The sequence below is a fragment of the Equus asinus genome, chromosome 1 (genome assembly GCF_041296235.1).
Source record: "Equus asinus isolate D_3611 breed Donkey chromosome 1, EquAss-T2T_v2, whole genome shotgun sequence".
NCBI classification, from domain to species: domain Eukaryota; kingdom Metazoa; phylum Chordata; class Mammalia; order Perissodactyla; family Equidae; genus Equus; species Equus asinus.
The window spans coordinates 77465408-77535254 of record NC_091790.1 but is presented as its reverse complement, the minus strand read 5'-3'; positions in this window follow the sequence as shown (position 1 = coordinate 77535254).

Sequence of the window (69847 nt, the reverse complement as noted above, 5' to 3'; positions counted from 1 at the left end):
TGCAAATCAAAACTACACTAAGATATCACCTTACCCCCGTTAGATTGGCAAAAACATCCAAAACCAAGAACGACAAATGTTGCAGAGGTTGTGGAGAAAGAGGAACCCTCATACACTGTTGGTGGGAATGCAAACTGGTACAGCCACTATGGAAAACAGTATGGAGATTTCTCAAAAAGTTAAAAATAGAAATACCCTATGACCCAGCCATCCCATTACTGGGTATCTATCCTAAGAACCTGATATCAGATATCTCAAGAGTCCCTTGCACCCCTATGTTCATCGCAGCATTATTTACAATAGCCAAGACGTGGAACCAGCCTACATGCCCAGAAACTGATGATTGGATAAAGAAGATGTGGTATATATACACAATGGAATACTACTGAGCCATAAAAAAGACGACATTGGCCTATTCACAACAATGTGGATGGACCTCGAGGGCATTATGTTAAGCGAAATAAGTCAGTCAGAGAAAGACGAACTCTATATGACTCCACTCATAGGTGGAAATTAGTATATTGAGAAGGAGATCTGATGGGTGGTTACCAGGGAAAAGGGGGGGTGGGGGGAGGGCACGGAGGGGGAAGTGGTGTTCCCACAACATGACTAACAAAAATGTACAACTGAAATTTCACAAGCTTGTAATCCATCATAACATTAATAAACAAAAAAAAAAAAAGATGCTTTGGGGCCCATCTGCCCCTATGGAAAGAACGCAGCACTTTCTGCCTTGCAGCTCTAGGGCAATGTAGCACACCCAGAGCAGAAGTTCTACTTCAGCCAGATCAGGCCCGCAAAGAAACTGCGTTTCACAGGCCTTTGTAAGAGATGTTCCCTGTAGGCTGTTAGAGCACTGTGCAGAGCGAGTTCTTTGTTAGCTTCCCAAAGACCTGGAAGCAAGATGCTGTGGGGGCCATCTGCCCTTAAGGAAAGAAGGCAGCACTTTGTGCCCTGCAGCTCTAGGGCAATGTAGCACACCCAGAGCAGATGTTCTACTTCTGCCAGGTCAGGCCTGCAAAGAAACTGCGTTTCACAGGCCTTTGTAAGAGATGTTCCCGGTAGGCTGTTAGAGCACTGTGCAGAGCGAGTTGTTTCTTAGCTTCCCAAACAGCCGGGAGCAAGATGCTTTGGGGCCCTTCTCACCCTTTGGAAACAAGTCAGCACTCTGTGCCTTGCAGCTCTAGGACAATGTAGCACACCCAGAGCGGAAGTTCTACTTCAGCCGTATCAGGCCTGCAAAGAAACTGCGTTTCACAGGCCTTTGTAAGAGATGTTCCCGGTAGGCTGTAAGAGCACTGTGCAGAGCGAGTTGTTTCTTAGCTTCCCAAAGAGCTGGAAGCAAGATGCTTTGGGGGCCATCTGCCCTTAAGGAAAGAAGGCAGCACTTTGTGCCTTGCAGCTCTAGGGCAATGTAGCACACCCCGAGCAGAAGTTCTACTTCAGCCAGATCAGGCCCGCAAAGAAACTGCGTTTCACAGGCCTTTGTAAGAGATGTTCCCGGTAGGCTGTTAGAGCACTGTGCAGAGCGAGTTGTTTCTTAGCTTCCCAGAGAGCTGGAAGCAAGATGCTTTGGGGCCCGTTAATTTTATACCCTTTCTTCTTTGCTGTAGTTGTTGATTATTTCTAATAGTTTTCCTGTGGATTCTTTGGGGTTTTCTATGTATAAGATCATGTCGTCTGCAAACAACGCGAGTTTTACTTCTTCGTTACCTATTTGGATTCATTTCATTTTTTTTTCCTGCCGAATTTCTCTGGCCAGCACCTCCAGTACTATGTTGAATAGGAGTGGTGAAAGTGGGCACCCTTGTCTTGTTCCTGTCCTCAGAGGGATGGCTTTCAGCTTTTGTCCATTGAGTATGATGTTGGCTGTGGGTCTATCATATATGGCCTTTATTATGTTGAGGTACTTTCCTTCTATACCCATTTTACTGAGGGTTTTTATCATAAATGGGTGTTGGATCTTGTCGAATGCTTTCTCTGCGTCTATTGAGATGATCATGTGGTTTTTGTTTTTCATTTTGTTGATGTAGTGTATCACGTTGATTGACTTGCGGGTGTTGAACCATCCCTGTGTCCCTGGTATAAATCCCACTTGATCATGGTGTATAATCTTTTTGATGTATTGCTGTAATCGGTTTGCCAAAATTTGGTTGAGGATTTTTGCATCTATGTTCATCAGTGATATCGGCCTGTAGTTCTCCTTCTTTGTGTTGTCCTTGTCAGGTTTGGGGATCAGAGTGATGTTGGCTTCATAGAATGTGTTAGGGAGTTCTCCATCTTTCTCAATTTTCTGGAACAGTTTGAGGAGAATAGGTACAAAGAACTCACACTGCTTAACAACAAAAAAACAAACAACCCGATCAAAAAATGGGCAGAGGACATGAACAGACATTTCTCCAAAGAAGATATGAACATGGCCAATAGACACATGAAAAGATGTTCATCATCGCTAATCATCAGGGAAATGCAAATCAAAACTACACTAAGATATCACCTTACCCCCGTTAGATTGGCAAAAACATCCAAAACCAAGAACGACAAATGTTGCAGAGGTTGTGGAGAAAGAGGAACCCTCATACACTGTTGGTGGGAATGCAAACTGGTACAGCCACTATGGAAAACAGTATGGAGATTTCTCAAAAAGTTAAAAATAGAAATACCCTATGACCCAGCCATCCCATTACTGGGTATCTATCCTAAGAACCTGATATCAGATATCTCAAGAGTCCCTTGCACCCCTATGTTCATCGCAGCATTATTTACAATAGCCAAGACGTGGAACCAGCCTACATGCCCAGAAACTGATGATTGGATAAAGAAGATGTGGTATATATACACAATGGAATACTACTGAGCCATAAAAAAGACGACATTGGCCTATTCACAACAATGTGGATGGACCTCGAGGGCATTATGTTAAGCGAAATAAGTCAGTCAGAGAAAGACGAACTCTATATGACTCCACTCATAGGTGGAAATTAGTATATTGAGAAGGAGATCTGATGGGTGGTTACCAGGGAAAAGGGGGGGTGGGGGGAGGGCACGGAGGGGGAAGTGGTGTTCCCACAACATGACTAACAAAAATGTACAACTGAAATTTCACAAGCTTGTAATGCGTCATAACATTAATAAACAAACAAAAAAAAAAAGATGCTTTGGGGCCCATCTGCCCCTATGGAAAGAACGCAGCACTTTCTGCCTTGCAGCTCTAGGGCAATGTAGCACACCCAGAGCAGAAGTTCTACTTCAGCCGTATCAGGCCCGCAAAGAAACTGCATTTCACAGGCCTTTGTAAGAGATGTTCCCGGTAGGCTGTTAGAGCACTGTGCAGAGCGAGTTGTTTCTTAGCTTCCCAAAGAGCTGGAAGCAAGATCCTTTAGGGGCCATCTGCCCTTAAGGAAAGAAGGCAGCACTTTGTGCCTTGCAGCTCTAGGGCAATGTAGCACACCCAGAGCAGATGTTCTACTTCTCCCAGATCAGGCCTGCAAAGAAACTTCGTTTCACAGGCCTTTGTAAGAGATGTTCCCGGTAGGCTGTAAGAGCACTGTGCAGAGCGACTTGTTTCTTAGCTTCCCAGAGAGCTGGAAGCAAGATGCTTTGGGGCCCTTCTCACCCTTTGGAAAGAAGGCAGCACTTTGTGCCTTGCAGCTCTAGGGCAATGTAGCACACCCAGAGCAGAAGTTCTACTTCAGGGAGATCAGGCATGCAAAGAAACTGCGTTTCACAGGCCTTTGTAAGAGATGTTCCCTGTAGGCTGTTAGAGCACTGTGGAGAGCGAGCTGTTTCTTAGCTTCCCAAAGAGCTTTAAGCAAGATGCTTTAGGGGCCATCTGCCCTCAAGGAAAGAAGGCAGCACTTTGTGCCTTGCATCTCTAGGGCAATGTAGCACACCCAGAGCAGATGTTCTACTTCTCCCAGGTCAGGCCTGCAAAGAAACTTCGTTTCACAGGCCCTTGTAAGAGATGTTCCCGGTAGGCTGTTAGAGCACTGTGCAGAGCGAGTTGTTTCTTAGCTTCCCAAAGAGCTGGAAGCAAGATGCTTTAGGGGCCATCTGCCCTTAAGGAAAGAAGGCAGCACTTTGTGCCTTGCATCTCTAGGGCAATGTAGCACACCCAGAGCAGATGTTCTACTTCTGCCAGCTCAGGCCTGCAAAGAAACTTCGTTTCACAGGCCCTTGTAGGAGATGTTCCCGCTAGGCTGTAAGAGCACTGTGCAGAGCGACTAGTTTCTTAGCTTCCCAGAGAGCTTGAAGCAAGATGCTTTGGGGCCCATCTGCCCCTATGGAAAGAACGCAGCACTTTGTGCCTTGCAGCTCTAGGGCAATGCAGCACACCCCGAGCAGAAGTTCTACTTCAGCCAGATCTGGCATGCAAAGAAACTTCGTTTCATAGGCCTTTGTAAGAGATGTTCCCTGTAGGCTGTTAGAGCACTGTGCAGAGCGAGTTGTTTCTTAGCTTCCCAAAGAGCTGGAAGCAAGATGCTTTAGGGGCCATCTGCCCTTAAGGAAAGAAGGCAGAACTTTGTGCCTTGCAGCTCTAGGGCAATGTAGCACACCCAGAGCAGATGTTCTACTTCTCCCAGGTCAGGCCTGCAAAGAAACTTCGTTTCACAGGCCTTTGTAAGAGATGTTCCCGGTAGGCTGTAAGAGCACTGTGCAGAGCGACTTGTTTCTTAGCTTCCCAGAAAGCTGGAAGCAAGATGCTTTGGGGCCCTTCTCACCCTTTGGAAAGAAGGCAGCACTTTGTGCCTTGCAGCTCTAGGGCAATGTAGCACACCCAGAGCAGATGTTCTACTTCTCCCAGGTCAGGCCTGCAAAGAAACTGCGTTTCACAGGCCTTTGTAAGAGATGTTCCCTGTAGGCTGTTAGAGCACTGTGCAGAGCGAGTTGTTTCTTAGCTTCCCAAAGAGCTGGAAGCAAGATGCTTTAGGGGCCATCTGCCCTTAAGGAAAGAAGGCAGCACTTTGTGCCTTGCAGCTCTAGGGCAATGTAGCACACCCAGAGCAGATGTTCTACTTCTCCCAGGTCAGGCCTGCAAAGAAACTGCGTTTCACAGGCCCCTGTAAGAGATGTTTCCGGTAGGCTGTTAGAGCACTGTGCAGAGCGACTTGTTTCTTAGCTTCCCAAAGAGCTGGAAGCAAGATGCTTTGGGGCCCTTCTCACCCTTTGCAAAAAGGAGGCACTTTGTGCCTTGCAGCTCTAGGGCAATGTAGCACACCCCGAGCGGAAGTTCTACTTCAGCCAGATCTGGCATGCAAAGAAACTGCGTTTCACAGGCCTTTGTAAGAGATGTTCCCGGTAGGCTGTTAGAGCACTGTGCAGAGCGAGTTGTTTCTTAGCTTCCCAGAGAGCTGGAAGCAAGATGCTTTGGGGCCCGTTAATTTTATACCCTGCTACTTTGCTGTAGTTGTTGATTATTTCTAATAGTTTTTCTGTGGATTCTTTGGGGTTTTCTATGTATAAGATCATGTCGTCTGCAAACAACGTGAGTTTTACTTCTTCGTTACCTATTTGGATTCCTTTCATTTTTTTTCCTGCCGAATTGCTCTGGCCAGCACCTCCAGTACTATGTTGAATAGGAGTGGTGAAAGTGGGCACCCTTGTCTTGTTCCTGTCCTCAGAGGGATGGCTTTCAGCTTTTGTCCATTGAGTATGATGTTGGCTGTGGGTCTATCATATATGGCCTTTATTATGTTGAGGTACTTTCCTTCTATACCCGTTTTACTGTGGGTTTTTATCATAAATGGGTGTTGGATATTGTCGAATGCTTTCTCTGCGTCTATTGAGATGATCATGTGGTTTTTGTTTTTCATTTTGTTGATGTAGTGTATCACGTTGATTGACTTGCGGGTGTTGAACCATCCCTGTGTCCCTGGTATAAATCCCACTTGATCATGGTGTATAATCTTTTTGATGTATTGCTGTAATCGGTTTGCCAAAATTTGGTTGAGGATTTTTGCATCTATGTTCATCAGTGATATCGGCCTGTAGTTCTCCTTCTTTGTGTTGTCCTTGTCAGGTTTGGGGATCAGAGTGATGTTGGCTTCATAGAATGTGTTAGGGAGTTCTCCATCTTTCTCAATTTTCCGGAACAGTTTGAGGAGAATAGGTACAAAGAACTCACACTGCTTAACAACAAAAAAACAAACAACCCGATCAAAAAATGGGCAGAGGACATGAACAGACATTTCTCAAAAGAAGATATGAACATGGCCAATAGACACATGAAAATATGTTCATCATCGCTAATCATCAGGGAAATGCAAATCAAAACTACACTAAGATATCACCTTACCCCCGTTAGATTGGCAAAAACATCCAAACCCAGAACGACAAATGTGGGAGAGGTTGTGGAGAAAGAGGAACCCTCATACACTGTTGGTGGGAATGCAAACTGGTACAGCCACTATGGAAAACAGTATGGAGATTTCTCAAAAAGTTAAAAATAGAAATACCCTATGACCCAGCCATCCCATTACTGGGTATCTATCCTAAGAACCTGATATCAGATATCTCAAGAGTCCGTTGCACCCCTATGTTCATCGCAGCATTATTTACAATAGCCAAGACGTGGAACCAGCCTACATGCCCAGAAACTGATGATTGGATAAAGAAGATGTGGTATATATACACAATGGAATACTACTCAGCCATAAAAAAGGACGACATTGGCCCATTCACAACAGTGTGGATGGACCTCGAGGGCATTATGTTAAGCGAAATATGTCAGGCAGAGAAAGACGAACTCTATATGACTCCACTCATAGGTGGAAATTAGTATATTGAGAAGGAGATCTGATGGGTGGTTACCAGGGAAAAGGGGGGGTGGGGGGAGGGCACGGAGGGGGAAGTGGTGTTCCCACAACTTGACTAACAAAAATGTACAACTGAAATTTCACAAGCTTGTAATCCATCATAACATTAATAAACAACAACAACAAAAAAAGATGCTTTGGGGCCCATCTGCCCCTATGGAAAGAACGCAGCACTTTCTGCCTTGCAGCTCTAGGGCAATGTAGCACACCCAGAGCAGAAGATCTACTTCAGCCAGATCAGGCCCGCAAAGAAACTGCGTTTCACAGGCCTTTGTAAGAGATGTTCCCGGTAGGCTGTTAGAGCACTGTGCAGAGCGACTTGTTTCTTAGCTTCCCAAAGAGCTGGAAGCAAGATGCTTTGGGGCCCTTCTCACCCTTTGGCAAGAAGGCAGCACTTTGTGCCTTGCAGCTCTAGGGCAATGTAGCACACCCAGAGCAGAAGTTCTACTTCAGCCAGATCAGGCCCGCAAAGAAACTGCATTTCACAGGCCTTTGTAAGAGATGTTCCCGGTAGGCTGTTAGAGCACTGTGCAGAGCGAGTTGTTTCTTAGCTTCCCAAAGAGCAGGAAGCAAGATGCTTTGAGGCCCTTCTCACCCTTTGGAAAGAAGGCAGCACTTTGTGCCTTGCAGCTCTAGGGCTATGTAGCACAACCCGAGCAGAAGATCTACTACAGCCAGATCTGGCCTGCAAAGAAACTGCGTTTCACAGGCCTTGTAAGAGATGTTCCCGGTAGGCTGTTAGAGCACTGTGCAGAGCGAGTTGTTTCTTAGCTTCCCAAAGAGCTGGAAGCAAGATGCTTTGGGGCCCTTCTCACCTTTTGGCAAGAAGGCAGCACTTTGTGCCTTGCAGCTCTATGGCAATGTAGCACACCCAGAGCAGAAGTTCTACTTCAGCCGTATCAGGCCCGCAAAGAAACTGCATTTCACAGGCCTTTGTAAGAGATGTTCCCGGTAGGCTGTTAGAGCACTGTGCAGAGCGAGTTGTTTCTTAGCTTCCCAAAGAGCTGGAAGCAAGATGCTTTAGGGGCCATCTGCCCTTAAGGAAAGAAGGCAGCTCTTTGTGCCTTGCAGCTCTAGGGCAATGTAGCACACCCAGAGCAGAAGTTCTACTTCAGGGAGATCAGGCCTGCAAAGAAACTGCGTTTCACAGGCCTTTGTAAGAGATGTTCCCTGTAGGCTGTTAGAGCACTGTGCAGAGCGAGCTGTTTCTTAGCTTCCCAAAGAGCTGGAAGCAAGATGCTTTAGGGGCCATCTGCCCTTAAGGAAAGAAGGCAGCACTTTGTGCCTTGCATCTCTAGGGCAATGTAGCACACCCAGAGCAGATGTTCTACTTCTGCCAGGTCAGGCCTGCAAAGAAACTTCGTTTCACAGGCCCTTCTAAGAGATATTCCCGGTAGGCTGTTAGAGCACTGTGCAGAGCGAGTTGTTTCTTAGCTTCCCAAAGAGCTGGAAGCAAGATGCTTTGGGGCCCTTCTCACCCTTTGGAAAGAAGGCAGCACTTTGTGCCTTGCAGCTCTAGGGCAATGTAGCACACCCCGAGCAGAAGTTTTACTTCAGCCAGATCAGGCCCGCAAAGAAACTGCTTTTCACAGGCCTTTGTAAGAGATGTTCCCGGTAGGCTGTTAGAGCACTGTGCAGAGCGAGTTGTTTCTTAGCTTCCCAACGAGCTGGAAGCAAGATGCTTTAGGGGCCATCTGCCCTTAAGGAAAGAAGGCAGCACTTTGTGCCTTGCAGCTCTAGGGCAATGTAGCACACCCAGAGCAGATGTTCTACTTCTCCCAGGTCAGGCCTGCAAAGAAACTGCGTTTCACAGGCCTTTGTAAGAGATGTTCCCCGTAGGCTGTAAGAGCACTGTGTAGAGCTACTTGTTCCTTAGCTTCCCAGAGAGCTGGAAGCAAGATGCTTTGGGGCCCGTTAATTTTATACCCTGCTACTTTGCTGTAGTTGTTGATTATTTCTAATAGTTTTTCTGTGGATTCTTTGGGGTTTTCTATGTATAAGATCATGTCGTCTGCAAACAACGCGAGTTTTACTTCTTCGTTACCTATTTGGATTCCTTTCATTTTTTTTTCCTGCCGAATTGCTCTGGCCAGCACCTCCAGTACTATGTTGAATAGGAGTGGTGAAAGTGGGCACCCTTGTCTTGTTCCTGTCCTCAGAGGGATGGCTTTCAGCTTTTGTCCATTGAGTATGATGTTGGCTGTGGGTCTATCATATATGGCCTTTATTATGTTGAGGTACTTTCCTTCTATACCCGTTTTACTGTGGGTTTTTATCATAAATGGGTGTTGGATCTTGTCGAATGCTTTCTCTGCGTCTATTGAGATGATCATGTGGTTTTTGTTTTTCATTTTGTTGATGTAGTGTATCACGTTGATTGACTTGCGGGTGTTGAACCATCCCTGTGTCCCTGGTATAAATCCCACTTGATCATGGTGTATAATCTTTTTGATGTATTGCTGTAATCGGTTTGCCAAAATTTGGTTGAGGATTTTTGCATCTATGTTCATCAGTGATATCGGCCTGTAGTTCTCCTTCTTTGTGTTGTCCTTGTCAGGTTTGGGGATCAGAGTGATGTTGGCTTCATAGAATGTGTTAGGGAGTTCTCCATCTTTCTCAATTTTCTGGAACAGTTTGAGGAGAATAGGTACAAAGAACTCACACTGCTTAACAACAAAAAAACAAACAACCCGATCAAAAAATGGGCAGAGGACATGAACAGACATTTCTCCAAAGAAGATATGAACATGGCCAATAGACACATGAAAAGATGTTCATCATCGCTAATCATCAGGGAAATGCAAATCAAAACTACACTAAGATATCACCTTACCCCCGTTAGATTGGCAAAAACATCCAAAACCAAGAACGACAAATGTTGCAGAGGTTGTGGAGAAAGAGGAACCCTCATACACTGTTGGTGGGAATGCAAACTGGTACAGCCACTATGGAAAACAGTATGGAGATTTCTCAAAAAGTTAAAAATAGAAATACCCTATGACCCAGCCATCCCATTACTGGGTATCTATCCTAAGAACCTGATATCAGATATCTCAAGAGTCCGTTGCACCCCTATGTTCATCGCAGCATTATTTACAATAGCCAAGACGTGGAACCAGCCTACATGCCCAGAAACTGATGATTGGATAAAGAAGATGTGGTATATATACACAATGGAATACTACTCAGCCATAAAAAAAGACGACATTGGCCCATTCACAACAGTGTGGATGGACCTCGAGGGCATTATGTTAAGCGAAATAAGTCAGGCAGAGAATGACGAACTCTATATGACTCCACTCATAGGTGGAAATTAGTATATTGAGAAGGAGATCTGATCGGTGGTTACCAGGGAAAAGGGGGGGTGGCGGGAGGGCACAGAGGGGGAAGTGGTGTTCCCACAACATGACTAACAAAAATGTACAACTGAAATTTCACAAGCTTGAAATCCATCATAACATTAATAAACAAACAAACAAAAAAAAAGATGCTTTGAGGCCCATCTGCCTCTATGGAAAGAACGCAGCACTTTGTGCCTTGCAGCTCTAGGGCAATGTAGCACACCCAGAGCAGAAGTTCTACTTCAGCCAGATCAGGCCCGCTAAGAAACTGCGTTTCACAGGCCTTTGTAAGAGATGTTCCCGGTAGGCTGTTAGAGCACTGTGCAGAGCGAGTTGTTTCTTAGCTTCCCAAAGAGCAGGAAGCAAGATGCTTTGGGGCCCTTCTCACCCTTTGGCAAGAAGGCAGCACTTTGTGCCTTGCAGCTCTAGGGCAATGTAGCACACCCAGAGCAGATGTTCTACTTCTCCCAGGTCAGGCCTGCAAAGAAACTTCGTTTCACAGGCCTTTGTAAGAGATGTTCCCGGTAGGCTGTAAGAGCACTGTGCAGAGCGACTTGTTTCTTAGCTTCCCAGAGAGCTGGAAGCAAGATGATTTGGGGCCCTTCTCACCCTTTGGAAAGAAGGCAGCACTTTGTGCCTTGCAGCTCTAGGGCAATGTAGCAACCCAAAGCAGAAGTTCTACTTCAGGGAGATCAGGCCTGCAAAGAAACTGCGTTTCACAGGCCTTTGTAAGAGATGTTCCCGGTAGGCTGTTAGAGCACTGTGCAGAGCGAGCTGTTTCTTAGCTTCCCAAAGAGCTGGAAGCAAGATGCTTTAGGGGCCATCTGCCCTTAAGGAAAGAAGGCAGCACTTTGTGCCTTGCAGCTCTAGGGCAATGTAGCACACCCAGAGCAGATGTTCTACTTCTGCCAGGTCAGGCCTGCAAAGAAACTTCGTTTCACAGGCCCTTGTAAGAGATGTTCCCGGTAGGCTGTTAGAGCACTGTGCAGAGCGACTTGTTTCTTAGCTTCCCAATGAGCTGGAAGCAAGATGCTTTGGGGCCCTTCTCACCCTTTGGAAAGAAGGCAGCATTTTGTGCCTTGCAGCACTAGGGCAATGTAGCACACCCGGAGCGGAAGTTCTACTTCAGCCAGATCTGGCATGCAAAGAAACTGCGTTTCACAGGCCTTTGTAAGAGATGTTCCCGGTAGGCTGTTAGAGCACTGTGCAGAGCGAGTTGTTTCTTAGCTTCCCAGAGAGCTGGAAGCAAGATGCTTTGGGTCCCGTTAATTTTATACCCTGCTACTTTGCTGTAGTTGTTGATTATTTCTAATAGTTTTTCTGTGGATTCTTTGGGGTTTTCTATGTATAAGATCATGTCGTCTGCAAACAACGCGAGTTTTACTTCTTCGTTACCGATTTGGATTCCTTTCATTTTTTTTTCCTGCCGAATTGCTCTGGCCAGCACCTCCAGTACTATGTTGAATAGGAGTGGTGAAAGTGGGCACCCTTGTCTTGTTCCTGTCCTCAGAGGGATGGCTTTCAGCTTTTGTCCATTGAGTATGATGTTGGCTGTGGGTCTATCATATATGGCCTTTATTATGTTGAGGTACTTTCCTTCTATACCCGTTTTACTGTGGGTTTTTATCATAAATGGGTGTTGGATCTTGTCGAATGCTTTCTCTGCGTCTATTGAGATGATCATGTGGTTTTTGTTTTTCATTTTGTTGATGTAGTGTATCACGTTGATTGACTTGCGGGTGTTGAACCATCCCTGTGTCCCTGGTATAAATCCCACTTGATCATGGTGTATAATCTTTTTGATGTATTGCTGTAATCGGTTTGCCAAAATTTGGTTGAGGATTTTTGCATCTATGTTCATCAGTGATATCGGCCTGTAGTTCTCCTTCTTTGTGTTGTCCTTGTCAGGTTTGGGGATCAGAGTGATGTTGGCTTCATAGAATGTGTTAGGGAGTTCTCCATCTTTCTCAATTTTCTGGAACAGTTTGAGGAGAATAGGTACAAAGAACTCACACTGCTTAACAACAAAAAAACAAACAACCCGATCAAAAAATGGGCAGAGGACATGAACAGACATTTCTCCAAAGAAGATATGAACATGGCCAATAGACACATGAAAAGATGTTCATCATCGCTAATCATCAGGGAAATGCAAATCAAAACTACACTAAGATATCACCTTACCCCCGTTAGATTGGCAAAAACATCCAAAACCAAGAACGACAAATGTGGGAGAGGTTGTGGAGAAAGAGGAACCCTCATACACTGTTGGTGGGAATGCAAACTGGTACAGCCACTATGGAAAACAGTATGGAGATTTCTCAAAAAGTTAAAAATAGAAATACCCTATGACCCAGCCATCCCATTACTGGGTATCTATCCTAAGAACCTGATATCAGATATCTCAAGAGTCCGTTGCACCCCTATGTTCATCGCAGCATTATTTACAATAGCCAAGACGTGGAACCAGCCTACATGCCCAGAAACTGATGATTGGATAAAGAAGATGTGGTATATATACACAATGGAATACTACTCAGCCATAAAAAAAGACGACATTGGCCCATTCACAACAGTGTGGATGGACCTCGAGGGCATTATGTTAAGCGAAATAAGTCAGGCAGAGAATGACGAACTCTATATGACTCCACTCATAGGTGGAAATTAGTATATTGAGAAGGAGATCTGATCGGTGGTTACCAGGGAAAAGGGGGGGTGGCGGGAGGGCACAGAGGGGGAAGTGGTGTTCCCACAACATGACTAACAAAAATGTACAACTGAAATTTCACAAGCTTGAAATCCATCATAACATTAATAAACAAACAAACAAAAAAAAAGATGCTTTGAGGCCCATCTGCCTCTATGGAAAGAACGCAGCACTTTGTGCCTTGCAGCTCTAGGGCAATGTAGCACACCCAGAGCAGAAGTTCTACTTCAGCCAGATCAGGCCCGCTAAGAAACTGCGTTTCACAGGCCTTTGTAAGAGATGTTCCCGGTAGGCTGTTAGAGCACTGTGCAGAGCGAGTTGTTTCTTAGCTTCCCAAAGAGCAGGAAGCAAGATGCTTTGGGGCCCTTCTCACCCTTTGGCAAGAAGGCAGCACTTTGTGCCTTGCAGCTCTAGGGCAATGTAGCACACCCAGAGCAGATGTTCTACTTCTCCCAGGTCAGGCCTGCAAAGAAACTTCGTTTCACAGGCCTTTGTAAGAGATGTTCCCGGTAGGCTGTAAGAGCACTGTGCAGAGCGACTTGTTTCTTAGCTTCCCAGAGAGCTGGAAGCAAGATGATTTGGGGCCCTTCTCACCCTTTGGAAAGAAGGCAGCACTTTGTGCCTTGCAGCTCTAGGGCAATGTAGCAACCCAAAGCAGAAGTTCTACTTCAGGGAGATCAGGCCTGCAAAGAAACTGCGTTTCACAGGCCTTTGTAAGAGATGTTCCCGGTAGGCTGTTAGAGCACTGTGCAGAGCGAGCTGTTTCTTAGCTTCCCAAAGAGCTGGAAGCAAGATGCTTTAGGGGCCATCTGCCCTTAAGGAAAGAAGGCAGCACTTTGTGCCTTGCAGCTCTAGGGCAATGTAGCACACCCAGAGCAGATGTTCTACTTCTGCCAGGTCAGGCCTGCAAAGAAACTTCGTTTCACAGGCCCTTGTAAGAGATGTTCCCGGTAGGCTGTTAGAGCACTGTGCAGAGCGACTTGTTTCTTAGCTTCCCAATGAGCTGGAAGCAAGATGCTTTGGGGCCCTTCTCACCCTTTGGAAAGAAGGCAGCATTTTGTGCCTTGCAGCACTAGGGCAATGTAGCACACCCGGAGCGGAAGTTCTACTTCAGCCAGATCTGGCATGCAAAGAAACTGCGTTTCACAGGCCTTTGTAAGAGATGTTCCCGGTAGGCTGTTAGAGCACTGTGCAGAGCGAGTTGTTTCTTAGCTTCCCAGAGAGCTGGAAGCAAGATGCTTTGGGTCCCGTTAATTTTATACCCTGCTACTTTGCTGTAGTTGTTGATTATTTCTAATAGTTTTTCTGTGGATTCTTTGGGGTTTTCTATGTATAAGATCATGTCGTCTGCAAACAACGCGAGTTTTACTTCTTCGTTACCGATTTGGATTCCTTTCATTTTTTTTTCCTGCCGAATTGCTCTGGCCAGCACCTCCAGTACTATGTTGAATAGGAGTGGTGAAAGTGGGCACCCTTGTCTTGTTCCTGTCCTCAGAGGGATGGCTTTCAGCTTTTGTCCATTGAGTATGATGTTGGCTGTGGGTCTATCATATATGGCCTTTATTATGTTGAGGTACTTTCCTTCTATACCCATTTTACTGAGGGTTTTTATCATAAATGGGTGTTGGATCTTGTCGAATGCTTTCTCTGCGTCTATTGAGATGATCATGTGGTTTTTGTTTTTCATTTTGTTGATGTAGTGTATCACGTTGATTGACTTGCGGGTGTTGAACCATCCCTGTGTCCCTGGTATAAATCCCACTTGATCATGGTGTATAATCTTTTTGATGTATTGCTGTAATCGGTTTGCCAAAATTTGGTTGAGGATTTTTGCATCTATGTTCATCAGTGATATCGGCCTGTAGTTCTCCTTCTTTGTGTTGTCCTTGTCAGGTTTGGGGATCAGAGTGATGTTGGCTTCATAGAATGTGTTAGGGAGTTCTCCATCTTTCTCAATTTTCTGGAACAGTTTGAGGAGAATAGGTACAAAGAACTCACACTGCTTAACAACAAAAAAACAAACAACCCGATCAAAAAATGGGCAGAGGACATGAACAGACATTTCTCCAAAGAAGATATGAACATGGCCAATAGACACATGAAAAGATGTTCATCATCGCTAATCATCAGGGAAATGCAAATCAAAACTACACTAAGATATCACCTTACCCCCGTTAGATTGGCAAAAACATCCAAAACCAAGAACGACAAATGTGGGAGAGGTTGTGGAGAAAGAGGAACCCTCATACACTGTTGGTGGGAATGCAAACTGGTACAGCCACTATGGAAAACAGTATGGAGATTTCTCAAAAAGTTAAAAATAGAAATACCCTATGACCCAGCCATCCCATTACTGGGTATCTATCCTAAGAACCTGATATCAGATATCTCAAGAGTCCGTTGCACCCCTATGTTCATCGCAGCATTATTTACAATAGCCAAGACGTGGAACCAGCCTACATGCCCAGAAACTTATGATTGGATAAAGAAGATGTGGTATATATACACAATGGAATACTACTCAGCCATAAAAAAAGACGACATTGGCCCCTTCACAACAATGTGGATGGACCTCGAGGGCATTATCTTAAGCGAAATAAGTCAGTCAGAGAAAGACGAACTCTATATGACTCCACTCATAGGTGGAAATTAGTATATTGAGAAGGAGATCTGATCGGTGGTTACCAGGGAAAAGGGGGGGTGGGGGGAGGGCACGGAGGGGGAAGTGGTGTTCCCACAACATGACTAACAAAAATGTACAACTGAAATTTCACAAGCTTGTAATCCATCATAACATTAATAAACAAAAAAAAAAAAAAAGATGCTTTGGGGCCCATCTGCCCCTATGGAAAGAACGCAGCACTTTCTGCCTTGCAGCTCTAGGGCAATGTAGCACACCCAGAGCAGAAGTTCTACTTAAGCCAGATCAGGCCCGCAAAGAAACTGCGTTTCACAGGCCTTTGTAAGAGATGTTCCCGGTAGGCTGTTCGAGCACTGTGCAGAGCGAGTTGTTTCTTAGCTTCGCAAAGAGCTGGAAGCAAGATGCTTTGGGGCCCTTCTCACCTTTGGAAAGAAGGCAGCACTTTGTGCCTTGCAGCTCTAGGGCAATGTAGCACACCTATAGCAGAAGTTCTACTTCAGCCAGATCAGACCTGCAAAGAAACTGCGTTTCACAGGCCTTTGTAAGAGATGTTCCCGGTAGGGTGTTAGAGCACTGTGCAGAGTGAGTTGTTTCTTAGCTTCCCAAAGAGCTGGAAACAAAACGCTTTTGGTCCAGTCTCCCTCTTTGGAAACAAGGCGGCACTTGGTGCCTTGCACCTCTAGGGCGATGTAGCACATGGCAGAGCAGCTGTTCTACTTCAGCCAGATCAGGCCCGCAAAGAAACTGCATTTCACAGGCCTTTGTAAGAGATGTTCCCGGTAGGCTGTTAGACCACTGTGCAGAGCGCGTTGTTTCTTAGCTTCCCAAAGAGCTGGAAGCAAGATGCTTTGGGGCCCTTCTCACCCTTTGGAAAGAAGGCAGCTGTTTGTGCCTTGCAGCTCTAGGGCAATGTAGCACACCCAGAGCAGAAGTTCTACTTCAGCCAGATCAGACCTGCAAAGAAACTGCGTTTCACAGGCCTTTGTAAGAGATGTTCCCTGTAGGCTGTTAGAGCACTGTGCTGAGCGAGTTGTTTCTTAGCTTCCCAACGAGCTGGAAGCAAGATGCTTTGGGGGCCATCTGCCCTTAAGGAAAGAAGGCAGCACTTTGTGCCTTGCAGCTCTAGGGCAATGTAGCACACCCAGAGCAGAAGTTCTACTTCAGCCAGATCAGGCCTGCAAAGAAACTGCGATTCACAGGCCTTTGTAAGAGATATTCACGGTAGGCTGTTAGAGCACTGTGCAGAGCGAGTTCTTTCTTAGCTTCCCAAGAGCTGGAAGCAAGATGCTTTGGGGGCCATCTGCCGTTAAGTAAAGAAGGCAGCACTTTGTGCCTTGCAGCTCTAGGGATATGTAGCACACCCAGAGCAGATGTTTTACTTCTGCCGGGTCAGGCTTGCAAAGAAACTGCGTTTCACAGGCCTTTGTAAGAGATGTTCCCGGTAGGCTGTTAAAGCACTGTGCAGAGCGAGTTGTTCTTAGCTTCCCAAAGAGCCGGAAGCAAGATGCTTTGGGGCCCTTCTCACCCTTTGGAAAGAAGGAGGCACTTTGTGCCTTGCAGCTCTAGGGCAATGTAGCACACCCAGAGCAGCAGTTCTACTTCAGCCAGATCAGGCCCGCAAAGAAACTGCATTTCACAGGCCTTTGTAAGACATGTTCCCGGTAGGCTGTAAGAGCACTGTGCAGAGTGACTAGTTTCTTAGCTTCCCAGAGAGCTGGAAGCAAGATGCTTTGGGGCCCATATGCCCCTATGGAAAGAACGCAGCACTTTGTGCCTTGCAGCTCTAGGGCGATGCAGCACACCCAGAGCAGAATTTCTACTTCTGCCAGATGAGGCCTTCAAAGAAACTTCGTTTCACTGGCCTTTGTAAGAGATGTTCCCGGTAGGCTGTATGAGCACTGTGCAGAGCGTGTTTTCACTTAGCTTCCCAAAGAGCTGGAAACAAAAGCCTTTTGGTCCAGTCTCCCTCTTTGGAAAGAAGGCAGCACTTGGTGCCTTGCACCTCTAGGGCAATGTAGCACATGGCAGACCAGAAGTTCTACTTCAGGGAGATCACGCCTGCAAAGAAACTGCATTTAACAGGCCTTTGTAAGAGATGTTCCCAGTAGGTCGTAAGAGCACTGTGCAGAGCGACTTGTTTCTTAGCTTCCCAAAGAGCTGGAAGCAAGATGCTTTGGGAATCATCTGCCCCTTTGGAAAGAAGGCAGCACTTTGTGCCTTGCAGGTCTAGGGCAATGGAGCACACCCAGAGCAGATGTTCTACTTCTGCCAGGTCAGTCCTGCAAAGAAACTTCGTTTCACAGTCCTTTGTAAGAGATGTTCCCGGTAGGCTGTTAGAGCACTGTGCAGAGCGTGTTGTTTCTTAGCTTCCCAAAAAGCTGGAAGCAAGATGCTTTGGGGCCCTTCTCACCCTTTGGAAAGAAGGCATCACTTTGTGCCTTGCAGCTCTAGGGCAATGTAGCACACCCACAGCAGAAGTTCTACTTCAGCCAGATCAGGCCCGCTAAGAAATTGCGTTTCACAGGCCTTTGTAAGAGATGTTCCCGGTAGGCTGTTAGAGCACTGTGCAGAGCGAGTTGTTTCTTAGCTTCCCAATGAGCTGGAAGCAAGATGCTTTGGGGCCCTTCTCACCCTTTGGCAAGAAGGCAGCACTTTGTGCCTTGCAGCTCTAGGGCAATGTAGCACACCCCGAGCAGAAGTTCTACTTCAGCCAGATGTGGCCTGCAAAGAAACTGCGTTTCACAGGCCTTTGTAAGAGTTGTTCCCTGTAGGCTGTTAGAGCACTGTGCAGAGCGAGTTGTTTCTTAGCTTCCCAACGAGCTGGAAGCAAGATGCTTTGGGGGCCATCTGCCCTTAAGGAAAGAAGGCAGCACTTTGTGCCTTGCAGCTCTAGGGCAATGTAGCACACCCAGAGCAGAAGTTCTACTTCAGCCAGATCAGGCCTGCAAAGAAACTGCGTTTCACAGGCCTTTGTAAGAGATGTTCCCGGTAGGCTGTTCGAGCACTGTGCAGAGCGAGTTGTTTCTTAGCTTCGCAAAGAGCTGGAAGCAAGATGCTTTGGGGCCCTTCTCACCTTTGGAAAGAAGGCAGCACTTTGTGCCTTGCAGCTCTAGGGCAATGTAGCACACCTAGAGCAGAAGTTCTACTTCAGCCAGATCAGACATGCAAAGAAACTGCGTTTCACAGGCCTTTGTAAGAGATGTTCCCGGTAGGCTGTTAGAGCACTGTGCAGAGCGAGTTGTTTCTTAGCTTCCCAAAGAGCTGGAAACAAAACGCTTTTGGTCCAGTCTCCCTCTTTGGAAACAAGGCGGCACTTGGTGCCTTGCACCTCTAGGGCGATGTAGCACATGGCAGAGCAGCTGTTCTACTTCAGCCAGATCAGGCCCGCAAAGAAACTGCATTTCACAGGCCTTTGTAAGAGATGTTCCCGGTAGGCTGTTAGACCACTGTGCAGAGCGCGTTGTTTCTTAGCTTCCCAAAGAGCTGGAAGCAAGATGCTTTGGGGCCCTTCTCACCCTTTGGAAAGAAGGCAGCTGTTTGTGCCTTGCAGCTCTAGGGCAATGTAGCACACCCAGAGCAGAAGTTCTACTTCAGCCAGATCAGACCTGCAAAGAAACTGCGTTTCACAGGCCTTTATAAGAGATGTTCCCTGTAGGCTGTTAGAGCACTGTGCTGAGCGAGTTGTTTCTTAGCTTCCCAACGAGCTGGAAGCAAGATGCTTTGGGGGCCATCTGCCCTTAAGGAAAGAAGGCAGCACTTTGTGCCTTGCAGCTCTAGGGCAATGTAGCACACCCAGAGCAGAAGTTCTACTTCAGCCAGATCAGGCCTGCAAAGAAACTGCGTTTCACAGGCCTTTGTAAGAGATATTCACGGTAGGCTGTTAGAGCACTGTGCAGAGCGAGTTCTTTCTTAGCTTCCCAAGAGCTGGAAGCAAGATGCTTTGGGGGCCATCTGCCGTTAAGTAAAGAAGGCAGCACTTTGTGCCTTGCAGCTCTAGGGAAATGTAGCACACCCAGAGCAGATGTTTTACTTCTGCCGGGTCAGGCTTGCAAAGAAACTTCGTTTCACAGGCCTTTGTAAGAGATGTTCCCGGTAGGCTGTTAGAGCACTGTGCAGAGCGAGTTGTTTCTTAGCTTCCCAAAGAGCCGGAAGCAAGATGCTTTGGGGCCCTTCTCACCCTTTGGAAAGAAGGAGGCACTTTGTGCCTTGCAGCTCTAGGGCAATGTAGCACACCCAGAGCAGCAGTTCTACTTCAGCTAGATCAGGCCCGCAAAGAAACTTCGTTTCACAGGCCTTTGTAAGACATGTTCCCGGTAGGCTGTAAGAGCACTGTGCAGAGTGACTAGTTTCTTAGCTTCCCAGAGAGCTGGAAGCAAGATGATTTGGGGCCCATATGCCCCTATGGAAAGAACGCAGCACTTTGTGCCTTGCAGCTCTAGTGCGATGCAGCACACCCAGAGCAGAATTTCTACTTCTGCCAGATGAGGCCTTTAAAGAAACTTCGTTTCACAGGCCTTCGTAAGAGATGTTCCCGGTAGGCTGTAAGAGCACTGTGCAGAGCGTGTTTTCACTTAGCTTCCCAAAGAGCTGGAAACAAAAGCCTTTTGGTCCAGTCTCCCTGTTTGGAAAGAAGGCAGCACTTGGTGCCTTGCACCTCTAGGGCAATGTAGCACATGGCAGAGCAGATGTTCTACTTCAGGGAGATCACGCCTGCAAAGAAACTGCATTTCACAGGCCTTTGTAAAACATGTTCCCAGTAGGCTGTAAGAGCACTGTGCAGAGCGACTTGTTTCTTAGCTTCCCAAAGAGCTGGAAGCAAGATGCTTTGGGGTCCTTCTGACCCTTTGGAAAGAAGGCAGCACTTTGAGCCTTGCAGCTCTAGGGCAATGTAGCACACAGAGCAGAAGTTCTTCTTCAGCCAGATCAGGCCTTCAACGAAACTTCGTTTCACAGGCCTTTGTAAGAGATGTTCCCGGTAGGCTGTAAGAGCACTGTGCAGAGCGTGTTTTCACTTAGCTTCCCAAAGAGCTGGAGACTAAAGCCTTTTGGTCCAGTCTCCCTCTTTGGAAAGAAGGCAGCACTTGGTGCCTTGCACCTCTAGGGCAATGTAGCACATGGCAGAGCAGAAGTTCTACTTCAGGGAGATCACGCCTGCAAAGAAACTGCATTTCACAGGCCTTTGTAAAACATGTTCCCAGTAGGCTGTAAGAGCACTGTGCAGAGCGACTTGTTTCTTAGCTTCCCAAAGAGCTGGAAGCAAGATGCTTTGGGGCCATTCTCACCCTTTGGAAAGAAGGCAGCACTTTGTGCCTTACAGCTCTAGGGCAATGTAGCACACCCAGAGCAGAAGTTCTTCTTCAGCCAGATCAGGCTTTCAAAGAAACTGCGTTTCACAGGCCTTTGTAAGAAATGTTCCCTGTGGGCTGTTAGAGCACTGTGCAGAGCGAGTTCTTTCTTAGCTTCCCAAAGACCTGGAAGCAAGATGCTTTGGGGGCCATCTGCCCTTAAGTAAAGAAGGCAGCACTTTGTGCCTTGCAGCTCTAGGGCAATGTAGCACATGGCAGAGCAGAATTTCTACTTCAGGGAGATCACGCCTGCAAAGAAACTGCATTTCACAGGCCTTTGTAAGAGATGTTCCCGGTAGGCTGTAAGAGCACTGTGCAGAGCGTGTTTTCTCTTAGCTTCCCAAAGAGCTGGAAACAAAACGCTTTTGGTCCAGTCTCCCTCTTTGTAAACAAGGCAGCACTTGGTGCCTTGCACCTCTAGGGCAATGTAGCACATGGCAGAGCAGAAGTTCTACTTCAGGGAGATCACGCCTGCAAAGAAACTGCATTTCACAGGCCTTTGTAAAACATGTTCCCAGTAGGCTGTAAGAGCACTGTGCAGAGCGAATGTTTCTTAGCTTCAGAAAGAGCTGGAAGCAAGATGCTTTGGGGCCCTTCTCACCCTTTGGAAAGAAGGCAGCACTTTGTGCCTTGCAGCTCTAGGGCAATGTAGCACACCCAGAGCAGAACTTCTGCTTCAGCTGCATCAGACCTGCAAAGAAACTTCGTTTCACAGGCCTTTGTAAGAGATGTTCCCTGTAGGCTGTAAGAGCACTCTGCAGAGCGACTAGTTTCTTAGCTTCCCAGAGAGCTGGAAGCAAGATGCTTTGGGGCCCATATGCCCCTATGGAAAGAACGCAGCACTTTGTGCCTTGCAGCTCTAGGGCGATGCAGCACACCCAGAGCAGAAGTTCTACTTCTGCCAGGTCAGGCCTGCAAAGAAACTGCGTTTCACAGGCCTTTGTAAGAGATATTCCCGGTAGGCTGTAAGAGCACTGTGCAGAGCGTGTTTTCTCTTAGCTTCCCAAAGAGCTGGAAACAAAACGCTTTTGGTCCAGTCTCCCTCTTTGGAAAGAAGGCAGCACTTGGTGCCTTGCACCTCTAGGGCAATGTAGCACATGGCAGAGCAGAAGTTCTACTTCAGGGAGATCACGCCTGCAAAGAAACTGCATTTCACAGGCCTTTGTAAAACATGTTCCCAGTAGGCTGTAAGAGCACTGTGCAGAGCGACTTGTTTCTTAGCTTCCCAAAGAGCTGGAAGCAAGATGCTTTGGGGTCCTTCTGACCCTTTGGAAAGAAGGCAGCACTTTGAGCCTTACAGCTCTAGGGCAATGTAGCACACACAGAGCAGAAGTTCTTCTTCAGCCAGATCAGGCTTTCAAAGAAACTGCGTTTCACAGGCCTTTGTAAGAAATGTTCCCTGTGGGCTGTTAGAGCACTGTGCAGAGCGAGTTCTTTCTTAGCTTCCCAAAGACCTGGAAGCAAGATGCTTTGGGGGCCATCTGCCCTTAAGTAAAGAAGGCAGCACTTTGTGCCTTGCAGCTCTAGGGCAATGTAGCTCACGCAGAGCAGATGTTGTACTTCTGCCAGGTCAGGCCTGCAAAGAAACTGCGTTTCACAGGCCTTTGTAAGAGATGTTCCCGGTAGGCTGTAAGAGCACTGTGCAGAGCGTGTTTTCTCTTAGCTTCCCAGAGAGATGGAAACAAAACGCTTTTGGTCCAGTCTCCCTCTTTGTAAACAAGGCAGCACTTGGTGCCTTGCACCTCTAGGGCAATGTAGCACATGGCAGAGCAGAAGTTCTACTTCAGGGAGATCACGCCTGCAAAGAAACTGCATTTCACAGGCCTTTGTAAAACATGTTCCCAGTAGGCTGTAAGAGCACTGTGCAGAGCGACTTGTTTCTTAGCTTCCCAAAGAGCTGGAAGCAAGATGATTTGGGGTCCTTCTGACCCTTTGGAAAGAAGGCAGCACTTTGAGCCTTGCAGCTCTAGGGCAATGTAGCACACACAGAGCAGAAGTTCTACTTCAGCCAGATCAGGCCTTCAAAGAAACTGCGTTTCACAGGCCTTTGTAAGAGATGTCTCCGGTAGGCTGTAAGAGCACTGTGCAGAGCGTGTTTTCACTTAGCTTACCAAAGAGCTGGAGACAAAAGCCTTTTGGTCCAGTCTCCCTCTTTGGAAAGAAGGCAGCACTTGGTGCCTTGCACCTCTAGGGCAATGTAGCACATGGCAGAGCAGAAGTTCTACTTCAGAGAGATCACGACTGCAAAGAAACTGCATTTCACAGGCCTTTGTAAAACATGTTCCCAGTAGGCTGTAAGAGCACTGTGCAGAGCGACTTGTTTCTCAGCTTCCTAAAGAGCTGGAAGCAAGATGCTTTGGGGCCATTCTCACCATTTGGAAAGAAGGCAGCACTTTGTGCCTTACAGCTCTAGGGCAATGTAGCACACCCAGAGCAGAAGTTCTTCTTCAGCCAGATCAGGCTTTCAAAGAAACTGTGTTTCACAGGCCTTTGTAAGAAATGTTCCCTGTGGGCTGTTAGAGCACTGTGCAGAGCGAGTTCTTTCTTATCTTCCCAAAGACCTGGAAGCAAGATGCTTTGGGGGCCATCTGCCCTTAAGTAAAGAAGGCAGCACTTTGTGCCTTGCAGCTCTAGGGCAATGTAGCACACCCAGAGCAGAAGTTCTGCTTCAGCTACATCAGCCCTGCAAAGAAACTTCGTTTCACAGGCCTTTGTAAGAGATGTTCCCTGTAGGCTGTAAGAGCACTGTGCAGAGCGACTAGTTTCTTAGCTTCCAAGAGAGCTGGAAGCAAGATGCTTTGGGGCCCATATGCCCCTATGGAAAGAACGCAGCACTTTGTGCCTTGCAGCTCTAGGGCGATGCAGCACACCCAGAGCAGAAGTTCTACTTCTGCCAGGTCAGGCCTGCAAAGAAACTGCGTTTCACAGGCCTTTGTAAGAGATATTCCCGGTAGGCTGTAAGAGCACTGTGCAGAGCGTGTTTTCTCTTAGCTTCCCAAAGAGCTGGAAACAGAACGCTTTTGGTCCAGTCTCCCTCTTTGGAAAGAAGGCAGCACTTGGTGCCTTGCACCTCTAGGGCAATGTAGCACATGGCAGAGCAGAAGTTCTACTTCAGGGAGATCACGCCTGCAAAGAAACTGCATTTCACAGGCCTTTGTAAAACATGTTCCCAGTAGGCTGTAAGAGCACTGTGCAGAGCGACTTGTTTCTTAGCTTCCCAAAGAGCTGGAAGCAAGATGCTTTGGGGTCCTTCTGACCCTTTGGAAAGAAGTCAGCACTTTGAGCCTTACAGCTCTAGGGCAATGTAGCACACCCAGAGGAGAAGTTCTTCTTCAGCCAGATCAGGCTTTCAAAGAAACTGCGTTTCACAGGCCTTTGTAAGAAATGTTCCCTGTGGGCTGTTAGAGCACTGTGCAGAGCGAGTTCTTTCTTAGCTTCCCAAAGACCTGGAAGCAAGATGCTTTGGGGGCCATCTGCCCTTAAGTAAAGAAGGCAGCACTTTGTGCCTTGCAGCTCTAGGGCAATGTAGCTCACGCAGAGCAGATGTTGTACTTCTGCCAGGTCAGGCCTGCAAAGAAACTGCGTTTCACAGGCCTTTGTAAGAGATGTTCCCGGTAGGCTGTAAGAGCACTGTGCAGAGCGTGTTTTCTCTTAGCTTCCCAAAGAGCTGGAAACAAAACGCTTTTGGTCCAGTCTCCCTCTTTGTAAACAAGGCAGCACTTGGTGCCTTGCACCTCTAGGGCAATGTAGCACATGGCAGAGCAGAAGTTCTACTTCAGGGAGATCACGCCTGCAAAGAAACTGCATTTCACAGGCCTTTGTAAAACATGTTCCCAGTAGGCTGTAAGAGCACTGTGCAGAGCGACTTGTTTCTTAGCTTCCCAAAGAGCTGGAAGCAAGATGATTTGGGGTCCTTCTGACCCTTTGGAAAGAAGGCAGCACTTTGAGCCTTGCAGCTCTAGGGCAATGTAGCACACACAGAGCAGAAGTTCTACTTCAGCCAGATCAGGCCTTCAAAGAAACTGCGTTTCACAGGACTTTGTAAGAGATGTCTCCGGTAGGCTGTAAGAGCACTGTGCAGAGCGTGTTTTCACTTAGCTTACCAAAGAGCTGGAGACAAAAGCCTTTTGGTCCAGTCTCCCTCTTTGGAAAGAAGGCAGCACTTGGTGCCTTGCACCTCTAGGGCAATGTAGCACATGGCAGAGCAGAAGTTCTACTTCAGAGAGATCACGACTGCAAAGAAACTGCATTTCACAGGCCTTTGTAAAACATGTTCCCAGTAGGCTGTAAGAGCACTGTGCAGAGCGACTTGTTTCTTAGCTTCCCAAAGAGCTGGAAGCAAGATGCTTTGGGGCCATTCTCACCATTTGGAAAGAAGGCAGCACTTTGTGCCTTACAGCTCTAGGGCAATGTAGCACACCCAGAGCAGAAGTTCTTCTTCAGCCAGATCAGGCTTTCAAAGAAACTGCGTTTCACAGGCCTTTGTAAGAAATGTTCCCTGTGGGCTGTTAGAGCACTGTGCAGAGCGAGTTCTTTCTTAGCTTCCCAAAGACCTGGAAGCAAGATGCTTTGGGGGCCATCTGCCCTTAAGTAAAGAAGGCAGCACTTTGTGCCTTGCAGCTCTAGGGCAATGTAGCTCACGCAGAGCAGATGTTGTACTTCTGCCAGGTCAGGCCTGCAAAGAAACTGCGTTTCACAGGCCTTTGTAAGAGATGTTCCCGGTAGGCTGTAAGAGCACTGTGCAGAGCGTGTTTTCTCTTAGCTTCCCAAAGAGCTGGAAACAAAACGCTTTTGGTCCAGTCTCCCTCTTTGTAAACAAGGCAGCACTTGGTGCCTTGCACCTCTAGGGCAATGTAGCACATGGCAGAGCAGAAGTTCTACTTCATGGAGATCACGCCTGCAAAGAAACTGCATTTCACAGGCCTTTGTAAAACATGTTCCCAGTAGGCTGTAAGAGCACTGTGCAGAGCGACTTGTTTCTTAGCTTCAGAAAGAGCTGGAAGCAAGATGCTTTGGGGCCCTTCTCACCCTTTGGAAAGAAGGCAGCACTTGGTGCCTTGCACCTCTAGGGCAATGTAGCACATGGCAGAGCAGAAGTTCTACTTCACTGAGATCACGCCTGCAAAGAAACTGCATTTCACAGGCCTTTGTAAAACATGTTCCCAGTAGGCTGTAAGAGCACTGTGCAGAGCGACTTGTTTCTTAGCTTCAGAAAGAGCTGGAAGCAAGATGCTTTGGGGCCCTTCTCACCCTTTGGAAAGAAGGCAGCACTTGGTGCCTTGCACCTCTAGGGCAATGTAGCACATGGCAGAGCAGAAGTTCTACTTCACTGAGATCACGCCTGCAAAGAAACTGCATTTCACAGGCCTTTGTAAAACATGTTCCCAGTAGGCTGTAAGAGCACTGTGCAGAGCGACTTGTTTCTTAGCTTGAGAAAGAGCTGGAAGCAAGATGCTTTGGGGCCCTTCTCACCCTTTGGAAAGAAGGCAGCACTTTGTGCCTTGCAGCTCTAGGGCAATGTAGCACACCCAGAGCAGAAGTTCTGCTTCAGCTACATCAGCCCTGCAAAGAAACTTCGTTTCACAGGCCTTTGTAAGAGATGTTCCCTGTAGGCTGTAAGAGCACTGTGCAGAGCGACTAGTTTCTTAGCTTCCAAGAGAGCTGGAAGCAAGACGCTTTGGGGCCCATATGCCCCTATGGAAAGAACGCAGCACTTTGTGCCTTGCAGCTCTAGGGCAATGTAGCACACCCAGAGCAGAAGTTCTTCTTCAGCCAGATCAGGCTTTCAAAGAAACTGCGTTTCACAGGCCTTTGTAAGAAATGTTCCCTGTGGGCTGTTAGAGCACTGTGCAGAGCGAGTTCTTTCTTAGCTTCCCAAAGACCTGGAAGCAAGATGCTTTGGGGGCCATCTGCCCTTAAGTAAAGAAGGCAGCACTTTGTGCCTTGCAGCTCTAGGGCAATGTAGCTCACGCAGAGCAGATGTTGTACTTCTGCCAGGTCAGGCCTGCAAAGAAACTGCGTTTCACAGGCCTTTGTAAGAGATGTTCCCGGTAGGCTGTAAGAGCACTGTGCAGAGCGTGTTTTCTCTTAGCTTCCCAAAGAGCTGGAAACAAAACGCTTTTGGTCCAGTCTCCCTCTTTGTAAACAAGGCAGCACTTGGTGCCTTGCACCTCTAGGGCAATGTAGCACATGGCAGAGCAGAAGTTCTACTTCAGGGAGATCACGCCTGCAAAGAAACTGCATTTCACAGGCCTTTGTAAAACATGTTCCCAGTAGGCTGTAAGAGCACTGTGCAGTGCGACTTGTTTCTTAGCTTCCCAAAGAGCTGGAAGCAAGATGATTTGGGGTCCTTCTGACCCTTTGGAAAGAAGGCAGCACTTTGAGCCTTGCAGCTCTAGGGCAATGTAGCACACACAGAGCAGAAGTTCTACTTCAGCCAGATCAGGCCTTCAAAGAAACTGCGTTTCACAGGACTTTGTAAGAGATGTCTCCGGTAGGCTGTAAGAGCACTGTGCAGATCGTGTTTTCACTTAGCTTACCAAAGAGCTGGAGACAAAAGCCTTTTGGTCCAGTCTCCCTCTATGGAAAGAAGGCAGCACTTGGTGCCTTGCACCTCTAGGGCAATGTAGCACATGGCAGAGCAGAAGTTCTACTTCAGGGAGATCACGCCTGCAAAGAAACTGCATTTCACAGGCCTTTGTAAAACATGTTCCCAGTAGGCTGTAAGAGCACTGTGCAGAGCGACTTGTTTCTTAGCTTGAGAAAGAGCTGGAAGCAAGATGCTTTGGGGCCCTTCTCACCCTTTGGAAAGAAGGCAGCACTTTGTGCCTTGCAGCTCTAGGGCAATGTAGCACACCCAGAGCAGAAGTTCTTCTTCAGCCAGATCAGGCTTTCAAAGAAACTGCGTTTCACAGGCCTTTGTAAGAAATGTTCCCTGTGGGCTGTTAGAGCACTGTGCAGAGCGAGTTCTTTCTTAGCTTCCCAAAGACCTGGAAGCAAGATGCTTTGGGGGCCATCTGCCCTTAAGTAAAGAAGGCAGCACTTTGTGCCTTGCAGCTCTAGGGCAATGTAGCTCACGCAGAGCAGATGTTGTACTTCTGCCAGGTCAGGCCTGCAAAGAAACTGCGTTTCACAGGCCTTTGTAAGAGATGTTCCCGGTAGGCTGTAAGAGCACTGTGCAGAGCGTGTTTTCTCTTAGCTTCCCAAAGAGCTGGAAACAAAACGCTTTTGGTCCAGTCTCCCTCTTTGTAAACAAGGCAGCACTTGGTGCCTTGCACCTCTAGGGCAATGTAGCACATGGCAGAGCAGAAGTTCTACTTCATGGAGATCACGCCTGCAAAGAAACTGCATTTCACAGGCCTTTGTAAAACATGTTCCCAGTAGGCTGTAAGAGCACTGTGCAGAGCGACTTGTTTCTTAGCTTCAGAAAGAGCTGGAAGCAAGATGCTTTGGGGCCCTTCTCACCCTTTGGAAAGAAGGCAGCACTTGGTGCCTTGCACCTCTAGGGCAATGTAGCACATGGCAGAGCAGAAGTTCTACTTCACTGAGATCACGCCTGCAAAGAAACTGCATTTCACAGGCCTTTGTAAAACATGTTCCCAGTAGGCTGTAAGAGCACTGTGCAGAGCGACTTGTTTCTTAGCTTCCCAAAGAGCTGGAAGCAAGATGCTTTGGGGTCCTTCTGACCCTTTGGAAAGAAGGCAGCACTTTGAGCTTTGCAGCTCTAGGGCAATGTAGCACACACAGAGCAGAAGTTCTACTTCAGCCAGATCAGGCCTTCAAAGAAACTTCGTTTCACAGGCCTTTGTAAGAGATGTTCCCGGTAGGCTGTAAGAGCACTGTGCAGAGCGTGTTTTCTCTTAGCTTCCCAAAGAGCTGGAGACAAAAGCCTTTTGGTCCAGTCTCCCTCTTTGGAAAGAAGGCAGCACTTGGTGCCTTGCACCTCTAGGGCAATGTAGCACATGGCAGAGCAGAAGTTCTACTTCAGGGAGATCACGCCTGCAAAGAAACTGCATTTCACAGGCCTTTGTAAAACATGTTCCCAGTAGGCTGTAAGAGCACTGTGCAGAGCGACTTGTTTCTTAGCTTGAGAAAGAGCTGGAAGCAAGATGCTTTGGGGCCCTTCTCACCCTTTGGAAAGAAGGCAGCACTTTGTGCCTTGCAGCTCTAGGGCAATGTAGCACACCCAGAGCAGAAGTTCTTCTTCAGCCAGATCAGGCTTTCAAAGAAACTGCGTTTCACAGGCCTTTGTAAGAAATGTTCCCTGTGGGCTGTTAGAGCACTGTGCAGAGCGAGTTCTTTCTTAGCTTCCCAAAGACCTGGAAGCAAGATGCTTTGGGGGCCATCTGCCCTTAAGTAAAGAAGGCAGCACTTTGTGCCTTGCAGCTCTAGGGCAATGTAGCTCACGCAGAGCAGATGTTGTACTTCTGCCAGGTCAGGCCTGCAAAGAAACTGCGTTTCACAGGCCTTTGTAAGAGATGTTCCCGGTAGGCTGTAAGAGCACTGTGCAGAGCGTGTTTTCTCTTAGCTTCCCAAAGAGCTGGAAACAAAACGCTTTTGGTCCAGTCTCCCTCTTTGTAAACAAGGCAAACTTGGTGCCTTGCACCTCTAGGGCAATGTAGCACATGGCAGAGCAGAAGTTCTACTTCAGGGAGATCACGCCTGCAAAGAAACTGCATTTCACAGGCCTTTGTAAAACATGTTCCCAGTAGGCTGTAAGAGCACTGTGCAGTGCGACTTGTTTCTTAGCTTCCCAAAGAGCTGGAAGCAAGATGCTTTGGGGTCCTTCTGACCCTTTGGAAAGAAGGCAGCACTTTGAGCCTTGCAGCTCTAGGGCAATGTAGCACACACAGAGCAGAAGTTCTACTTCAGCCAGATCAGGCCTTCAAAGAAACTGCGTTTCACAGGACTTTGTAAGAGATGTCTCCGGTAGGCTGTAAGAGCACTGTGCAGAGCGTGTTTTCACTTAGCTTACCAAAGAGCTGGAGACAAAAGCCTTTTGGTCCAGTCTCCCTCCTTGGAAAGAAGGCAGCACTTGGTGCCTTGCACCTCTAGGGCAATGTAGCACATGGCAGAGCAGAAGTTCTACTTCAGGGAGATCACGCCTGCAAAGAAACTGCATTTCACAGGCCTTTGTAAAACATGTTCCCAGTAGGCTGTAAGAGCACTGTGCAGAGCGACTTGTTTCTTAGCTTGAGAAAGAGCTGGAAGCAAGATGCTTTGGGGCCCTTCTCACCCTTTGGAAAGAAGGCAGCACTTTGTGCCTTGCAGCTCTAGGGCAATGTAGCACACCCAGAGCAGAAGTTCTGCTTCAGCTACATCAGCCCTGCAAAGAAACTTCGTTTCACAGGCCTTTGTAAGAGATGTTCCCAGTAGGCTGTAAGAGCACTGTGCAGAGCGACTTGTTTCTTAGCTTCCCAAAGAGCTGGAAGCAAGATGATTTGGGGTCCTTCTGACCCTTTGGAAAGAAGGCAGCACTTTGAGCCTTGCAGCTCTAGGGCAATGTAGCACACACAGAGCAGAAGTTCTACTTCAGCCAGATCAGGCCTTCAAAGAAACTGCGTTTCACAGGACTTTGTAAGAGATGTCTCCGGTAGGCTGTAAGAGCACTGTGCAGAGCGTGTTTTCACTTAGCTTACCAAAGAGCTGGAGACAAAAGCCTTTTGGTCCAGTCTCCCTCTTTGGAAAGAAGGCAGCACTTGGTGCCTTGCACCTCTAGGGCAATGTAGCACATGGCAGAGCAGAAGTTCTACTTCAGAGAGATCACGACTGCAAAGAAACTGCATTTCACAGGCCTTTGTAAAACATGTTCCCAGTAGGCTGTAAGAGCACTGTGCAGAGCGACTTGTTTCTTAGCTTCCCAAAGAGCTGGAAGCAAGATGCTTTGGGGCCATTCTCACCATTTGGAAAGAAGGCAGCACTTTGTGCCTTACAGCTCTAGGGCAATGTAGCACACCCAGAGCAGAAGTTCTTCTTCAGCCAGATCAGGCTTTCAAAGAAACTGCGTTTCACAGGCCTTTGTAAGAAATGTTCCCTGTGGGCTGTTAGAGCACTGTGCAGAGCGAGTTCTTTCTTAGCTTCCCAAAGACCTGGAAGCAAGATGCTTTGGGGGCCATCTGCCCTTAAGTAAAGAAGGCCGCACTTTGTGCCTTGCAGCTCTAGGGCAATGTAGCTCACGCAGAGCAGATGTTGTACTTCTGCCAGGTCAGGCCTGCAAAGAAACTGCGTTTCACAGGCCTTTGTAAGAGATGTTCCCGGTAGGCTGTAAGAGCACTGTGCAGAGCGTGTTTTCTCTTAGCTTCCCAAAGAGCTGGAAACAAAACGCTTTTGGTCCAGTCTCCCTCTTTGTAAACAAGGCAGCACTTGGTGCCTTGCACCTCTAGGGCAATGTAGCACATGGCAGAGCAGAAGTTCTACTTCATGGAGATCACGCCTGCAAAGAAACTGCATTTCACAGGCCTTTGTAAAACATGTTCCCAGTAGGCTGTAAGAGCACTGTGCAGAGCGACTTGTTTCTTAGCTTCAGAAAGAGCTGGAAGCAAGATGCTTTGGGGCCCTTCTCACCCTTTGGAAAGAAGGCAGCACTTGGTGCCTTGCACCTCTAGGGCAATGTAGCACATGGCAGAGCAGAAGTTCTACTTCACTGAGATCACGCCTGCAAAGAAACTGCATTTCACAGGCCTTTGTAAAACATGTTCCCAGTAGGCTGTAAGAGCACTGTGCAGAGCGACTTGTTTCTTAGCTTCCCAAAGAGCTGGAAGCAAGATGCTTTGGGATCCTTCTGACCCTTTGGAAAGAAGGCAGCACTTTGAGCTTTGCAGCTCTAGGGCAATGTAGCACACACAGAGCAGAAGTTCTACTTCAGCCAGATCAGGCCTTCAAAGAAACTTCGTTTCACAGGCCTTTGTAAGAGATGTTCCCGGTAGGCTGTAAGAGCACTGTGCAGAGCGTGTTTTCTCTTAGCTTCCCAAAGAGCTGGAGACAAAAGCCTTTTGGTCCAGTCTCCCTCTTTGGAAAGAAGGCAGCACTTGGTGCCTTGCACCTCTAGGGCAATGTAGCACATGGCAGAGCAGAAGTTCTACTTCAGGGAGATCACGCCTGCAAAGAAACTGCATTTCACAGGCCTTTGTAAAACATGTTCCCAGTAGGCTGTAAGAGCACTGTGCAGAGCGACTTGTTTCTTAGCTTCCCAAAGAGCTGGAAGCAAGATGCTTTGAGGCCATTGTCACCATTTGGAAAGAAGGCAGCACTTTGTGCCTTACAGCTCTAGGGCAATGTAGCACACCCAGAGCAGAAGTTCTTCTTCAGCCAGATCAGGCTTTCAAAGAAACTGCGTTTCACAGGCCTTTGTAAGAAATGTTCCCTGTGGGCTGTTAGAGCACTGTGCAGAGCGAGTTCTTTCTTAGCTTCCCAACGACCTGGAAGCAAGATGCTTTGGGGGCCATCTGCCCTTAAGTAAAGAAGGCAGCACTTTGTGCCTTGCAGCTCTAGGGCAATGTAGCTCACGCAGAGCAGATGTTGTACTTCTGCCAGGTCAGGCCTGCAAAGAAACTGCGTTTCACAGGCCTTTGTAAGAGATGTTCCCGGTAGGCTGTAAGAGCACTGTGCAGAGCGTGTTTTCTCTTAGCTTCCCAAAGAGCTGGAAACAAAACGCTTTTGGTCCAGTCTCCCTCTTTGTAAACAAGGCAGCACTTGGTGCCTTGCACCTCTAGGGCAATGTAGCACATGGCAGAGCAGAAGTTCTACTTCAGGGAGATCACGCCTGCAAAGAAACTGCATTTCACAGGCCTTTGTAAAACATGTTCCCAGTAGGCTGTAAGAGCACTGTGCAGAGCGACTTGTTTCTTAGATTCAGAAAGAGCTGGAAGCAAGATGCTTTGGGGCCCTTCTCACCCTTTGGAAAGAAGGCAGCAGTTTGTGCCTTGCAGCTCTAGGGCAATGTAGCACACCCAGAGCAGAACTTCTGCTTCAGCTACATCAGACCTGCAAAGAAACTTCGTTTCACAGGCTTTTGTAAGAGATGTTCCCTGTAGGCTGTAAGAGCACTGTGCAGAGCGACTAGTTTCTTAGCTTCCCAGAGAGCTGGAAGCAAGATGATTTGGGGCCCATATGCCCCTATGGAAAGAACGCAGCACTTTGTGCCTTGCAGCTCTAGGGCGATGCAGCACACCCAGAGCAGAAGTTCTACTTCTGCCAGGTCAGGCCTGCAAAGAAACTGCGTTTCACAGGCCTTTGTAAGAGATGTTCCCGGTAGGCTGTAAGAGCACTGTGCAGAGCGTGTTTTCTCTTAGCTTCCCAAAGAGCTGGAGACAAAAGCCTTTTGGGCCAGTCTCCCTCTTTGGAAAGAAGGCAGCACTTGGTGCCTTGCACCTCTAGGGCAATGTAGCACATGGCAGAGCAGAAGTTCTACTTCAGGGAGATCACGCCTGCAAAGAAACTGCATTTCACAGGCCTTTGTAAAACATGTTCCCAGTAGGCTGTAAGAGCACTGTGCAGAGCGACTTGTTTCTTAGCTTGAGAAAGAGCTGGAAGCAAGATGCTTTGGGGCCCTTCTCACCCTTTGGAAAGAAGGCAGCACTTTGTGCCTTGCAGCTCTAGGGCAATGTAGCACACCCAGAGCAGAACTTCTGCTTCAGCTACATCAGCCCTGCAAAGAAACTTCGTTTCACAGGCCTTTGTAAGAGATGTTCCCTGTAGGCTGTAAGAGCACTGTGCAGAGCGACTAGTTTCTTAGCTTCCCAGAGAGCTGGAAGCAAGATGCTTTGGGGCCCATATGCCCCTATGGAAAGAACGCAGCACTTTGTGCCTTGCAGCTCTAGGGCGATGCAGCACACCCAGAGCAGAAGTTCTACTTCTGCCAGATCAGGCCTGCAAAGAAACTGCGTTTCACAGGCCTTTGTAAGAGATGTTCCCGGTAGGCTGTAAGAGCACTGTGCAGAGCGTGTTTTCTCTTAGCTTCCCAAAGAGCTGGAAACAAAACGCTTTTGGTCCAGTCTCCCTCTTTGTAAACAAGGCAGCACTTGGTGCCTTGCACCTCTAGGGCAATGTAGCACATGGCAGAGCAGAAGTTCTACTTCAGGGAGATCACGCCTGCAAAGAAACTGCATTTCACAGGCCTTTGTAAAACATGTTCCCAGTAGGCTGTAAGAGCACTTTGCAGAGCGACTTGTTTCTTAGCTTCAGAAAGAGCTGGAAGCAAGATGCTTTGGGGCCCTTCTCACCCTTTGGAAAGAAGGCAGCACTTTGTGCCTTGCAGCTCTAGGGCAATGTAGCACACCCAGAGCAGAACTTCTGCTTCAGCTACATCAGACCTGCAAAGAAACTTCGTTTCACAGGCCTTTGTAAGAGATGTTCCCTGTAGGCTGTAAGAGCACTGTGCAGAGCGACTAGTTTCTTAGCTTCCCAGAGAGCTGGAAGCAAGATGCTTTGGGGCCCATATGCCCCTATGGAAAGAACGCAGCACTTTGTGCCTTGCAGCTCTAGGGCGATGCAGCACACCCAGAGCAGAAGTTCTACTTCTGCCAGGTCAGGCCTGCAAAGAAACTGCGTTTCACAGGCCTTTGTAAGAGATGTTCCCGGTAGGCTGTAAGAGCACTGTGCAGAGCGTGTTTTCTCTTAGCTTCCCAAAGAGCTGGAAACAAAACGCTTTTGGTCCAGTCTCCCTCTTTGGAAAGAAGGCAGCACTTGGTGCCTTGCACCTCTAGGGCAATGTAGCACATGGCAGAGCAGAAGTTCTACTTCAGGGAGATCACGCCTGCAAAGAAACTGCATTTCACAGGCCTTTGTAAAACATGTTCCCAGTAGGCTGTAAGAGCACTGTGCAGAGCGACTTGTTTCTTAGCTTAGCAAAGAGCTGGAAGCAAGATGCTTTGGGGTCCTTCTGACCCTTTGGAAAGAAGGCAGCACTTGGTGCCTTGCACCTCTAGGGCAATGTAGCACATGGCAGAGCAGAAGTTCTACTTCACTGAGATCACGCCTGCAAAGAAACTGCATTTCACAGGCCTTTGTAAAACATGTTCCCAGTAGGCTGTAAGAGCACTGTGCAGAGCGACTTGTTTCTTAGCTTCCCAAAGAGCTGGAAGCAAGATGCTTTGGGGTCATTCTGACCCTTTGGAAAGAAGGCAGCACTTTGAGCCTTGCAGCTCTAGGGCAATGTAGGACACACAGAGCAGAAGTTCTACTTCAACCAGATCAGGCCTTCAAATAAACTTCGTTTCACAGGCCTTTGTAAGAGATGTTCCCGGTAGGCTGTAAGAGCACTGTGCAGAGCGTGTTTTCTCTTAGCTTCCCAAAGAGCTGGAGACAAAAGCCTTTTGGTCCAGTCTCCCTCTTTGGAAAGAAGGCAGCACTTGGTGCCTTGCACCTCTAGGGCAATGTAGCACATGGCAGAGCAGAAGTTCTACTTCAGGGAGATCACGCCTGCAAAGAAACTGCATTTCACAGGCCTTTGTAAAACATGTTCCCAGTAGGCTGTAAGAGCACTGTGCAGAGCGACTTGTTTCTTAGCTTGAGAAAGAGCTGGAAGCAAGATGCTTTGGGGCCCTTCTCACCCTTTGGAAAGAAGGCAGCACTTTGTGCCTTGCAGCTCTAGGGCAATGTAGCACACCCAGAGCAGAACTTCTGCTTCAGGTACATCAGCCCTGCAAAGAAACTTCGTTTCACAGGCCTTTGTAAGAGATGTTCCCTGTAGGCTGTAAGAGCACTGTGCAGAGCGACTAGTTTCTTAGCTTCCCAGAGAGCTGGAAGCAAGATGCTTTGGGGCCCATATGCCCCTATGGAAAGAACGCAGCACTTTGTGCCTTGCAGCTCTAGGGCGATGCAGCACACCCAGAGCAGAAGTTCTACTTCTGCCAGATCAGGCCTGCAAAGAAACTGCGTTTCACAGGCCTTTGTAAGAGATGTTCCCGGTAGGCTGTAAGAGCACTGTGCAGAGCGTGTTTTCTCTTAGCTTCCCAAAGAGCTGGAAACAAAACGCTTTTGGTCCTGTCTCCCTCTTTGTAAACAAGGCAGCACTTGGTGCCTTGCACCTCTAGGGCAATGTAGCACATGGCAGAGCAGAAGTTCTACTTCAGGGAGATCACGCCTGCAAAGAAACTGCATTTCACAGGCCTTTGTAAAACATGTTCCCAGTAGGCTGTAAGAGCACTGTGCAGAGCGACTTGTTTCTTAGCTTGAGAAAGAGCTGGAAGCAAGATGCTTTGGGGCCCTTCTCACCCTTTGGAAAGAAGGCAGCACTTTGTGCCTTGCAGCTCTAGGGCAATGTAGCACACCCAGAGCAGAACTTCTGCTTCAGCTACATCAGCCCTGCAAAGAAACTTCGTTTCACAGGCCTTTGTAAGAGATGTTCCCTGTAGGCTGTAAGAGCACTGTGCAGAGCGACTAGTTTCTTAGCTTCCCAGAGAGCTGGAAGCAAGATGCTTTGGGGCCCATATGCCCCTATGGAAAGAACGCAGCACTTTGTGCCTTGCAGCTCTAGGGCGATGCAGCACACCCAGAGCAGAAGTTCTACTTCTGCCAGATCAGGCCTGCAAAGAAACTGCGTTTCACAGGCCTTTGTAAGAGATGTTCCCGGTAGGCTGTAAGAGCACTGTGCAGAGCGTGTTTTCTCTTAGCTTCCCAAAGAGCTGGAAACAAAACGCTTTTGGTCCAGTCTCCCTCTTTGTAAACAAGGCAGCACTTGGTGCCTTGCACCTCTAGGGCAATGTAGCACATGGCAGAGCAGAAGTTCTACTTCAGGGAGATCACGCCTGCAAAGAAACTGCATTTCACAGGCCTTTGTAAAACATGTTCCCAGTAGGCTGTAAGAGCACTTTGCAGAGCGACTTGTTTCTTAGCTTCAGAAAGAGCTGGAAGCAAGATGCTTTGGGGCCCTTCTCACCCTTTGGAAAGAAGGCAGCACTTTGTGCCTTGCAGCTCTAGGGCAATGTAGCACACCCAGAGCAGAACTTCTGCTTCAGCTACATCAGACCTGCAAAGAAACTTCGTTTCACAGGCCTTTGTAAGAGATGTTCCCTGTAGGCTGTAAGAGCACTGTGCAGAGCGACTAGTTTCTTAGCTTCCCAGAGAGCTGGAAGCAAGATGCTTTGGGGCCCATATGCCCCTATGGAAAGAACGCAGCACTTTGTGCCTTGCAGCTCTAGGGCGATGCAGCACACCCAGAGCAGAAGTTCTACTTCTGCCAGGTCAGGCCTGCAAAGAAACTGCGTTTCACAGGCCTTTGTAAGAGATGTTCCCGGTAGGCTGTAAGAGCACTGTGCAGAGCGTGTTTTCTCTTAGCTTCCCAAAGAGCTGGAAACAAAACGCTTTTGGTCCAGTCTCCCTCTTTGGAAAGAAGGCAGCACTTGGTGCCTTGCACCTCTAGGGCAATGTAGCACATGGCAGAGCAGAAGTTCTACTTCAGGGAGATCACGCCTGCAAAGAAACTGCATTTCACAGGCCTTTGTAAAACATGTTCCCAGTAGGCTGTAAGAGCACTGTGCAGAGCGACTTGTTTCTTAGCTTAGCAAAGAGCTGGAAGCAAGATGCTTTGGGGTCCTTCTGACCCTTTGGAAAGAAGGCAGCACTTGGTGCCTTGCACCTCTAGGGCAATGTAGCACATGGCAGAGCAGAAGTTCTACTTCACTGAGATCACGCCTGCAAAGAAACTGCATTTCACAGGCCTTTGTAAAACATGTTCCCAGTAGGCTGTAAGAGCACTGTGCAGAGCGACTTGTTTCTTAGCTTCCCAAAGAGCTGGAAGCAAGATGCTTTGGGGTCATTCTGACCCTTTGGAAAGAAGGCAGCACTTTGAGCCTTGCAGCTCTAGGGCAATGTAGGACACACAGAGCAGAAGTTCTACTTCAACCAGATCAGGCCTTCAAATAAACTTCGTTTCACAGGCCTTTGTAAGAGATGTTCCCGGTAGGCTGTAAGAGCACTGTGCAGAGCGTGTTTTCTCTTAGCTTCCCAAAGAGCTGGAGACAAAAGCCTTTTGGTCCAGTCTCCCTCTTTGGAAAGAAGGCAGCACTTGGTGCCTTGCACCTCTAGGGCAATGTAGCACATGGCAGAGCAGAAGTTCTACTTCAGGGAGATCACGCCTGCAAAGAAACTGCATTTCACAGGCCTTTGTAAAACATGTTCCCAGTAGGCTGTAAGAGCACTGTGCAGAGCGACTTGTTTCTTAGCTTGAGAAAGAGCTGGAAGCAAGATGCTTTGGGGCCCTTCTCACCCTTTGGAAAGAAGGCAGCACTTTGTGCCTTGCAGCTCTAGGGCAATGTAGCACACCCAGAGCAGAACTTCTGCTTCAGGTACATCAGCCCTGCAAAGAAACTTCGTTTCACAGGCCTTTGTAAGAGATGTTCCCTGTAGGCTGTAAGAGCACTGTGCAGAGCGACTAGTTTCTTAGCTTCCCAGAGAGCTGGAAGCAAGATGCTTTGGGGCCCATATGCCCCTATGGAAAGAACGCAGCACTTTGTGCCTTGCAGCTCTAGGGCGATGCAGCACACCCAGAGCAGAAGTTCTACTTCTGCCAGATCAGGCCTGCAAAGAAACTGCGTTTCACAGGCCTTTGTAAGAGATGTTCCCGGTAGGCTGTAAGAGCACTGTGCAGAGCGTGTTTTCTCTTAGCTTCCCAAAGAGCTGGAAACAAAACGCTTTTGGTCCTGTCTCCCTCTTTGTAAACAAGGCAGCACTTGGTGCCTTGCACCTCTAGGGCAATGTAGCACATGGCAGAGCAGAAGTTCTACTTCAGGGAGATCACGCCTGCAAAGAAACTGCATTTCACAGGCCTTTGTAAAACATGTTCCCAGTAGGCTGTAAGAGCACTGTGCAGAGCGACTTGTTTCTTAGCTTCAGAAAGAGCTGGAAGCAAGATGCTTTGGGGCCCTTCTCACCCTTTGGAAAGAAGGCAGCACTTTGTGCCTTGCAGCTCTAGGGCAATGTAGCACACCCAGAGCAGAACTTCTGCTTCAGCTACATCAGACCTGCAAAGAAACTTCGTTTCACAGGCCTTTGTAAGAGATGTTCCCGGTAGGCTGTAAGAGCACTGTGCAGAGCGTGTTTTCTCTTAGCTTCCCAAAGAGCTGGAAACAAAACGCTTTTGGTCCAGTCTCCCTCTTTGTAAACAAGGCAGCACTTGGTGCCTTGCACCTCTAGGGCAATGTAGCACATGGCAGAGCAGAAGTTCTACTTCATGGAGATCACGCCTGCAAAGAAACTGCATTTCACAGGCCTTTGTAAAACATGTTCCCAGTAGGCTGTAAGAGCACTGTGCAGAGCGACTTGTTTCTTAGCTTCAGAAAGAGCTGGAAGCAAGATGCTTTGGGGCCCTTCTCACCCTTTGGAAAGAAGGCAGCACTTGGTGCCTTGCACCTCTAGGGCAATGTAGCACATGGCAGAGCAGAAGTTCTACTTCACTGAGATCACGCCTGCAAAGAAACTGCATTTCACAGGCCTTTGTAAAACATGTTCCCAGTAGGCTGTAAGAGCACTGTGCAGAGCGACTTGTTTCTTAGCTTCCCAAAGAGCTGGAAGCAAGATGCTTTGGGATCCTTCTGACCCTTTGGAAAGAAGGCAGCACTTTGAGCTTTGCAGCTCTAGGGCAATGTAGCACACACAGAGCAGAAGTTCTACTTCAGCCAGATCAGGCCTTCAAAGAAACTTCGTTTCACAGGCCTTTGTAAGAGATGTTCCCGGTAGGCTGTAAGAGCACTGTGCAGAGCGTGTTTTCTCTTAGCTTCCCAAAGAGCTGGAGACAAAAGCCTTTTGGTCCAGTCTCCCTCTTTGGAAAGAAGGCAGCACTTGGTGCCTTGCACCTCTAGGGCAATGTAGCACATGGCAGAGCAGAAGTTCTACTTCAGGGAGATCACGCCTGCAAAGAAACTGCATTTCACAGGCCTTTGTAAAACATGTTCCCAGTAGGCTGTAAGAGCACTGTGCAGAGCGACTTGTTTCTTAGCTTCCCAAAGAGCTGGAAGCAAGATGCTTTGAGGCCATTGTCACCATTTGGAAAGAAGGCAGCACTTTGTGCCTTACAGCTCTAGGGCAATGTAGCACACCCAGAGCAGAAGTTCTTCTTCAGCCAGATCAGGCTTTCAAAGAAACTGCGTTTCACAGGCCTTTGTAAGAAATGTTCCCTGTGGGCTGTTAGAGCACTGTGCAGAGCGAGTTCTTTCTTAGCTTCCCAACGACCTGGAAGCAAGATGCTTTGGGGGCCATCTGCCCTTAAGTAAAGAAGGCAGCACTTTGTGCCTTGCAGCTCTAGGGCAATGTAGCTCACGCAGAGCAGATGTTGTACTTCTGCCAGGTCAGGCCTGCAAAGAAACTGCGTTTCACAGGCCTTTGTAAGAGATGTTCCCGGTAGGCTGTAAGAGCACTGTGCAGAGCGTGTTTTCTCTTAGCTTCCCAAAGAGCTGGAAACAAAACGCTTTTGGTCCAGTCTCCCTCTTTGTAAACAAGGCAGCACTTGGTGCCTTGCACCTCTAGGGCAATGTAGCACATGGCAGAGCAGAAGTTCTACTTCAGGGAGATCACGCCTGCAAAGAAACTGCATTTCACAGGCCTTTGTAAAACATGTTCCCAGTAGGCTGTAAGAGCACTGTGCAGAGCGACTTGTTTCTTAGCTTCAGAAAGAGCTGGAAGCAAGATGCTTTGGGGCCCTTCTCACCCTTTGGAAAGAAGGCAGCACTTTGTGCCTTGCAGCTCTAGGGCAATGTAGCACACCCAGAGCAGAACTTCTGCTTCAGCTACATCAGACCTGCAAAGAAACTTCGTTTCACAGGCTTTTGTAAGAGATGTTCCCTGTAGGCTGTAAGAGCACTGTGCAGAGCGACTAGTTTCTTAGCTTCCCAGAGAGCTGGAAGCAAGATGATTTGGGGCCCATATGCCCCTATGGAAAGAACGCAGCACTTTGTGCCTTGCAGCTCTAGGGCGATGCAGCACACCCAGAGCAGAAGTTCTACTTCTGCCAGGTCAGGCCTGCAAAGAAACTGCGTTTCACAGGCCTTTGTAAGAGATGTTCCCGGTAGGCTGTAAGAGCACTGTGCAGAGCGTGTTTTCTCTTAGCTTCCCAAAGAGCTGGAGACAAAAGCCTTTTGGTCCAGTCTCCCTCTTTGGAAAGAAGGCAGCACTTGGTGCCTTGCACCTCTAGGGCAATGTAGCACATGGCAGAGCAGAAGTTCTACTTCAGGGAGATCACGCCTGCAAAGAAACTGCATTTCACAGGCCTTTGTAAAACATGTTCCCAGTAGGCTGTAAGAGCACTGTGCAGAGCGACTTGTTTCTTAGCTTCCCAAAGAGCTGGAAGCAAGATGCTTTGAGGCCATTGTCACCATTTGGAAAGAAGGCAGCACTTTGTGCCTTACAGCTCTAGGGCAATGTAGCACACCCAGAGCAGAAGTTCTTCTTCAGCCAGATCAGGCTTTCAAAGAAACTGCGTTTCACAGGCCTTTGTAAGAAATGTTCCCTGTGGGCTGTTAGAGCACTGTGCAGAGCGAGTTCTTTCTTAGCTTCCCAACGACCTGGAAGCAAGATGCTTTGGGGGCCATCTGCCCTTAAGTAAAGAAGGCAGCACTTTGTGCCTTGCAGCTCTAGGGCAATGTAGCTCACGCAGAGCAGATGTTGTACTTCTGCCAGGTCAGGCCTGCAAAGAAACTGCGTTTCACAGGCCTTTGTAAGAGATGTTCCCGGTAGGCTGTAAGAGCACTGTGCAGAGCGTGTTTTCTCTTAGCTTCCCAAAGAGCTGGAAACAAAACGCTTTTGGTCCAGTCTCCCTCTTTGTAAACAAGGCAGCACTTGGTGCCTTGCACCTCTAGGGCAATGTAGCACATGGCAGAGCAGAAGTTCTACTTCAGGGAGATCACGCCTGCAAAGAAACTGCATTTCACAGGCCTTTGTAAAACATGTTCCCAGTAGGCTGTAAGAGCACTGTGCAGAGCGACTTGTTTCTTAGCTTCAGAAAGAGCTGGAAGCAAGATGCTTTGGGGCCCTTCTCACCCTTTGGAAAGAAGGCAGCACTTTGTGCCTTGCAGCTCTAGGGCAATGTAGCACACCCAGAGCAGAACTTCTGCTTCAGCTACATCAGACCTGCAAAGAAACTTCGTTTCACAGGCTTTTGTAAGAGATGTTCCCTGTAGGCTGTAAGAGCACTGTGCAGAGCGACTAGTTTCTTAGCTTCCCAGAGAGCTGGAAGCAAGATGATTTGGGGCCCATATGCCCCTATGGAAAGAACGCAGCACTTTGTGCCTTGCAGCTCTAGGGCGATGCAGCACACCCAGAGCAGAAGTTCTACTTCTGCCAGGTCAGGCCTGCAAAGAAACTGCGTTTCACAGGCCTTTGTAAGAGATGTTCCCGGTAGGCTGTAAGAGCACTGTGCAGAGCGTGTTTTCTCTTAGCTTCCCAAAGAGCTGGAGACAAAAGCCTTTTGGGCCAGTCTCCCTCTTTGGAAAGAAGGCAGCACTTGGTGCCTTGCACCTCTAGGGCAATGTAGCACATGGCAGAGCAGAAGTTCTACTTCAGGGAGATCACGCCTGCAAAGAAACTGCATTTCACAGGCCTTTGTAAAACATGTTCCCAGTAGGCTGTAAGAGCACTGTGCAGAGCGACTTGTTTCTTAGCTTGAGAAAGAGCTGGAAGCAAGATGCTTTGGGGCCCTTCTCACCCTTTGGAAAGAAGGCAGCACTTTGTGCCTTGCAGCTCTAGGGCAATGTAGCACACCCAGAGCAGAACTTCTGCTTCAGCTACATCAGCCCTGCAAAGAAACTTCGTTTCACAGGCCTTTGTAAGAGATGTTCCCTGTAGGCTGTAAGAGCACTGTGCAGAGCGACTAGTTTCTTAGCTTCCCAGAGAGCTGGAAGCAAGATGCTTTGGGGCCCATATGCCCCTATGGAAAGAACGCAGCACTTTGTGCCTTGCAGCTCTAGGGCGATGCAGCACACCCAGAGCAGAAGTTCTACTTCTGCCAGATCAGGCCTGCAAAGAAACTGCGTTTCACAGGCCTTTGTAAGAGATGTTCCCGGTAGGCTGTAAGAGCACTGTGCAGAGCGTGTTTTCTCTTAGCTTCCCAAAGAGCTGGAAACAAAACGCTTTTGGTCCAGTCTCCCTCTTTGTAAACAAGGCAGCACTTGGTGCCTTGCACCTCTAGGGCAATGTAGCACATGGCAGAGCAGAAGTTCTACTTCAGGGAGATCACGCCTGCAAAGAAACTGCATTTCACAGGCCTTTGTAAAACATGTTCCCAGTAGGCTGTAAGAGCACTTTGCAGAGCGACTTGTTTCTTAGCTTCAGAAAGAGCTGGAAGCAAGATGCTTTGGGGCCCTTCTCACCCTTTGGAAAGAAGGCAGCACTTTGTGCCTTGCAGCTCTAGGGCAATGTAGCACACCCAGAGCAGAACTTCTGCTTCAGCTACATCAGACCTGCAAAGAAACTTCGTTTCACAGGCCTTTGTAAGAGATGTTCCCTGTAGGCTGTAAGAGCACTGTGCAGAGCGACTAGTTTCTTAGCTTCCCAGAGAGCTGGAAGCAAGATGCTTTGGGGCCCATATGCCCCTATGGAAAGAACGCAGCACTTTGTGCCTTGCAGCTCTAGGGCGATGCAGCACACCCAGAGCAGAAGTTCTACTTCTGCCAGGTCAGGCCTGCAAAGAAACTGCGTTTCACAGGCCTTTGTAAGAGATGTTCCCGGTAGGCTGTAAGAGCACTGTGCAGAGCGTGTTTTCTCTTAGCTTCCCAAAGAGCTGGAAACAAAACGCTTTTGGTCCAGTCTCCCTCTTTGGAAAGAAGGCAGCACTTGGTGCCTTGCACCTCTAGGGCAATGTAGCACATGGCAGAGCAGAAGTTCTACTTCAGGGAGATCACGCCTGCAAAGAAACTGCATTTCACAGGCCTTTGTAAAACATGTTCCCAGTAGGCTGTAAGAGCACTGTGCAGAGCGACTTGTTTCTTAGCTTAGCAAAGAGCTGGAAGCAAGATGCTTTGGGGTCCTTCTGACCCTTTGGAAAGAAGGCAGCACTTGGTGCCTTGCACCTCTAGGGCAATGTAGCACATGGCAGAGCAGAAGTTCTACTTCACTGAGATCACGCCTGCAAAGAAACTGCATTTCACAGGCCTTTGTAAAACATGTTCCCAGTAGGCTGTAAGAGCACTGTGCAGAGCGACTTGTTTCTTAGCTTCCCAAAGAGCTGGAAGCAAGATGCTTTGGGGTCATTCTGACCCTTTGGAAAGAAGGCAGCACTTTGAGCCTTGCAGCTCTAGGGCAATGTAGGACACACAGAGCAGAAGTTCTACTTCAACCAGATCAGGCCTTCAAATAAACTTCGTTTCACAGGCCTTTGTAAGAGATGTTCCCGGTAGGCTGTAAGAGCACTGTGCAGAGCGTGTTTTCTCTTAGCTTCCCAAAGAGCTGGAGACAAAAGCCTTTTGGTCCAGTCTCCCTCTTTGGAAAGAAGGCAGCACTTGGTGCCTTGCACCTCTAGGGCAATGTAGCACATGGCAGAGCAGAAGTTCTACTTCAGGGAGATCACGCCTGCAAAGAAACTGCATTTCACAGGCCTTTGTAAAACATGTTCCCAGTAGGCTGTAAGAGCACTGTGCAGAGCGACTTGTTTCTTAGCTTGAGAAAGAGCTGGAAGCAAGATGCTTTGGGGCCCTTCTCACCCTTTGGAAAGAAGGCAGCACTTTGTGCCTTGCAGCTCTAGGGCAATGTAGCACACCCAGAGCAGAACTTCTGCTTCAGCTACATCAGCCCTGCAAAGAAACTTCGTTTCACAGGCCTTTGTAAGAGATGTTCCCTGTAGGCTGTAAGAGCACTGTGCAGAGCGACTAGTTTCTTAGCTTCCCAGAGAGCTGGAAGCAAGATGCTTTGGGGCCCATATGCCCCTATGGAAAGAACGCAGCACTTTGTGCCTTGCAGCTCTAGGGCGATGCAGCACACCCAGAGCAGAAGTTCTACTTCTGCCAGATCAGGCCTGCAAAGAAACTGCGTTTCACAGGCCTTTGTAAGAGATGTTCCCGGTAGGCTGTAAGAGCACTGTGCAGAGCGTGTTTTCTCTTAGCTTCCCAAAGAGCTGGAAACAAAACGCTTTTGGTCCTGTCTCCCTCTTTGTAAACAAGGCAGCACTTGGTGCCTTGCACCTCTAGGGCAATGTAGCACATGGCAGAGCAGAAGTTCTACTTCAGGGAGATCACGCCTGCAAAGAAACTGCATTTCACAGGCCTTTGTAAAACATGTTCCCAGTAGGCTGTAAGAGCACTGTGCAGAGCGACTTGTTTCTTAGCTTCAGAAAGAGCTGGAAGCAAGATGCTTTGGGGCCCTTCTCACCCTTTGGAAAGAAGGCAGCACTTTGTGCCTTGCAGCTCTAGGGCAATGTAGCACACCCAGAGCAGAACTTCTGCTTCAGCTACATCAGACCTGCAAAGAAACTTCGTTTCACAGGCCTTTGTAAGAGATGTTCCCTGTAGGCTGTAAGAGCACTGTGCAGAGCGACTAGTTTCTTAGCTTCCCAGAGAGCTGGAAGCAAGATGCTTTGGGGCCCATATGCCCCTATGGAAAGAACGCAGCACTTTGTGCCTTGCAGCTCTAGGGCGATGCAGCACACCCAGAGCAGAAGTTCTACTTCTGCCAGGTCAGGCCTGCAAAGAAACTGCGTTTCACAGGCCTTTGTAAGAGATGTTCCCGGTAGGCTGTAAGAGCACTGTGCAGAGCGTGTTTTCTCTTAGCTTCCCAAAGAGCTGGCAACAAAACGCTTTTAGTCCAGTCTCCCTCTTTGGAAAGAAGGCAGCACTTGGTGCCTTGCACCTCTAGGGCGATGTAGCACATGGCAGAGCAGAAGTTCTACTTCAGGGAGATCACGCCTGCAAAGAAACTGCATTTCACAGGCCTTTGTAAAACATGTTCCCAGTAGGCTGTAAGAGCACTGTGCAGAGCGACTTGTTTCTTAGCTTCAGAAAGAGCTGGAAGCAAGATGCTTTGGGGCCCTTCTCACCCTTTGGAAAGAAGGCAGCACTTTGTGCCTTTCAGCTCTAGGGCAATGTAGCACACCCAGAGCAGAACTTCTGCTTCAGCTACATCAGACCTGCAAAGAAACTTCGTTTCACAGGCCTTTGTAAGAGATGTTCCCTGTAGGCTGTAAGAGCACTGTGCAGAGCCACTAGTTTCTTAGCTTCCCAGAGAGCTGGAAGCAAGATGCTTTGGGGCCCATATGCCCCTATGGAAAGAACGCAGCACTTTGTGCCTTGCAGCTCTAGGGCGATGCAGCACACCCAGAGCAGAAGTTCTACTTCTGCCAGGTCAGGCCTGCAAAGAAACTGCGTTTCACAGGCCTTTGTAAGAGATGTTCCCGGTAGGCTGTAAGAGCACTGTGCAGAGCGTGTTTTCTCTTAGCTTCCCAAAGAGCTGGAAACAAAACGCTTTTGGTCCAGTCTCCCTCTTTGGAAAGAAGGCAGCACTTGGTGCCTTGCACCTCTAGGGCAATGTAGCACATGGCAGAGCAGAAGTTCTACTTCAGGGAGATCACGCCTGCAAAGAAACTGCATTTCACAGGCCTTTGTAAAACATGTTCCCAGTAGGCTGTAAGAGCACTGTGCAGAGCGACTTGTTTCTTAGCTTCAGAAAGAGCTGGAAGCAAGATGCTTTGGGGCCCTTCTGACCCTTTGGAAAGAAGGCAGCACTTTGTGCCTTGCAGCTCTAGGGCAATGTAGCACACCCAGAGCAGAAGTTCTGCTTCAGCTACATCAGACCTGCAAAGAAACTTCGTTTCACAGGCTTTTGTAAGAGATGTTCCCTGTAGGCTGTAAGAGCACTGTGCAGAGCGACTAGTTTCTTAGCTTGCCAGAGAGCTGGAAGCAAGATGATTTGGGGCCCATATGCCCCTATGGAAAGAACGCAGCACTTTGTGCCTTGCAGCTCTAGGGCGATGCAGCACACCCAGAGCAGAAGTTCTACTTCTGCCAGGTCAGGCCTGCAAAGAACCTGCGTTTCACAGGCCTTTGTAAGAGATGTTCCCGGTAGGCTGTAAGAGCACTGTGCAGAGCGTGTTTTCTCTTAGCTTCCCAAAGAGCTGGAAACAAAACGCTTTTGGTCCAGTCTCCCTCTTTGGAAAGAAGGCAGCACTTGGTGCCTTGCACCTCTAGGGCAATGTAGCACATGGCAGAGCAGAAGTTCTACTTCAGGGAGATCACGCCTGCAAAGAAACTTCATTTCACAGGCCTTTGTAAAACATGTTCCCAGTAGGCTGTAAGAGCACTGTGCAGAGCGACTTGTTTCTTAGCTTAGCAAAGAGCTGGAAGCAAGATGCTTTGGGGTCCTTCTCACCCTTTGGAAAGAAGGCAGCAGTTGGTGCCTTGCACCTCTATGGCAATGTAGCACATGGCAGAGCAGAAGTTCTACTTCAGGGAGATCACGCCTGCAAAGAAACTGCATTTCACAGGCCTTTGTAAAACATGTTCCCAGTAGGCTGTAAGAGCACTGTGCAGAGCGACTTGTTTTTAGCTTCCCAAAGAGCTGGAAGCAAGATGCTTTGGGGCCCTTCTCACCCATGGAAAGAAGGCAGCACTTTGTGCCTTGCAGCTCTAGGGCAATGTAGCACACCCAGAGCAGAACTTCTGCTTCAGCTACATCAGACCTGCAAAGAAACTTCGTTTCACAGGCCTTTGTAAGAGATGTTCCCTGTAGGCTGTAAGAGCACTGTGCAGAGCGACTAGTTTCTTAGCTTCCCAGAGAGCTGGAAGCAAGATGCTTTGGGGCCCATATGCCCCTATGGAAAGAACGCAGCACTTTGTGCCTTGCAGCTCAAGGGCGATGCAGCACACCCAGAGCAGAAGTTCTACTTCTGCCAGGTCAGGCCTGCAAAGAAACTGCGTTTCACAGGCCTTTGTAAGAGATGTTCCCGGTAGGCTGTAAGAGCACTGTGCAGAGCGTGTTTTCTCTTAGCTTCCCAAAGAGCTGGCAACAAAACGCTTTTAGTCCAGTCTCCCTCTTTGGAAAGAAGGCAGCACTTGGTGCCTTGCACCTCTAGGGCGATGTAGCACATGGCAGAGCAGAAGTTCTATTTCAGGGAGATCACGCCTGCAAAGAAACTGCATTTCACAGGCCTTTGTAAAACATGTTCCCAGTAGGCTGTAAGAGCACTGTGCAGAGCGACTTGTTTCTTAGCTTCAGAAAGAGCTGGAAGCAAGATGCTTTGGGGCCCTTCTCACCCTTTGGAAAGAAGGCAGCACTTTGTGCCTTGCAGCTCTAGGGCAATGTAGCACACCCAGAGCAGAACTTCTGCTTCAGCTACATCAGACCTGCAAAGAAACTTCGTTTCACAGGCCTTTGTAAGAGATGTTCCCTGTAGGCTGTAAGAGCACTGTGCAGAGCGACTAGTTTCTTAGCTTCCCAGAGAGCTGGAAGCAAGATGCTTTGGGGCCCATATGCCCCTACGGAAAGAACGCAGCACTTTGTGCCTTGCAGCTCTAGGGCGATGCAGCACACCCAGAGCAGAAGTTCTACTTCTGCCAGGTCAGGCCTGCAAAGAAACTGCGTTTCACAGGCCTTTGTAAGAGATGTTCCCGGTAGGCTGTAAGAGCACTGTGCAGAGCGTGTTTTCTCTTAGCTTCCCAAAGAGCTGGAAACAAAACGCTTTTGGTCCAGTCTCCCTCTTTGGAAAGAAGGCAGCACTTGGTGCCTTGCACCTCTAGGGCAATGTAGCACATGGCAGAGCAGAAGTTCTACTTCAGGGAGATCACGCCTGCAAAGAAACTGCATTTCACAGGCCTTTGTAAAACATGTTCCCAGTAGGCTGTAAGAGCACTGTGCAGAGCGACTTGTTTCTTAGCTTCCCAAAGAGCTGGAAGCAAGCTGCTTTGGGGCCATTCTCACCCTTTGGAAAGAAGGCAGCACTTTGTGCCTTACAGCTCTAGGGCAATGTAGCACACCCAGAGCAGAAGTTCTTCTTCAGCCAGATCAGGCTTTCAAAGAAACTGCGTTTCACAGGCCTTTGTAAGAAATGTTCCCTGTGGGCTGTTGGAGCACTGTGCAGAGCGAGTTCTTTCTTAGCTTCCCAACGACCTGGAAGCAAGATGCTATGGGGGCCATCTGCCCTTAAGTAAAGAAGGCAGCACTTTGTGCCTTGCAGCTCTAGGGCAATGTAGCTCACGCAGAGCAGATGTTGTACTTCTGCCAGGTCAGGCCTGCAAAGAAACTGCGTTTCACAGGCCTTTATAAGAGATGTTCCCGGTAGGCTGTAAGAGCACTGTGCAGAGCGTGTTTTCTCTTAGCTTCCCAAAGAGCTGGAGACAAAAGCCTTTTGGTCCAGTCTCCCTCTTTGGAAAGAAGGCAGCACTTGGTGCCTTGCACCTCTAGGGCAATGTAGCACATGGCAGAGCAGAAGTTCTACTTCAGGGAGATCACGCCTGCAAAGAAACTGCATTTCACAGGCCTTTGTAAAACATGTTCCCAGTAGGCTGTAAGAGCACTTTGCAGAGCGACTTGTTTCTTAGCTTCAGAAAGAGCTGGAAGCAAGATGCTTTGGGGCCCATCTCGCCCTTTGGAAAGAAGGCAGCACTTTGAGCCTTGCAGCTCTAGGGCAATGTAGCACACCCAGAGCAGAAGTTCTGCTTCAGCTACATCAGACCTGCAAAGAAACTTCGTTTCACAGGCTTTTGTAATAGATGTTCCCTGTAGGCTGTAAGAGCACTGTGCAGAGCGACTAGTTTCTTAGCTTCCCAGAGAGCTGGAAGCAAGATGATTTGGGGCCCATATGCCCCTATGGAAAGAACGCAGCAGTTTGTGCCTTGCAGCTCTAGGGCGATGCAGCACACCCAGAGCAGAAGTTCTACTTCTGCCAGGTCAGGCCTGCAAAGAAACTGCGTTTCACAGGCCTTTGTAAGAGATGTTCCCGGTAGGCTGTAAGAGCACTGTGCAGAGCGTGTTTTCTCTTAGCTTCCCAAAGAGCTGGAAACAAAACGCTTTTGGTCCAGTCTCCCTCTTTGGAAAGAAGGCAGCACTTGGTGCCTTGCACCTCTAGGGCAATGTAGCACATGGCAGAGCAGAAGTTCTACTTCAGGGAGATCACGCCTGCAAAGAAACTGCATTTCACAGGCCTTTGTAAAACATGTTCCCAGTAGGCTGTAAGAGCACTGTGCAGAGCGACTTGTTTCTTAGCTTAGCAAAGAGCTGGAAGCAAGATGCTTTGGGGTCCTTCTCACCCTTTGGAAAGAAGGCAGCAGTTGGTGCCTTGCACCTCTAGGGCAATGTAGCACATGGCAGAGCAGAAGTTCTACTTCAGGGAGATCACGCCTGCAAAGAAACTGCATTTCACAGGCCTTTGTAAAACATGTTCCCAGTAGGCTGTAAGAGCACTGTGCAGAGCGACTTGTTTTTAGCTTCCCAAAGAGCTGGAAGCAAGATGCTTTGGGGCCCTTCTCACCCTTTGGAAAGAAGGCAGCACTTTGTGCCTTGCAGCTCTAGGGCAATGTAGCACACCCAGAGCAGAACTTCTGCTTCAGCTACATCAGACCTGCAAAGAAACTTCGTTTCACAGGCCTTTGTAAGAGATGTTCCCTGTAGGCTGTAAGAGCACTGTGCAGAGCGACTAGTTTCTTAGCTTCCCAGAGAGCTGGAAGCAAGATGCTTTGGGGCCCATATGCCCCTATGGAAAGAACGCAGCACTTTGTGCCTTGCAGCTCTAGGGCGATGCAGCACACCCAGAGCAGAAGTTCTACTTCTGCCAGGTCAGGCCTGCAAAGAAACTGCGTTTCACAGGCCTTTGTAAGAGATGTTCCCGGTAGGCTGTAAGAGCACTGTGCAGAGCGTGTTTTCTCTTAGCTTCCCAAAGAGCTGGCAACAAAACGCTTTTAGTCCAGTCTCCCTCTTTGGAAAGAAGGCAGCACTTGGTGCCTTGCACCTCTAGGGCGATGTAGCACATGGCAGAGCAGAAGTTCTACTTCAGGGAGATCACGCCTGCAAAGAAACTGCATTTCACAGGCCTTTGTAAAACATGTTCCCAGTAGGCTGTAAGAGCACTGTGCAGAGCGACTTGTTTCTTAGCTTCAGAAAGAGCTGGAAGCAAGATGCTTTGGGGCCCTTCTCACCCTTTGGAAAGAAGGCAGCACTTTGTGCCTTGCAGCTCTAGGGCAATGTAGCACACCCAGAGCAGAACTTCTGCTTCAGCTACATCAGACCTGCAAAGAAACTTCGTTTCACAGGCCTTTGTAAGAGATGTTCCCTGTAGGCTGTAAGAGCACTGTGCAGAGCGACTAGTTTCTTAGCTTCCCAGAGAGCTGGAAGCAAGATTTTTTGGGGCCCATATGCCCCTAAGGAAAGAACGCAGCACTTTGTGCCTTGCAGCTCTAGGGCGATGCAGCACACCCAGAGCAGAAGTTCTACTTCTGCCAGGTCAGGCCTGCAAAGAAACTGCGTTTCACAGGCCTTTGTAAGAGATGTTCCCGGTAGGCTGTAAGAGCACTGTGCAGAGCGTGTTTTCTCTTAGCTTCCCAAAGAGCTGGAAACAAAACGCTTTTGGTCCAGTCTCCCTCTTTGGAAAGAAGGCAGCACTTGGTGCCTTGCACCTCTAGGGCAATGTAGCACATGGCAGAGCAGAAGTTCTACTTCAGGGAGATCACGCCTGCAAAGAAACTGCATTTCACAGGCCTTTGTAAAACATGTTCCCAGTAGGCTGTAAGAGCACTGTGCAGAGCGACTTGTTTCTTAGCTTCCCAAAGAGCTGGAAGCAAGCTGCTTTGGGGCCATTCTCACCCTTTGGAAAGAAGGCAGCACTTTGTGCCTTACAGCTCTAGGGCAATGTAGCACACCCAGAGCAGAAGTTCTTCTTCAGCCAGATCAGGCTTTCAAAGAAACTGCGTTTCACAGGCCTTTGTAAGAAATGTTCCCTGTGGGCTGTTGGAGCACTGTGCAGAGCGAGTTCTTTCTTAGCTTCCCAACGACCTGGAAGCAAGATGCTTTGGGGGCCATCTGCCCTTAAGTAAAGAAGGCAGCACTTTGTGCCTTGCAGCTCTAGGGCAATGTAGCTCACGCAGAGCAGATGTTGTACTTCTGCCAGGTCAGGCCTGCAAAGAAACTGCGTTTCACAGGCCTTTATAAGAGATGTTCCCGGTAGGCTGTAAGAGCACTGTGCAGAGCGTGTTTTCTCTTAGCTTCCCAAAGAGCTGGAGACAAAAGCCTTTTGGTCCAGTCTCCCTCTTTGGAAAGAAGGCAGCACTTGGTGCCTTGCACCTCTAGGGCAATGTAGCACATGGCAGAGCAGAAGTTCTACTTCAGGGAGATCACGCCTGCAAAGAAACTGCATTTCACAGGCCTTTGTAAAACATGTTCCCAGTAGGCTGTAAGAGCACTTTGCAGAGCGACTTGTTTCTTAGCTTCAGAAAGAGCTGGAAGCAAGATGCTTTGGGGCCCATCTCGCCCTTTGGAAAGAAGGCAGCACTTTGAGCCTTGCAGCTCTAGGGCAATGTAGCACACCCAGAGCAGAAGTTCTGCTTCAGCTACATCAGACCTGCAAAGAAACTTCGTTTCACAGGCTTTTGTAATAGATGTTCCCTGTAGGCTGTAAGAGCACTGTGCAGAGCGACTAGTTTCTTAGCTTCCCAGAGAGCTGGAAGCAAGATGATTTGGGGCCCATATGCCCCTATGGAAAGAACGCAGCAGTTTGTGCCTTGCAGCTCTAGGGCGATGCAGCACACCCAGAGCAGAAGTTCTACTTCTGCCAGGTCAGGCCTGCAAAGAAACTGCGTTTCACAGGCCTTTGTAAGAGATGTTCCCGGTAGGCTGTAAGAGCACTGTGCAGAGCGTGTTTTCTCTTAGCTTCCCAAAGAGCTGGAAACAAAACGCTTTTGGTCCAGTCTCCCTCTTTGGAAAGAAGGCAGCACTTGGTGCCTTGCACCTCTAGGGCAATGTAGCACATGGCAGAGCAGAAGTTCTACTTCAGGGAGATCACGCCTGCAAAGAAACTGCATTTCACAGGCCTTTGTAAAACATGTTCCCAGTAGGCTGTAAGAGCACTGTGCAGAGCGACTTGTTTCTTAGCTTAGCAAAGAGCTGGAAGCAAGATGCTTTGGGGTCCTTCTCACCCTTTGGAAAGAAGGCAGCAGTTGGTGCCTTGCACCTCTAGGGCAATGTAGCACATGGCAGAGCAGAAGTTCTACTTCAGGGAGATCACGCCTGCAAAGAAACTGCATTTCACAGGCCTTTGTAAAACATGTTCCCAGTAGGCTGTAAGAGCACTGTGCAGAGCGACTTGTTTTTAGCTTCCCAAAGAGCTGGAAGCAAGATGCTTTGGGGCCCTTCTCACCCTTTGGAAAGAAGGCAGCACTTTGTGCCTTGCAGCTCTAGGGCAATGTAGCACACCCAGAGCAGAACTTCTGCTTCAGCTACATCAGACCTGCAAAGAAACTTCGTTTCACAGGCCTTTGTAAGAGATGTTCCCTGTAGGCTGTAAGAGCACTGTGCAGAGCGACTAGTTTCTTAGCTTCCCAGAGAGCTGGAAGCAAGATGCTTTGGGGCCCATATGCCCCTATGGAAAGAACGCAGCACTTTGTGCCTTGCAGCTCTAGGGCGATGCAGCACACCCAGAGCAGAAGTTCTACTTCTGCCAGGTCAGGCCTGCAAAGAAACTGCGTTTCACAGGCCTTTGTAAGAGATGTTCCCGGTAGGCTGTAAGAGCACTGTGCAGAGCGTGTTTTCTCTTAGCTTCCCAAAGAGCTGGCAACAAAACGCTTTTAGTCCAGTCTCCCTCTTTGGAAAGAAGGCAGCACTTGGTGCCTTGCACCTCTAGGGCGATGTAGCACATGGCAGAGCAGAAGTTCTACTTCAGGGAGATCACGCCTGCAAAGAAACTGCATTTCACAGGCCTTTGTAAAACATGTTCCCAGTAGGCTGTAAGAGCACTGTGCAGAGCGACTTGTTTCTTAGCTTCAGAAAGAGCTGGAAGCAAGATGCTTTGGGGCCCTTCTCACCCTTTGGAAAGAAGGCAGCACTTTGTGCCTTGCAGCTCTAGGGCAATGTAGCACACCCAGAGCAGAACTTCTGCTTCAGCTACATCAGACCTGCAAAGAAACTTCGTTTCACAGGCCTTTGTAAGAGATGTTCCCTGTAGGCTGTAAGAGCACTGTGCAGAGCGACTAGTTTCTTAGCTTCCCAGAGAGCTGGAAGCAAGATTTTTTGGGGCCCATATGCCCCTAAGGAAAGAACGCAGCACTTTGTGCCTTGCAGCTCTAGGGCGATGCAGCACACCCAGAGCAGAAGTTCTACTTCTGCCAGGTCAGGCCTGCAAAGAAACTGCGTTTCACAGGCCTTTGTAAGAGATGTTCCCGGTAGGCTGTAAGAGCACTGTGCAGAGCGTGTTTTCTCTTAGCTTCCCAAAGAGCTGGAAACAAAACGCTTTTGGTCCAGTCTCCCTCTTTGGAAAGAAGGCAGCACTTGGTGCCTTGCACCTCTAGGGCAATGTAGCACATGGCAGAGCAGAAGTTCTACTTCAGGGAGATCACGCCTGCAAAGAAACTGCATTTCACAGGCCTTTGTAAAACATGTTCCCAGTAGGCTGTAAGAGCACTGTGCAGAGCGACTTGTTTCTTAGCTTCCCAAAGAGCTGGAAGCAAGCTGCTTTGGGGCCATTCTCACCCTTTGGAAAGAAGGCAGCACTTTGTGCCTTACAGCTCTAGGGCAATGTAGCACACCCAGAGCAGAAGTTCTTCTTCAGCCAGATCAGGCTTTCAAAGAAACTGCGTTTCACAGGCCTTTGTAAGAAATGTTCCCTGTGGGCTGTTGGAGCACTGTGCAGAGCGAGTTCTTTCTTAGCTTCCCAACGACCTGGAAGCAAGATGCTTTGGGGGCCATCTGCCCTTAAGTAAAGAAGGCAGCACTTTGTGCCTTGCAGCTCTAGGGCAATGTAGCTCACGCAGAGCAGATGTTGTACTTCTGCCAGGTCAGGCCTGCAAAGAAACTGCGTTTCACAGGCCTTTATAAGAGATGTTCCCGGTAGGCTGTAAGAGCACTGTGCAGAGCGTGTTTTCTCTTAGCTTCCCAAAGAGCTGGAGACAAAAGCCTTTTGGTCCAGTCTCCCTCTTTGGAAAGAAGGCAGCACTTGGTGCCTTGCACCTCTAGGGCAATGTAGCACATGGCAGAGCAGAAGTTCTACTTCAGGGAGATCACGCCTGCAAAGAAACTGCATTTCACAGGCCTTTGTAAAACATGTTCCCAGTAGGCTGTAAGAGCACTGTGCAGAGCGACTTGTTTCTTAGCTTCAGAAAGAGCTGGAAGCAAGATGCTTTGGGGTCCTTCTCACCCTTTGGAAAGAAGGCAGCAGTTGGTGCCTTGCACCTCTAGGGCAATGTAGCACATGGCAGAGCAGAAGTTCTACTTCAGGGAGCTCACGCCTGCAAAGAAACTGCATTTCACAGGCCTTTGTAAAACATGTTCCCAGTAGGCTGTAAGAGCACTGTGCAGAGCGACTTGTTTTTAGCTTCCCAAAGAGCTGGAAGCAAGATGCTTTGGGGTCCTTCTGACCCTTTGGAAAGAAGGCAGCACTTTGAGCCTTGCAGCTCTAGGGCAATGTAGCACACACAGAGCAGAAGTTCTACTTCAGCCAGATCAGGCCTTCAAAGAAACTGCGTTTCACAGGCCTTTGTAAGAGATGTTCCCGGTAGGCTGTAAGAGCACTGTGCAGAGCGTGTTTTCTCTTAGCTTCCCAAAGAACTGGAGACAAAAGCCTTTTGGTCCAGTCTCCCTCTTTGGAAAGAAGGCAGCACTTGGTGCCTTGCACCTCTAGGGCAATGTAGCACATGGCAGAGCAGAAGTTCTACTTCAGGGAGATCACGCCTGCAAAGAAACTGCATTTCACAGGCCTTTGTAAAACATGTTCCCAGTAGGCTGTAAGAGCACTGTGCAGAGCGACTTGTTTCTTAGCTTCAGAAAGAGCTGGAAGCAAGATGCTTTGGGGCCCTTCTCACCGTTTGGAAAGAAGGCAGCACTTTGTGCCTTGCAGCTCTAGGGCAATGTAGCACACCCAGAGCAGAACTTCTGCTTCAGCTACATCAGACCTGCAAAGAAACTTCGTTTCACAGGCCTTTGTAAGAGATGTTCCCTGTAGGCTGTAAGAGCACTGTGCAGAGCGACTAGTTTCTTAGCTTCCCAGAGAGCTGGAAGCAAGATGCTTTGGGGCCCATATGCCCCTATGGAAAGAACGCAGCACTTTGTGCCTTGCAGCTCTAGGGCGATGCAGCACACCCAGAGCAGAAGTTCTACTTCTGCCAGGTCAGGCCTGCAAAGAAACTGCGTTTCACAGGCCTTTGTAAGAGATGTTCCCGGTAGGCTGTAAGAGCACTGTGCAGAGCGTGTTTTCTCTTAGCTTCCCAAAGAGCTGGAAACAAAACGCTTTTGGTCCAGTCTCCCTCTTTGGAAAGAAGGCAGCACTTGGTGCCTTGCACCTCTAGGGCAATGTAGCACATGGCAGAGCAGAAGTTCTACTTCAGGGAGATCACGCCTGCAAAGAAACTGCATTTCACAGGCCTTTGTAAAACATGTTCCCAGTAGGCTGTAAGAGCACTGTGCAGAGCGACTTGTTTCTTAGCTTCCCAAAGAGCTGGAAGCAAGCTGCTTTGGGGCCATTCTCACCCTTTGGAAAGAAGGCAGCACTTTGTGCCTTACAGCTCTAGGGCAATGTAGCACACCCAGAGCAGAAGTTCTTCTTCAGCCAGATCAGGCTTTCAAAGAAACTGCGTTTCACAGGCCTTTGTAAGAAATGTTCCCTGTGGGCTGTTGGAGCACTGTGCAGAGCGAGTTCTTTCTTAGCTTCCCAACGACCTGGAAGCAAGATGCTTTGGGGGCCATCTGCCCTTAAGTAAAGAAGGCAGCACTTTGTGCCTTGCAGCTCTAGGGCAATGTAGCTCACGCAGAGCAGATGTTGTACTTCTGCCAGGTCAGGCCTGCAAAGAAACTGCGTTTCACAGGCCTTTATAAGAGATGTTCCCGGTAGGCTGTAAGAGCACTGTGCAGAGCGTGTTTTCTCTTAGCTTCCCAAAGAGCTGGAGACAAAAGCCTTTTGGTCCAGTCTCCCTCTTTGGAAAGAAGGCAGCACTTGGTGCCTTGCACCTCTAGGGCAATGTAGCACATGGCAGAGCAGAAGTTCTACTTCAGGGAGATCACGCCTGCAAAGAAACTGCATTTCACAGGCCTTTGTAAAACATGTTCCCAGTAGGCTGTAAGAGCACTGTGCAGAGCGACTTGTTTCTTAGCTTCAGAAAGAGCTGGAAGCAAGATGCTTTGGGGTCCTTCTCACCCTTTGGAAAGAAGGCAGCAGTTGGTGCCTTGCACCTCTAGGGCAATGTAGCACATGGCAGAGCAGAAGTTCTACTTCAGGGAGCTCACGCCTGCAAAGAAACTGCATTTCACAGGCCTTTGTAAAACATGTTCCCAGTAGGCTGTAAGAGCACTGTGCAGAGCGACTTGTTTTTAGCTTCCCAAAGAGCTGGAAGCAAGATGCTTTGGGGTCCTTCTGACCCTTTGGAAAGAAGGCAGCACTTTGAGCCTTGCAGCTCTAGGGCAATGTAGCACACACAGAGCAGAAGTTCTACTTCAGCCAGATCAGGCCTTCAAAGAAACTGCGTTTCACAGGCCTTTGTAAGAGATGTTCCCGGTAGGCTGTAAGAGCACTGTGCAGAGCGTGTTTTCTCTTAGCTTCCCAAAGAACTGGAGACAAAAGCCTTTTGGTCCAGTCTCCCTCTTTGGAAAGAAGGCAGCACTTGGTGCCTTGCACCTCTAGGGCAATGTAGCACATGGCAGAGCAGAAGTTCTACTTCAGGGAGATCACGCCTGCAAAGAAACTGCATTTCACAGGCCTTTGTAAAACATGTTCCCAGTAGGCTGTAAGAGCACTGTGCAGAGCGACTTGTTTCTTAGCTTCAGAAAGAGCTGGAAGCAAGATGCTTTGGGGCCCTTCTCACCGTTTGGAAAGAAGGCAGCACTTTGTGCCTTGCAGCTCTAGGGCAATGTAGCACACCCAGAGCAGAACTTCTGCTTCAGCTACATCAGACCTGCAAAGAAACTTCGTTTCACAGGCCTTTGTAAGAGATGTTCCCTGTAGGCTGTAAGAGCACTGTGCAGAGCGACTAGTTTCTTAGCTTCCCAGAGAGCTGGAAGCAAGATGCTTTGGGGCCCATATGCCCCTATGGAAAGAACGCAGCACTTTGTGCCTTGCAGCTCTAGGGCGATGCAGCACACCCAGAGCAGAAGTTCTACTTCTGCCAGGTCAGGCCTGCAAAGAAACTGCGTTTCACAGGCCTTTGTAAGAGATGTTCCCGGTAGGCTGTAAGAGCACTGTGCAGAGCGTGTTTTCTCTTAGCTTCCCAAAGAGCTGGCAACAAAACGCTTTTAGTCCAGTCTCCCTCTTTGGAAAGAAGGCAGCACTTGGTGCCTTGCACCTCTAGGGCGATGTAGCACATGGCAGAGCAGAAGTTCTACTTCAGGGAGATCACGCCTGCAAAGAAACTGCATTTCACAGGCCTTTGTAAAACATGTTCCCAGTAGGCTGTAAGAGCACTGTGCAGAGCGACTTGTTTCTTAGCTTCAGAAAGAGCTGGAAGCAAGATGCTTTGGGGCCCTTCTCACCCTTTGGAAAGAAGGCAGCACTTTGTGCCTTGCAGCTCTAGGGCAATGTAGCACACCCAGAGCAGAACTTCTGCTTCAGCTACATCAGACCTGCAAAGAAACTTCGTTTCACAGGCCTTTGTAAGAGATGTTCCCTGTAGGCTGTAAGAGCACTGTGCAGAGCGACTAGTTTCTTAGCTTCCCAGAGAGCTGGAAGCAAGATGCTTTGGGGCCCATATGCCCCTATGGAAAGAACGCAGCACTTTGTCCCTTGCAGCTCTAGGGCGATGCAGCACACCCAGAGCAGAAGTTCTACTTCTGCCAGGTCAGGCCTGCAAAGAAACTGCGTTTCACAGGCCTTTGTAAGAGATGTTCCCGGTAGGCTGTAAGAGCACTGTGCAGAGCGTGTTTTCTCTTAGCTTCCCAAAGAGCTGGAAACAAAACGCTTTTGGTCCAGTCTCCCTCTTTGGAAAGAAGGCAGCACTTGGTGCCTTGCACCTCTAGGGCAATGTAGCACATGGCAGAGCAGAAGTTCTACTTCAGGGAGATCACGCCTGCAAAGAAACTGCATTTCACAGGCCTTTGTAAAACATGTTCCCAGTAGGCTGTAAGAGCACTTTGCAGAGCGACTTGTTTCTTAGCTTCAGAAAGAGCTGGAAGCAAGATGCTTTGGGGCCCTTCTCACCCTTTGGAAAGAAGGCAGCACTTTGTGCCTTGCAGCTCTAGGGCAATGTAGCACACCCAGAGCAGAAGTTCTGCTTCAGCTACATCAGACCTGCAAAGAAACTTCGTTTCACAGGCTTTTGTAAGAGATGTTCCCTGTAGGCTGTAAGAGCACTGTGGAGAGCGACTAGTTTCTTAGCTTGCCAGAGAGCTGGAAGCAAGATGATTTGGGGCCCATATGCCCCTATGGAAAGAACGCAGCACTTTGTGCCTTGCAGCTCTAGGGCGATGCAGCACACCCAGAGCAGAAGTTCTACTTCTGCCAGGTCAGGCCTGCAAAGAAACTGCGTTTCACAGGCCTTTGTAAGAGATGTTCCCGGTAGGCTGTAAGAGCACTGTGCAGAGCGTGTTTTCTCTTAGCTTCCCAAAGAGCTGGAAACAAAACGCTTTTGGTCCAGTCTCCCTCTTTGGAAAGAAGGCAGCACTTGGTGCCTTGCACCTCTAGGGCAATGTAGCACATGGCAGAGCAGAAGTTCTACTTCAGGGAGATCACGCCTGCAAAGAAACTGCATTTCACAGGCCTTTGTAAAACATGTTCCCAGTAGGCTGTAAGAGCACTGTGCAGAGCAACTTGTTTCTTAGCTTAGCAAAGAGCTGGAAGCAAGATGCTTTGGGGTCCTTCTCACCCTTTGGAAAGAAGGCAGCAGTTGGTGCCTTGCACCTCTAGGGCAATGTAGCACATGGCAGAGCAGAAGTTCTACTTCAGGGAGATCACGCCTGCAAAGAAACTGCATTTCACAGGCCTTTGTAAAACATGTTCCCAGTAGGCTGTAAGAGCACTGTGCAGAGCGACTTCTTTTTAGCTTCCCAAAGAGCTGGAAGCCAAGATGCTTTGGGGCCCTTCTCACCCTTTGGAAAGAAGGCAGCACTTTGTGCCTTGCAGCTCTAGGGCAATGTAGCACACCCAGAGCAGAACTTCTGCTTCAGCTACATCAGACCTGCAAAGAAACTTCGTTTCACAGGCCTTTGTAAGAGATGTTCCCTGTAGACTGTAAGAGCACTGTGCAGAGCGACTAGTTTCTTAGCTTCCCAGAGAGCTGGAAGCAAGATGCTTTGGGGCCCATATGCCCCTATGGAAAGAACGCAGCACTTTGTGCCTTGCAGCTCTAGGGCGATGCAGCACACCCAGAGCAGAAGTTCTACTTCTGCCAGGTCAGGCCTGCAAAGAAACTGCGTTTCACAGGCCCTTGTAACAGATGTTCCCGGTAGGCTGTAAGAGCACTGTGCAGAGCGTGTTTTCTCTTAGCTTCCCAAAGAGCTGGAAACAAAACGCTTTTGGTCCAGTCTCCCTCTTTGGAAAGAAGGCAGCACTTGGTGCCTTGCACCTCTAGGGCAATGTAGCACATGGCAGAGCAGAAGTTCTACTTCAGGGAGATCACGCCTGCAAAGAAACTGCATTTCACAGGCCTTTGTAAAACATGTTCCCAGTAGGCTGTAAGAGCACTGTGCAGAGCGACTTGTTTCTTAGCTTCAGAAAGAGCTGGAAGCAAGATGCTTTGGGGTCCTTCTCACCCTTTGGAAAGAAGGCAGCAGTTGGTGCCTTGCACCTCTAGGGCAATGTAGCACATGGCAGAGCAGAAGTTCTACTTCAGGGAGCTCACGCCTGCAAAGAAACTGCATTTCACAGGCCTTTGTAAAACATGTTCCCAGTAGGCTGTAAGAGCACTGTGCAGAGCGACTTGTTTTTAGTTTCCCAAAGAGCTGGAAGCAAGATGCTTTGGGGTCCTTCTGACCCTTTGGAAAGAAGGCAGCACTTTGAGCCTTGCAGCTCTAGGGCAATGTAGCACACACAGAGCAGAAGTTCTACTTCAGCCAGATCAGGCCTTCAAAGAAACTGCGTTTCACAGGCCTTTGTAAGAGATGTTCCCGGTAGGCTGTAAGAGCACTGTGCAGAGCGTGTTTTCTCTTAGCTTCCCAAAGAACTGGAGACAAAAGCCTTTTGGTCCAGTCTCCCTCTTTGGAAAGAAGGCAGCACTTGGTGCCTTGCACCTCTAGGGCAATGTAGCACATGGCAGAGCAGAAGTTCTACTTCAGGGAGATCACGCCTGCAAAGAAACTGCATTTCACAGGCCTTTGTAAAACATGTTCCCAGTAGGCTGTAAGAGCACTGTGCAGAGCGACTTGTTTCTTAGCTTCAGAAAGAGCTGGAAGCAAGATGCTTTGGGGCCCTTCTCACCCTTTGGAAAGAAGGCAGCACTTTGTGCCTTGCAGCTCTAGGGCAATGTAGCACACCCAGAGCAGAACTTCTGCTTCAGCTACATCAGACCTGCAAAGAAACTTCGTTTCACAGGCCTTTGTAAGAGATGTTCCCTGTAGGCTGTAAGAGCACTGTGCAGAGCGACTAGTTTCTTAGCTTCCCAGAGAGCTGGAAGCAAGATGCTTTGGGGCCCATATGCCCCTATGGAAAGAACGCAGCACTTTGTGCCTTGCAGCTCTAGGGCGATGCAGCACACCCAGAGCAGAAGTTCTACTTCTGCCAGGTCAGGCCTGCAAAGAAACTGCGTTTCACAGGCCTTTGTAAGAGATGTTCCCGGTAGGCTGTAAGAGCACTGTGCAGAGCGTGTTTTCTCTTAGCTTCCCAAAGAGCTGGAAACAAAACGCTTTTGGTCCAGTCTCCCTCTTTGTAAACAAGGCAGCACTTGGTGCCTTGCACCTCTAGGGCGATGTAGCACATGGCAGAGCAGAAGTTCTACTTCAGGGAGATCACGCCTGCAAAGAAACTGCATTTCACAGGCCTTTGTAAAACATGTTCCCAGTAGGCTGTAAGAGCACTGTGCAGAGCGACTTGTTTCTTAGCTTCCCAAAGAGCTGGAAGCAAGATGCTTTGGGGTCCTTCTGACCCTTTGGAAAGAAGGCAGCACTTTGAGCCTTGCAGCTCTAGGGCAATGTAGCACACACAGAGCAGAAGTTCTACTTCAGCCAGATCAGGCCTTCAAAGAAACTTCGTTTCACAGGCCTTTGTAAGAGATGTTCCCGGTAGGCTGTAAGAGCACTGTGCAGAGCGTGTTTTCACTTAGCTTCCCAAAGAGCTGGAGACAAAAGCCTTTTGGTCCAGTCTCCCTCTTTGGAAAGAAGGCAGCACTTGGTGCCTTGCACCTCTAGGGCAATGTAGCACATGGCAGAGCAGAAGTTCTAATTCAGGGAGATCACGCCTGCAAAGAAACTGCATTTCACAGGCCTTTGTAAAACATGTTCCCAGTAGGCTGTAAGAGCACTGTGCAGAGCGACTTGTTTCTTAGCTTCCCAAAGAGCTGGAAGCAAGATGCTTTGGGCCCATTCTCACCATTTGGAAAGAAGGCAGCACTTTGTGCCTTACAGCTCTAGGGCAATGTAGCACACCCAGAGCAGAAGTTCTTCTTCAGCCAGATCAGGCTTTCAAAGAAACTGCGTTTCACAGGCCTTTGTAAGAAATGTTCCCTGTGGGCTGTTAGAGCACTGTGCAGAGCGAGTTCTTTCTTAGCTTCCCAAAGACCTGGAAGCAAGATGCTTTGGGGGCCATCTGCCCTTAAGTAAAGAAGGCAGCACTTTGTGCCTTGCAGCTCTAGGGCAATGTAGCTCACGCAGAGCAGATGTTGTACTTCTGCCAGGTCAGGCCTGCAAAGAAACTGCGTTTCACAGGCCTTTGTAAGAGATGTTCCCGGTAGGCTGTAAGAGCACTGTGGAGAGCGTGTTTTCTCTTAGCTTCCCAAAGACCTGGCAACAAAACGCTTTTAGTCCAGTCTCCCTCTTTGTAAACAAGGCAGCACTTGGTGCCTTGCACCTCTAGGGCGATGTAGCACATGGCAGAGCAGAAGTTCTACTTCAGGGAGATCACGCCTGCAAAGAAACTGCATTTCACAGGCCTTTGTAAAACATGTTCCCAGTAGGCTGTAAGAGCACTGTGCAGAGCGACTTGTTTCTTAGCTTCAGAAAGAGCTGGAAGCAAGATGCTTTGGGGCCCTTCTCACCCTTTGGAAAGAAGGCAGCACTTTGTGCCTTGCAGCTCTAGGGCAATGTAGCACACCCAGAGCAGAACTTCTGCTTCAGCTACATCAGACCTGCAAAGAAACTTCGTTTCACAGGCCTTTGTAAGAGATGTTCCCTGTAGGCTGTAAGAGCACTGTGCAGAGCGACTAGTTTCTTAGCTTCCCAGAGAGCTGGAAGCAAGATGCTTTGGGGCCCATATGCCCCTATGGAAAGAACGCAGCACTTTGTGCCTTGCAGCTCTAGGGCGATGCAGCACACCCAGAGCAGAAGTTCTACTTCTGCCAGGTCAGGCCTGCAAAGAAACTGCGTTTCACAGGCCTTTGTAAGAGATATTCCCGGTAGGCTGTAAGAGCACTGTGCAGAGCGTGTTTTCTCTTAGCTTCCCAAAGAGCTGGCAACAAAACGCTTTTAGTCCAGTCTCCCTCTTTGTAAACAAGGCAGCACTTGGTGCCTTGCACCTCTAGGGCAATGTAGCACATGGCAGAGCAGAAGTTCTACTTCAGGGAGATCACGCCTGCAAAGAAACTGCATTTCACAGGCCTTTGTAAAACATGTTCCCAGTAGGCTGTAAGAGCACTGTGCAGAGCGACTTGTTTCTTAGCTTAGCAAAGAGCTGGAAGCAAGATGCTTTGGGGCCCTTCTCACCCTTTGGAAAGAAGGCAGCACTTTGTGCCTTGCAGCTCTAGGGCAATGTAGCACACCCAGAGCAGAACTTCTGCTTCAGCTACATCAGACCTGCAAAGAAACTTCTTTTCACAGGCCTTTGTAAGAGATGTTCCCTGTAGACTGTAAGAGCACTGTGCAGAGCGACTAGTTTCTTAGCTTCCCAGAGAGCTGGAAGCAAGATGCTTTGGGGCCCATATGCCCCTATGGAAAGAACGCAGCAGTTTGTGCCTTGCAGCTCTAGGGCGATGCAGCACACCCAGAGCAGAAGTTCTACTTCTGCCAGGTCAGGCCTGCAAAGAAACTGCGTTTCACAGGCCTTTGTAAGAGATGTTCCCGGTAGGCTGTAAGAGCACTGTGCAGAGCGTGTTTTCTCTTAGCTTCCCAAAGAGCTGGAAACAAAACGCTTTTGGTCCAGTCTCCCTCTTTGTAAACAAGGCAGCACTTGGTGCCTTGCACCTCTAGGGCGATGTAGCACATGGCAGAGCAGAAGTTCTACTTCATGGAGATCACGCCTGCAAAGAAACTGCATTTCACAGGCCTTTGTAAAACATGTTCCCAGTAGGCTGTAAGAGCACTGTGCAGAGCGACTTGTTTCTTAGCTTCAGAAAGAGCTGGAAGCAAGATGCTTTGGGGCCCTTCTCACCCTTTGGAAAGTAGGCAGCACTTTGTGCCTTGCAGCTCTAGGGCAATGTAGCACACCCAGAGCAGAACTTCTGCTTCAGCTACATCAGACCTGCAAAGAAACTTCGTTTCACAGGCCTTTGTAAGAGATGTTCCCTGTAGGCTGTAAGAGCACTGTGCTGAGCGACTAGTTTCTTAGCTTCCCAGAGAGCTGGAAGCAAGATGCTTTGGGGCCCATATGCCCCTATGGAAAGAACGCAGCAGTTTGTGCCTTGCAGCTCTAGGGCGATGCAGCACACCCAGAGCAGAAGTTCTACTTCTGCCAGGTCAGGCCTGCAAAGAAACTGCGTTTCACAGGCCTTTGTAAGAGATGTTCCCGGTAGGCTGTAAGAGCACTGTGCAGAGCGTGTTTTCTCTTAGCTTCCCAAAGAGCTGGAAACAAAACGCTTTTGGTCCAGTCTCCCTCTTTGGAAAGAAGGCAGCACTTGGTGCCTTGCACCTCTAGGGCAATGTAGCACATGGCAGAGCAGAAGTTCTACTTCAGGGAGATCACGCCTGCAAAGAAACTGCATTTCACAGGCCTTTGTAAAACATGTTCCCAGTAGGCTGTAAGAGCACTGTGCAGAGCGACTTGTTTCTTAGCTTCCCAAAGAGCTGGAGACAAAAGCCTTTTGGTCCAGTCTCCCTCTTTGGAAAGAAGGCAGCACTTGGTGCCTTGCACCTCTAGGGCAATGTAGCACATGGCAGAGCAGAAGTTCTACTTCAGGGAGATCACGCCTGCAAAGAAACTGCATTTCACAGGCCTTTGTAAAACATGTTCCCAGTAGGCTGTAAGAGCACTGTGCAGAGCGACTTGTTTCTTAGCTTCCCAAAGAGCTGGAAGCAAGATGCTTTGGGGTCCTTCTGACCCTTTGGAAAGAAGGCAGCACTTTGAGCCTTGCAGCTCTAGGGCAATGTAGCACACACAGAGCAGAAGTTCTACTTCAGCCAGATCAGGCCTTCAAAGAAACTTCGTTTCACAGGCCTTTGTAAGAGATGTTCCCGGTAGGCTGTAAGAGCACTGTGCAGAGCGTGTTTTCACTTAGCTTCCCAAAGAGCTGGAGACAAAAGCCTTTTGGTCCAGTCTCCCTCTTTGGAAAGAAGGCAGCACTTGGTGCCTTGCACCTCTAGGGCAATGTAGCACATGGCAGAGCAGAAGTTCTACTTCAGGGAGATCACGCCTGCAAAGAAACTGCATTTCACAGGCCTTTGTAAAACATGTTCCCAGTAGGCTGTAAGAGCACTGTGCAGAGCGACTTGTTTCTTAGCTTCCCAAAGAGCTGGAAGCAAGATGCTTTGGGCCCATTCTCACCATTTGGAAAGAAGGCAGCACTTTGTGCCTTACAGCTCTAGGGCAATGTAGCACACCCAGAGCAGAAGTTCTTCTTCAGCCAGATCAGGCTTTCAAAGAAACTGCGTTTCACAGGCCTTTGTAAGAAATGTTCCCTGTGGGCTGTTAGAGCACTGTGCAGAGCGAGTTCTTTCTTAGCTTCCCAAAGACCTGGAAGCAAGATGCTTTGGGGGCCATCTGCCCTTAAGTAAAGAAGGCAGCACTTTGTGCCTTGCAGCTCTAGGGCAATGTAGCTCACGCAGAGCAGATGTTGTACTTCTGCCAGGTCAGGCCTGCAAAGAAACTGCGTTTCACAGGCCTTTGTAAGAGATGTTCCCGGTAGGCTGTAAGAGCACTGTGGAGAGCGTGTTTTCTCTTAGCTTCCCAAAGACCTGGCAACAAAACGCTTTTAGTCCAGTCTCCCTCTTTGTAAACAAGGCAGCACTTGGTGCCTTGCACCTCTAGGGCGATGTAGCACATGGCAGAGCAGAAGTTCTACTTCAGGGAGATCACGCCTGCAAAGAAACTGCATTTCACAGGCCTTTGTAAAACATGTTCCCAGTAGGCTGTAAGAGCACTGTGCAGAGCGACTTGTTTCTTAGCTTAGCAAAGAGCTGGAAGCAAGATGCTTTGGGGCCCTTCTCACACTTTGGAAAGAAGGCAGCACTTTGTGCCTTGCAGCTCTAGGGCAATGTAGCACACCCAGAGCAGAACTTCTGCTTCAGCTACATCAGACCTGCAAAGAAACTTCGTTTCACAGGCCTTTGTAAGAGATGTTCCCTGTAGGCTGTAAGAGCACTGTGCAGAGCGACTAGTTTCTTAGCTTCCCAGAGAGCTGGAAGCAAGATGCTTTGGGGCCCATATGCCCCTATGGAAAGAACGCAGCACTTTGTGCCTTGCAGCTCTAGGGCGATGCAGCACACCCAGAGCAGAAGTTCTACTTCTGCCAGGTCAGGCCTGCAAAGAAACTGTGTTTCACAGGCTTTTGTAAGAGATATTCCCGGTAGGCTGTAAGAGCACTGTGCAGAGCGTGTTTTCTCTTAGCTTCCCAAAGAGCTGGAAACAAAACGCTTTTGGTCCAGTCTCCCTCTTTGTAAACAAGGCAGCACTTGGTGCCTTGCACCTCTAGGGCAATGTAGCACATGGCAGAGCAGAAGTTCTACTTCAGGGAGATCACGCCTGCAAAGAAACTGCATTTCACAGGCCTTTGTAAAGCATGTTCCCAGTAGGCTGTAAGAGCACTGTGCAGAGCGACTTGTTTCTTAGCTTCAGAAAGAGCTGGAAGCAAGATGCTTTGGGGCCCTTCTCACCCTTTGGAAAGAAGGCAGCACTTTGTGCCTTGCAGCTCTAGGGCAATGTAGCACACCCAGAGCAGAACTTCTGCTTCAGCTACATCAGACCTGCAAAGAAACTTCGTTTCACAGGCCTTTGTAAGAGATGTTCCCTGTAGGCTGTAAGAGCACTGTGCAGAGCGACTAGTTTCTTAGCTTCCCAGAGAGCTGGAAGCAAGATGCTTTGGGGCCCATATGCCCCTATGGAAAGAACGCAGCACTTTGTGCCTTGCAGCTCTAGGGCGATGCAGCACACCCAGAGCAGAAGTTCTACTTCTGCCAGGTCAGGCCTGCAAAGAAACTGCGTTTCACAGGCCTTTGTAAGAGATGTTCCCGGTAGGCTGTAAGAGCACTGTGCAGAGCGTGTTTTCTCTTAGCTTCCCAAAGAGCTGGAAACAAAACGCTTTTGGTCCAGTCTCCCTCTTTGTAAACAAGGCAGCACTTGGTGCCTTGCACCTCTAGGGCAATGTAGCACATGGCAGAGCAGAAGTTCTACTTCAGGGAGATCACGCCTGCAAAGAAACTGCATTTCACAGGCCTTTGTAAAACATGTTCCCAGTAGGCTGTAAGAGCACTGTGCAGAGCGACTTGTTTCTTAGCTTAGCAAAGAGCTGGAAGCAAGATGCTTTGGGGCCCTTCTCACCCTTTGGAAAGAAGGCAGCACTTTGTGCCTTGCAGCTCTAGGGCAATGTAGCACACCCAGAGCAGAACTTCTGCTTCAGCTACATCAGACCTGCAAAGAAACTTCTTTTCACAGGCCTTTGTAAGAGATGTTCCCTGTAGGCTGTAAGAGCACTGTGCAGAGCGACTAGTTTCTTAGCTTCCCAGAGAGCTGGAAGCAAGATGCTTTGGGGCCCATATGCCCCTATGGAAAGAACGCAGCAGTTTGTGCCTTGCAGCTCTAGGGCGATGCAGCACACCCAGAGCAGAAGTTCTACTTCTGCCAGGTCAGGCCTGCAAAGAAACTGCGTTTCACAGGCCTTTGTAAGAGATGTTCCCGGTAGGCTGTAAGAGCACTGTGCAGAGCGTGTTTTCTCTTAGCTTCCCAAAGAGCTGGAAACAAAACGCTTTTGGTCCAGTCTCCCTCTTTGTAAACAAGGCAGCACTTGGTGCCTTGCACCTCTAGGGCAATGTAGCACATGGCAGAGCAGAAGTTCTACTTCAGGGAGATCACGCCTGCAAAGAAACTGCATTTCACAGGCCTTTGTAAAACATGTTCCCAGTAGGCTGTAAGAGCACTGTGCAGAGCGACTTGTTTCTTAGCTTAGCAAAGAGCTGGAAGCAAGATGCTTTGGGGCCCTTCTCACCCTTTGGAAAGAAGGCAGCACTTTGTGCCTTGCAGCTCTAGGGCAATGTAGCACACCCAGAGCAGAACTTCTGCTTCAGCTACATCAGACCTGCAAAGAAACTTCTTTTCACAGGCCTTTGTAAGAGATGTTCTCTGTAGGCTGTAAGAGCACTGTGCAGAGCGACTAGTTTCTTAGCTTCCCAGAGAGCTGGAAGCAAGATGCTTTGGGGCCCATATGCCCCTATGGAAAGAACGCAGCAGTTTGTGCCTTGCAGCTCTAGGGCGATGCAGCACACCCAGAGCAGAAGTTCTACTTCTGCCAGGTCAGGCCTGCAAAGAAACTGCGTTTCACAGGCCTTTGTAAGAGATGTTCCCGGTAGGCTGTAAGAGCACTGTGCAGAGCGTGTTTTCTCTTAGCTTCCCAAAGAGCTGGAAACAAAACGCTTTTGGTCCAGTCTCCCTCTTTGGAAAGAAGGCAGCACTTGGTGCCTTGCACCTCTAGGGCAATGTAGCACATGGCAGAGCAGAAGTTCTACTTCAGGGAGATCACGCCTGCAAAGAAACTGCATTTCACAGGCCTTTGTAAAACATGTTCCCAGTAGGCTGTAAGAGCACTTTGCAGAGCGACTTGTTTCTTAGCTTCCCAAAGAGCTGGAAGCAAGATGCTTTGGGGTCCTTCTGACCCTTTGGAAAGAAGGCAGCACTTTGAGCCTTGCAGCTCTAGGGCAATGTAGCACATGGCAGAGCAGAAGTTCTACTTCATGGAGATCACGCCTGCAAAGAAACTGCATTTCACAGGCCTTTGTAAAACATGTTCCCAGTAGGCTGTAAGAGCACTGTGCAGAGCGACTTGTTTCTTAGCTTCAGAAAGAGCTGGAAGCAAGATGCTTTGGGGCCATTCTCACCCTTTGGAAAGAAGGCAGCACTTTGTGCCTTGCAGCTCTAGGGCAATGTAGCACACCCAGAGCAGAACTTCTGCTTCAGCTACATCAGACCTCCAAAGAAACTTCGTTTCACAGGCCTTTGTAAGAGATGTTCCCTGTAGGCTGTAAGAGCACTGTGCAGAGCGACTAGTTTCTTAGCTTCCCAGAGAGCTGGAAGCAAGATGCTTTGGGGCCCATATGCCCCTATGGAAAGAACGCAGCACTTTGTGCCTTGCAGCTCTAGGGCGATGCAGCACACCCAGAGCAGAAGTTCTACTTCTGCCAGGTCAGGCCTGCAAAGAAACTGCGTTTCACAGGCCTTTGTAAGAGATGTTCCCGGTAGGCTGTAAGAGCACTGTGCAGAGCGTGTTTTCTCTTAGCTTCCCAAAGAGCTGGAAACAAAACGCTTTTGGTCCAGTCTCCCTCTTTGTAAACAAGGCAGCACTTGGTGCCTTGCACCTCTAGGGCGATGTAGCACATGGCAGAGCAGAAGTTCTACTTCATGGAGATCACGCCTGCAAAGAAACTGCATTTCACAGGCCTTTGTAAAACATGTTCCCAGT